Source organism: Sycon ciliatum, chromosome 1 (genome assembly GCF_964019385.1).
Source record: "Sycon ciliatum chromosome 1, ocSycCili1.1, whole genome shotgun sequence".
Taxonomy (NCBI): Eukaryota; Metazoa; Porifera; class Calcarea; order Leucosolenida; family Sycettidae; genus Sycon; species Sycon ciliatum.
The window spans coordinates 2749227-2821315 of record NC_088643.1 but is presented as its reverse complement, the minus strand read 5'-3'; the positions used below and the strand labels follow the sequence as shown (position 1 = coordinate 2821315).

The 72089-nt window shown below is 48.0% G+C and overlaps 2 protein-coding genes and 1 long non-coding RNA gene across 3 annotated transcripts; 2 read left to right on the top strand and 1 right to left on the bottom strand.

Annotated features, from left to right (window-relative positions):
* The first annotated feature begins 29364 nt into the window (after positions 1–29364).
* On the top strand, positions 29365–33516 carry LOC135807134 (uncharacterized). Its single transcript, XM_065321171.1, has one exon. It carries the CDS (start codon positions 29365–29367, stop codon positions 33514–33516), a length of 4152 nt encoding a protein of 1383 aa, XP_065177243.1.
* Positions 33517–38780: 5264 nt separating this feature from the next.
* LOC135807129 (uncharacterized) lies at positions 38781–40906 on the top strand. Its single transcript, XM_065321169.1, has 2 exons — positions 38781–39728; positions 40517–40906. The coding sequence occupies exons 1-2, from the start codon at positions 38781–38783 to the stop codon at positions 40904–40906; spliced, it is 1338 nt and encodes a 445-aa protein (XP_065177241.1).
* Positions 40907–50575: 9669 nt separating this feature from the next.
* On the bottom strand, positions 50576–52396 carry LOC135809929 (uncharacterized). Its single transcript, XR_010552255.1, has 2 exons — positions 52065–52396; positions 50576–51501 (listed from the first exon to the last, which is right to left on the bottom strand). It is a non-coding gene; the product is annotated as an uncharacterized LOC135809929 (long non-coding RNA).
* Positions 52397–72089: the final 19693 nt, after the last annotated feature.

The following is a 72089-nucleotide window of genomic DNA, read 5'->3' as shown; positions in this document are numbered from 1 at the left end:
ACGAGTCGCAAATTTAACGATTGTCCAAAATTCATAGGTTAACGAGAAGATATGTTAACGATCTTGCAGTATTCTGCCATATCCACACACAGCATATATGAAGCAGTACGGCCTCAACGGATCTTATTATAACGAAGAAATGTCATCCGTTAAAACGTTAGATTTACTTCCTCGTTATATATACATGTCTTACAGTAGGGTATTGCGCAGGGAGTGGTGCTTTCTTGCAGGTTTGCCGAGTGGAAGGTTCGATCGTATTCTCGTGTGCTCTGGATGGCAGTCGTGAATCAGTCAAGTGCCAAATCAAGTCGGCGGAAAAGTGCAAGCTCCAGGGTGGGGAGCAAATCCTTTTCTATAAAATTATCGCCGAAGTCGCTACCAATATTTCGTATTGCTGTGCCCCGCGGGCATGCGACTACACGTAGCTGCTTTGGAGGTGACAGCCCTGCCAATAGGGCTTGAAAGTGATGACGTCAAAACGGCCAGGGAGTAGTAAGTTGACATCAGATTTCTATTTTTGGATCCACTAAGGTGTGACTTTGCTATTGCCTAAGTATGTGGGTGCATAGCAACCCACTCATGTCGCATGCAGGTGTGACTTTTATTTCGCCACCAGTTGTAACCCCGCCCCCAGTAGCCAAATCAGTCAGTTTCACTGGCTACATCACCATGCTGTGGGTAAGACCGCTTGAAATGTGCTTGGATCCATACAAAAACTGGATCCAAGTGGATCCAATTTTTGAATTTTTGAAATTGTTGCTATGCTGTGACGTAGCACTTTCAAGCCCTATGACCAAGGGTCCTCAACGTCTGTCCTCGCCATCCAGGAGCGACACTGTGTGTGTGTGTGTGTGTGTGTGTGTGTGTGTGTGTGTGTGTGTGTGTGGTGTGCCAGCTAGTTCGGTTGGTGGGTACACTTATGCTTGATTGTGTTGGGTCTGTTGCCAACGGGCTCGGCTACTTGAACGTGTAATGTTGTACCGGCCACCTTTGTTGGTTCCAGGGTTCATATACTTTCTATTTGAAGTATACATACCTGTTAACCATGGACTGCTTCTGGCTAGATTAACTCTTGTGTAATCAATGGTGCTAGTGAAGCTTATATCAGATCCACTCTGATTTAGCCACCCACACTAGTAGCACGTATTACCTTCACTGGGGGCAGGGGTAACTGCAGTTGGATCCCAGGACGGATACCCTGATGCCGTCAATCCTTTTTCTGCACCTTGTCCTCACCCACTTACTGAGGTGTGGTGAGCCCGTAAGTGGGGTCATTTTCAAGTCCACCCAGAGTTTTGGGGATTTCAGGGGGTGTCGGCCGTTGGACGGTTCAATAGCCAATTGAGTCATCTTTCCAAGATTCCTTTTGAGTCTCTCTCCCCTCTCCCGGGGAGACCCACGTGACCAGTTTTGGCAGTGTGCAACAAGTACAAGTACAAGTGCGTGTGTGTGTGTGTGTGTGTGTGTGTGTGTGTGTGTGTGTGTGTGTGTGTGTGTGTGTGTGTGTGTGCGTGTGTGTGTGTGTGTGTGTGCTATGTATACGTCATACTTCATAATATGATGACTCCTCTTTTCTCTATCATACTGAGCATGCGTCATAACAACATGGCCTTTTTGTCCGTCACGACTCTATGAACTGTTTGTGTGTTAGTGAGGTCCGACACAACAATGGCGACGAGAATGGGATGAATTTGTTTTGGTCGTTTTACTTTACTGTGTATTTAGCTACTTACCTGTAGCTGTGCTATTTCTGCATCATGGCAAAGGCCACGATAGAGCCGTTCGACGGCGGAGACTTTGAGGAATACCAGGAAAGACTAAATTTGTTTTCATTGCCAATGAAATTGGGCAAGTGGCGTCCAGTGCGTCAAACGCGGATAAGGCGAAAGCTGACAAGCGCATGACGGCTTACCTTATTTCTCTACTGTCGAAGACTGTTTACTCGACGTTGAAGACCCTGTGCTTGCCAAGAAACCCGACGGATTTCAAGTACTCCGAGATCGTTGACAAGCTGAAAGTACATTACAAGGTGAAAACCTCACGGACGACGGCGACACACAAGTTCCGTCAATGTGTTCAAGGGCCCTCGGAGAGTGTTACTGATTATTCTCATAAACTCCAGCGCTGTGCTGTAGAGTGCAAGTTCGGCGATCATTTGGACAGAGCTCTTTGTGATCAGTTTGTGGCTGGGCTGCGCGATCTAGACACGCGCAAATTTATTTTGTCAAAGCCGGACGACGACGTAAAGTCATTTCAGAACGTATTTCAACTGGCGTTGACGGAGGAGACGGCAGGTCTGTTTGCTCGTACTCTACAGGCCAGTGGGAGCGCCAGGGACCAAGTCCAAGATGACGGAGTGCACGAGTTGCGGACGAGGCACTCGTCGGACAAGCACAAATTTCAGTCAAAGTCAAAGTCCAAAACACCCACTACTAAGTCTAAGGCATGTTATCGTTGTGGTGTCGCCAGCCATTTGGCCACTGCGTGTAAGCACAAAGACACTCGCTGCCGACACTGTGTCTGTCCAAGAAACGCCAGCAAGATTGTCATCAACTCCAGGAGACGATCAGTTCTGATGATGGTGAGAGCGTTCCTATGTACCATGTATATACTGAATGTGTGAATGCTACTAGTACTATTAAATCGAATGCACCTCTGTACGTACCTGTGGAAATTAATGGTGTGACTGTAGAAATGGAGGTCGACACAGGCAGTGGTGTAACGATACTCACAGAGAAAGATTTTCAACAGTGCAATGGCGATTTGAATACATTGCAGAAATCTGCAGTCATTCTCAGAGGATTTTCTGGTGCCGAAATTAAATGCATTGGGGAATTTCCAGTACCTGTCACGATTAACGGGAAAACTGAATCTGTTACTGTACGCGTTGTTGCAACTGAGGGTCCCTCCTTACTGGGTCGTGATTTACTTAACGTGTTCACTCTTCCCTGGAAACAAATGTTGGCCGAGAAGGTCCATCGTACCCTGGGTACTGACCAATTTCAGAAAGAGTTCCCTGCACTATTCGATCACTCGACATTGGGAAAAATGAATGGCGTTCAGATACACTTGCATGTGGATGATGGGAAGCCAAGGTTTTGCAAACCTCGTTCGGTACCTTTTCATATTCGGGAACAGTATGATGCTTCTCTTGACAAGCTCGAACAGGACGGTGTTATTCAGAAAGTTACGCACTCAGACTGGGCAGCTCCTACAGTACCTGTGAGAAAACCTGATGGCTCCATCCGGGTATGTGGTGATTACTCCGTTACCATCAACAAATGCTCCAAAATGGATCACCACCCACTGCCAACACTAGACGAAATGCTTACCAAGCTATGTGGGGGTGAAAGGTTCACTAAACTGGATCTCTCCCAAGCATACCATCAGCTAGAGCTATCACCAGAATCCCGAGTCTATACTACTATCAACACACACCGTGGTTTGTACGAATTTACTAGATTACCGTTCGGAGTAAATTCAGCAGTTTCAATTTTCCAACGAACCATGGAAAATTTACTAGCGGGTCTTCCGGGTTGCGTCGTGTATATCGATGACACCCTTGTCACTGGGAAGACGGATGAGGAACACGCACAGAATTTGCGGCGAGTCTTACAACGACTTGAGGACGCTGGCATGAAATTGAAACACAGCAAAATTGAATTCATGTCGGATGTTGTGGTCTACTTGGGTCACAAAATATCAGCGCGTGGTGTACAACCTACAGATGAACGGATCGATGCATTGAAAAGCGCGAAACCACCCAAAGACGTAGCGGAATTGCAATCTTTCATTGGGTCTGCTAACTATCTACGGCGATTTATTCCACATTTTGCTGAGCAAATGGCACCACTCTATACTCTGTTAAAACGGGATACTAAATGGAACTGGGGTCCCACAGAACAACAGGCATTTGAACAGATACGCAATGCTATGAGTACCGATGCAATGCTCAGTCATTTCTCCATGACCAAGAATGTGGTTTTACAAGTCGATGCCTCAGGTTTCGGACTGGGCGCTGTGTTGCTACAAGAGGATGAGGATGGTTTCTTGCGTCCTGTAGCCTATGCTTCCCGGGTTCTTACCGCTCCGGAAAAGAATTACTCACAAATCGAACGTGAGGCTCTTGCTTTGGTTTTTGGTGCGAATAAGTTTCGACAATACCTATTGGGCAAATCGTTCACACTCAGAACGGATCATAAGCCGTTGCTCTCACTATTTGATCCACACAATGCAGTGCCTACGCTTACATCAACCCGTTTAAAGAAATGGCGTTTGGTGTTATCCGCTTACGATTACCGGCTTGAATTTGTCAAGGGAAAAGAGAACATTTTCGCTGATTACTTGTCACGTAAACCAACCATGAATGTACCATCAGTTGAGGAGAGTGTTACGGAGGAAATCCTACACTTTGAAACGGAGAATATTCTCACTGCAGATACAGTAGCTACGGAAACTAGAAAGGATCCTACTCTTACTCAGGTTATGCAATACGTAAAATTTGGGTGGCCTGTTAATGTTGATACCAAATTGCAACCTTACTACTCACGGCGATTTGACCTTACTGTACAAAATGGTGTACTGATATGGGATTCTCGTGTGGTTATTCCGATTTCCTTACAACACCTTCTATTGCAGGATTTACACTCAGAGCACACCGGAATTGTGCGTATGAAGAGAATGGCTAGGCAATATGTATGGTGGCCTGGTCTGGATAGTCACATTGAGAATACCGTGAAATTATGCAGGCTTTGCCAGGAGAATGCCAAGAAGCCAGCAAAGGACCACGGTTCTTGGTCCTGGCCAGCTGGGCCATGGAAACGTCTACACTTGGATTTTGCGGGTCCATTTCTGGGTACTATGTTCCTTGTATTGGTGGACTCGTATTCCAAATATATTGATGTCGTACCAATGAAATCTGCAACTACTCAGGGTGTAATTACAATGTTACGTTCTAATTTTGCTATTTTTGGCTTGCCGGAGCATGTGGTCACAGATAATGGCAGCCAATTCACGAGCGCAGAATTCAAGTCATTCTTATCCAGTAATGACATCGTGCATACGCTCACGGCACCTGGGCATCCTGCCACTAACGGTTTGGCCGAACGCTATGTGGGACATTTCAAATCTAAAGTCAAGCTCCTGACATCAGAGACTGATTTGTCCTCTGCCATGTACCGGGTCTGGATGCAGCTAATGGGATTTCGGTCTTTGACCACTTGGTGGTGGGTCTGATCTACTCACCTCCCACCGTTTAGGCGCTGCATCTGCGCCTTTGATCCTAGAGGGTGGTGGCGTTCCCACGGCGGATGCGGAAAACTCGGCTTCCAGCCGAGTCTCACGCGAACCGTGAAATTTAATTTAATTTAATGTACCGGTTCTTACTCACTCATCGCACTACACCTACGGTGAGTGGCAAGTCACCTGCAACTCTACTAATGAATCGTCAGCCACGAACAAGGTACGATCTACTGCAGCCGCTTTGGATCAGCAAGTGCGTTCATTTCAACAGAATTGCTCGAATACTCCCGAGTATAGTGTTGGTGATGCTGTCTATGCACTGAATTTCAGCAATTATGGGTCGAAGTGGGTACCAGGCGTCGTTCTCAGTATTGTCAGCCCCATGAATTACCGTATTCAGGTTGACGAAGTGGTGTGGAAACGCCATCGGAATCAATTACGGCCTCGTTCCATCCCGGGTGCAATGATTCCCAGTCTGCAACCTCCAGCTGAAGTGGTGGATTCATCGTCTGTGCCGACTCCGCCTATGTCGGTACCACCAGCTGTGACATCTACGCCGCCGGATGAAACACCGGCTCAGTCAACAGCACCTTCTACTCAGGCACCTATAACGCCCGATCTGTCGGCTGCGCCGGCTCCTCATAGTTTGCCGAAACAGCCTGAGCGTACACAGCCCCGTCGAAATGTTGGTAAACCGTTGCGTTATCGTGATGGCTAAGTGTACAGTACATGTGCTGACCAGTCGTGACTGATACCGAACACTTTTTGTAATGTGGATTATGGCCTGGTTTGTGAATACTGATTCTGGACTTTTGAGATCATTCTATTCGCATGTGCATGTATTTCCTTGTACCGGTCTCTGCATAGTCTATTCGCTGTGCATGACAATTACATTAATCTAGACAGTGCTCTGGGCACATGTGCATGTTTGTCCGCATAATTTATTTTCTACAATGCATTATGTTATGAGCACTGTCCCAGTGTCAGCAAATATTGATTGCATGCCTTTGTACATATTTCTGCTTGCTTTGTTGCTCCATATACCTCCGATTTGTGGGGGAGGATTGCTATGTATACGTCATACTTCATAATATGATGACTCCTCTTTTCTCTATCATACTGAGCATGCGTCATAACAACATGGCCTTTTTGTCCGTCACGACTCTATGAACTGTTTGTGTGTTAGTGAGGTCCGACACAACAGTGTGTGTATGTATGTGTGTTCTATGTGCCCGCACGTAGGCGTCGAGCTGCAGTACAAAGTTGGGAGAAAACTGGTTGGCGAACGAACTGCAGTCATATCTGCTGTAGCCGAGTCGCAGTTTGCTGACGATGCTGTGCTATACGCCACGTCAAAGGCATCCCTTGACTGGAGCACGGAGACGTTTGTACCCTGTGCTGCAGGCCGGGGATTGAGCGTCAGCTTAACGAAGACCAAAGCCTTGTCAATCAACACTCCCACTGGTGAGCCAGTTCATCTTGGGAATAACACCATTGAGGCCGTTGACCAGTTCATGTATCTTGGGTCCGCGATTCAACAGGATGGTCTTTGTGCGCATGATGTGCAGCCGCGGACTTCTAAGGCGTCTCGGGTGTTTGGTTGCTTGTGGTCTTCAGGAACCTCCCCTTGTCCCTCCCATGCCTACGTCGTGTCTACATGGCTCTTGTTCTTACGACCCTGTTGTATGGAGCTGAGACCTGGACGACCAAGGCTGCTGATCTGCGCCGTCTTAACACATTCCACCATCAGTGCGTGCGGGCTGTTGTCGGCATCTCGAGACACCAGCAATGGGATGATCGAGTCACTTCTACCACATTGGCGAAGACCATCGGAATCGACTCAGACATCGGCGACATCATCCACGAGCGTCGGCTACGATGGTTCGGCCATATTGGCCGCATGGACGATGACCGTCTGCCCAATTGTACACTGTTTGGAGGCTCTCCGCAACTCGGCCTCAGCACGACCCACGCAAGCGTTGGCGGGATGTAGTTGTGGACGATTTCAACCGCACTCAGCCACCTATCCCAGAGAAGGAATGGCTGGACACTGACCAGAACTGCTCGGAGTGGAGGGAGGTTATCCACTGCCGTCCTCAGCCCGGTGATGTCTCCGCCGAGCCAGCGTATCACTGTGCATGCGGGAAGACCTGCCGCCGCCCCGGCGACCTTAAGCGCCACGAACCGTTCTGCCGGTTGCGGCCAAAATAGTCCTTTCGCTATAATTGCCTTTGGCAATGGGCAAGTTCAAAGTTCAAGGTTCAAGGTCCAAGGTGTGTGTGTGTGTGTGCGCGTGCTCGTGTGCGTGTGTGCGCGTGTGTGTGCGTGCCTGCACTAATACTAGGGCTGAAACGATCGTGAATTTTCACGTATCGATTACTCTTTAGCTTAACGATCGAGTAATCGATTATAATCGTTAGCAAATAGTCATAATTCTGTGCAAACATTACTCTGTTTCCACAAACTATGCCTTCATAATACCAACAAATCTGCAAGGGTAGCTCCGAAACATGGCAGTTTTGAAGTCAATTTAACCTCAGAACATGAACCATACCCCTGGCAACTGTATACTCCCAGCGGAAACTGATTCAAACTCCACAAAACGAGGGTTTACAGTACTTTCTGGACACAAATTTAAAAAACGCAAAATGATCGTGATCGGTAATCTAAACGATTGCTCGATCGTTAGAGTTATCAAACGAGTACTCGATTATTCGGTATAATCGTTTCAGCCCTAACTAATACCCGTACAATACATGTATCTTGAGTGGCTAAAGGCCAAAGTGCAAAGGGTAGAAGAGACAGACGGACATGAAGGGTGGTAGCAGAGTCTAACCTCAGGAGATAGATCTGGACTATGCATTTGTTTTTCGCCCGCAGTGAATAGAAGGTGCTGAAAATACCTGTAAGGACAGTAAACAAAAGCACAAGTACAGTGAAATCTGTGACTAACTACCACCCCCACCCCTTGGGGCCAGAGAAAGCGGTCTTTAGTGGCAGGTGGTCCTTAGTTAGAGGTTTGCACCGCACAACCATAATGACTGTGAGACCGTCCGTGCCTGGCGAAGTGGTCTTTAGTTCCAGGCTGGTCGCTAGTCATGGTGGTCTTTAGTTACAGGTTTTACTGTAGTACCAGGCTGGTCGCTAGTCACAGTGGTCTTTAGTTCCAGGCTGGTCGCTAGTCACAGTGGTCTTTAGTTCCAGGCTGGTCGCTAGTCACAGTGGTCTTTAGTTCCAGGTTTTACTGTATCATGATTTACTGGACTACTTCAAGTAGTTTAAACTGGAACACCGCAGGCAGACAGCTAGGAATGGACAAAAGGAAGGGCCTGGTTTAAATCTGGCTTTGGAAATTTATTTTTCATTGCTATCAGGTTCGGCCTCGTTTTCTCTGTGCTGCGCTGATGAGTCCACAAAGGACGAAACAGTTCTGCCCACAGATCGAGTAAAAGGAATGGCAAAAATGTTACCGGTATGAATTTTCGGCCAAACATGACCAGGCCAACGGATCAAGATTTGTACGTGTTTGGATGGGTATCAGTCATTGTTACATGCGTGAAGTACCATGTACTAGTAGAGGCGACGGTTCGATACCGGAACGGCTTGACAGCCAAATTTGTATAGACCCAAACCGATCATCAGCGTTGATTTTTCACTCGAAATATGTTTGTGGAAGGAAACTGGCATGTTGAAGTTTGCTCTGGGGCCAGAGTCAATCGAACTGAGCCACTCCTTTGTGTTGACCCATTGCCTCCAAGTTGCCCAATTTTTCGCTTCAAAAAAGTTCAAATCAGAGGTGGCTCCAAACCGGACACGTTTTAGAGTGCACGTCAAATTCACTCTGGGTCTGAAATTAGGTAATTGCTATCGCTCCACGACGGCCAGTACAGAGTAACAATAAGCCTTGTGTGTACTTTGTTAGAGAACATGCAAAACTCATGTACCTCTCGTCCACAACACAGTTCCAGGACAGACGTCTTCTTTCTCACAACCAACAACCGTAGCACTGGGTTACTACTGACTGATTTTCTATCATGAAGCAGAACATTAGTAGGATAATACAATAAGATGATAGGTGAAAACCATAATGCATAGGGCGAGCAGAGATCGGAGATCGTGCAAAATGGTGCAAACAGAACATAGCAAAGCAGGCAAGTCACTTGTCCGAGGTCATCACACAGATGGCAGACAAGGTGCTTCCACCCAACTAAATCTATTGCAATGTTGACATTGCAATGCAACTTCCTTGTGTACAGGCACACTTGGCAGTTTAGATCACGTTCCAACGCCCTAATAATAGAAATCACTAAGGGGGGCACAATGCAATCATCGCACAAGCAGCATGTACCATTGCGGTAGTCTGTAACAAGGCCTGACCTCATGCCTCCACATCAACAAACCACACAAAGCTGTTCCTGCTCTAGCAACTAAGCACACACGAAGCAATCCATATGTCACCAACAGCACGATTATACTTCAACTTCCATTAGTTTTGATTGGTATGCGGTGCTTTATTGGCGAGAGGCGAGCCGCTGTTTACCTGCGACAAGAAGTTGATTTTTCGAAAGTCGTAAAACTCAAGTCGCAGTGCGAAGCAACACGTCAAAAACTCACCTGCTTGGTATGGCGCTTCTGGTCATCGCAGAGCCATGAAATTTTGGCTCGGAGAATAACACATCGTAGTCTCACTGTGACATATGATTTCTAATCAAAATACCAAGAGAGAAAGTGAATATTGAGTCCGTTCCGGTTTGCAACCCGTGTCCTATTTGAAACCGTCGCCTCTACCATGTATACGCCCGTCGCAAGAGAAGCATGCAAATCTGTAAATGCACTGGATGTGCACCCACAGATTTTTTCTCTTCTAGCAACGATAGCGGGCAAGATCTGCATGAAATCTTTGTTGGGACAACCTGGGGGGGGGGGGGGGGGGGAGGGAGATTTTTCAATCGTGACTTTCTACACCAACGCGGTCACAGTAGGTGTGTGTGAGGAAACCCGATCGATTGGTTCTGAGGGACTCAACGCAACGGACCAGCAACCCGGGCACGCACCCAGCCCCAGATCCGACCAAATAATCACAGCCCGAATGACCAATATATTTGACCATGACAAAGCTAAGGACAAGCATCACTTACGATTGGTTTTACTGGCTGGAACCACCTTGAGACCACGATCTACAAATATGATGGAATAGAAGAAGCATGGGTGCAAAACAGCATGTGTGATATGTAATTTTTTAATCCTTTCAAAGTGGAGTAAAACTTCTGCTAGCACCGAGCGGTCTATTCGCAGCGCTGTGCAATCACATGTCTGATCGGTCATATCTGGATTCACATCAATCCAAAATGGGTGCACGTTTGTTTCAATAAATCCAGATCCCGGTCTGACAAACCTTCCCCGGGGAGTAGAAGCTCTGGTTCTAGATTTCAGTGAGCCGTCGCAGACACTGTTTTATGCAGCACTTTAGGGGCCATCCAACAAGCCTTTGCAACATCCCTCCCCCGCTTCCTGGGGCCATGAGGCAGGCGCTTAGCTGGCAGGGCACCGCACATCAGTTGCAGCGGAATGTGATTCCCCATCCGAGCAACGTGTCGGAGCCACCAGAGCCGGCGCCTCTGAACCGTATTGACGACATGCTCACACACACACACACACACACACACACACACACACACACACACACACAAACACACACACACAACATATTCTCTAGTTTACAGCTTACAGCCATCTAATTCAGTTATCGACGCATTGGGTGGCAATCTCATTCCACAATACAGAGCGCTGTGCTTGAATGAACAACTCATTAGAGAGGCATCTGCAGTAGGAAAGTAACAGAAATTGGCAGCACACGTGTGCATAAGCTTCCGAAGCGCCACCAACCCCTGGCATACATGCAAAAGAACATAGCTCCAATGCTGGTAGAGCACAAAATCACGGCTGCGATATGATATACGATGTGTGCATGACCTTTCCACGCACTCTTCCTGGTCATGTCGCACACATGTCCAGTGCTACAGTCGTCTGCGTACTTGCTAAGAAACGGGGACACAGCACATGCACGTTAACAAATCTCTAGCTTGGTTCATATCTCCTTGGTGCACAGCATGGCCACATGGCCCAGAACGTCTCAGCCGCTCTCAGCCACTCCTAGCCACTCTTAGCCACACTTAGCCACTCTTAGCCACTCTCAGCCACTCTCAGCCAAACTGTCAGGCAATGCCACTAACTACAGTAGCAATGTAGACACGGAAACTGCATGTGTGAAGTTGCAGACAGCCGCGGTGAATGCAATAAGAGAAGAAGATGGCTCAGCTCAAGTGACACATTTCTTCTTCTCACAAGCAAGCAGAGAATGAGGACACGGAAGCCTGGCTCACCTACACTCCATTCAGATAGTATAATCAGAGCCCGATGTGGGCCGAGTTTGGGCTGAAAACCTACTAAAAATTCGAAAGATCTGGGTTTGGGACGTGCATCTCCATACATTTGACTTGATATACCTGTCCTAATATTGAAAAAACTGGCTGAATTTCTAACTCACTGTTCTTGCTACTTTCCAAGCCTCAATTATGGCAAGGAAGACTTACACTTGTCACACATATTGCATGCAGGATGTACAGTTGTTTTCACCACCAAACCTAACACTACACATGTCAGCTGTTTTCATCACCAAACCTAACACTACACATGTCAGTTGTTTTCATCACCAAACCTAACACTACACATGTCAGTTGTTTTCATCACCAAACCTAACACTACACATGTCAGTTGTTTTCATCACCAAACCTAACACTACACATGTCAGTTGTTTTCACCACCAAGCCTAACACTACACATGTCAGACAGGAACACGTTAGGATGCCAGTTGTTTGTACGACGGAACTGTAAGCACAACTTACAAGTGTAGCAAGTGATGTCATAGCCTGTCCAGCGACCGTTGGGTAGGCATGTACGTGAAGTGTCACCACCGACTTGACGACTATTGGCCGCGCACTTGATGACGGTGGTATTGCCAACATTGGTGCCGCTTTGATGCAAAACAGCATTAACAGGCACCCTGAGCGGTGGACATTCCGAGTTACATAATGAACTGTGTCCAGGGGAAAAAAGAACAAGAAAAAGAACAAGATGAAGAATCTAGTGACCAACACACATGCAGTCAATACATGGAGAACCTACACAGCACAAAAGAATCACATCAGTGCCGCATCCAACCCCGTAGTCGCGACAGTATTTCAATCCTCATGCTTCAGACCTAAACCTGGTGTCACGCCACCGGCGGAAGCAGTTTTTGATTGGTCCGGCCATACCCTGGTATCCTATAGCCTCTCATACAGTTTGTGTATGATAATAGTGGGTACATATTCACCCATACCCTGGTATCCTATAGCCTTTCATACAGTTTGTGTATGTTAATAGTGGGTACATATTCACCCATACCCTGGTATCCTATAGCCTCTCATACAGTTTGTGTATGTTAATAGTGGGTACATATTCACCCATACCCTGGTATCCTATAGCCTCTCATACAGTTTGTGTATGTTAATAGTGGGTACATATTCACCCATACCCTGGTATCCTATAGCCTCTCATACAGTTTGTGTATGTTAATAGTGGGTACATAATTATACACCCATACCCTGGTATCCTAGCCTCTCATACAGTTTGTGTATGATAATAGTGCGTACATATACACCCATACCCTGGTATCCTAGCCTCTCATACAGCTTGTGTATGATAATAGTGCGTACATATACACTCATACCCTTCATGGGCGTAGGAACCGGTCCGGCAGGCCCGGCGGTCGCCGGACCAATAATTTTCGATTTTTTTTACATTTCAACCTTGTTGATGGCTTGTCGACTCTTGTACCATGTTTTACATCGACAATGCGGTGTATCATCAGCATGCATATTCTTATTCCTCATATTATTCTGTAGCTTTAAAATATGGCCTTTTAGGCCCAATTTTCAAAAAAAATCCCGGGGGAAAACCCCGGACCCCTCTCACAATTTCGCCGCACCAATATCAAACTGCTTCCTACGCCCCTGCCCTGGTATCCTATAGCCTTTCATACAGTTTGTGTATGATAACAGTGGGTACATATACACCCATACCCTCCTCACAGTAAACACACATTGGCGACCTAAAAGTTGATCCGGCCATCGCCTGACCAACCGGACCGGTTCCGCCGGGCCTGATGTAGGAGAGAAGGTTTTGCTTTTAGGAATGTGATGCTGTCTACTCTCTCTCCCCCCCCCCTCTCTCTCTCTCTCTCTCTCTCTCTCTCTCTCTCTCTCTGTCTGTCTCTCTGTCTCTGTCTCTCTGTCTCTCTCTCTCTCTGTCTCCCTATCTGTCTCCCTCTCTGTCTCTCTCTGTCTCTCTCTCTCTGTCTGTGTCTCTGTCTGTCTGTGTCTCTGTCTGTCTGTGTCTCTGTCTGTCTGTGTCTCTGTCTGTCTGTGTCTCTGTCTGTCTCTCTGTCTGTCTCTCTTTCTGTGTGTCTCTCTCTGTCTCTCTTTCTGTGTGTCTCTCTCTGTCTCTCTTTCTGTGTGTCTCTCTCTCTGTCTCTCTCTGTCTCTCTCTGTCTCTCTCTGTCTCTCTCTGTCTCTCTCTGTCTCTCTCTCTCTCTCTCTCTCTCTCTCTCTCTCTCTCTCTCTCTCTCTCTCTCTCTCTCTCTCTCTCTCTCTCTCTCTCTCTTGATATCACCCAATGTACTGGCCTTGAAGACTAATGGTGCGAAAGGCCTCATCGAAAAAGCCAGTGGCTTTTTTGTGCTAACATGTTCCCGTTGCGTGCACAGATCATGTGTGTGCAAACCTATGGCAAACCTATGCAAACAGCTTCAAGGACCTTCAACTGCTGTATACGACGGGCACGACAAAGTACAGAGAAGCGAGACATATCCAAACAATCAGAACGAGACATCAAATGCAGGAACACAGCTGACTTCTTGCGAACACTGCCTTCATCTGCTTCCTCACATTCCTTCCCGCCTGACCTCTTCCCCGCCGTCGCCCGTCTCCTAGTTCTCCCCACCATCCGTCCCATTGTCACCCGTATCATCAAGAGTACATAACCCCCCAGAGTGTGCAACGCCTGATCCAGCTCTGCATAGGGTCTTGGTCGAGCGGAATCGGATCTTTGCGTCATAATACCGTACACATCTGAGGGGAACCCGGGGAGTCGCGGGTACTCTTGGATCAAAAACAATGGTGCCCTGCCTCGAGACCGGCCTTGCGCTGGTGTGAAGTGTACGCATGACATCAGAAGATCCGATTCCGCTCGACCAAGACCCTACACAGAGCTGGAGGCGTTGCACACTCTGGGGGGTTATGTACTCTTGGTATCATCCTGCACCTCTACAATTCTGTTCACATCCGTGACCATCTTGTCCTGCCTTTGTCGTTCACAGCAGTCCCTCATCATCAGAGAGGTTCCGCATAACGAAATGACGTTAGTAAAAAAACGTTGTCGATCTACGGAAAGTCTTACGTACACTGCATGCCCATCTGTGTTCCGCCATATGGAGTTTTTGAATCACGTAGCTGCCCATGGCAACTCGGAACGCGGCAGTGTACGACCGGGTCGACCTGGGGAGTGAGTCATACATATGCACCCCAATCCACGGATGGAGCACCTCCGCTATCAGAGCCCTATCTACGTACTCTACATGGACAACGTGGACTGGAGCTGCACACTCAGGGGTTATGTACTCTGGACGGTATACAGAGTCCAGTATGCTGCTAGCATGCTTGCTTGACATCCTCATATCCATATGTGCTGGCAAAGTGTCTTAGTACTTCATCAAAAGGCAGTGACTTTCTCTAAAGGCAATCACGGCCAAAAGAGGTGACTCTGTGTTCCAAACAAGGAAGTGCCACGGTGCTGCCCATTTTCAAAACTGGAAATAGATGCCAAAAGGGAGGGGAGGAAAAAGCAGTAAGCCTGGGCTGCATGTTTGCAAATGCAGATTGGAGAAGCTTCCGTAAACTCCAGTCAGATTTCTAAGAGTACTAGACACCCAGAAGCATTCATGAGCACCGTACATGCACCGTGAGAACCGATCTGGTGGGAGATATTCCGTAGTTTTTTTCCTTTGCCAAACCTGTGACTACTTCCTAGGGAATTACTCCTATGAGATCGGTTGTCACTGTACACACACAGTGATCATATACATGTACATGTATGTGCAAAGGAAATGAACTAGAACTGATAGTTTTTCCTGCTATGTAATGACTTATTATGTGTTGCAGGTGGATTTTACCTTGTCTGGCCTTGAGCTTGACTTGAACATGCCAGCAGCAGTTGCAATACCATGATACACGCACCGAATATAGTGTCAGGTATCGCCAGTCGCCACCTGCGCCTCCCCGCCATAATAGGCATAGTCCACGTGGTGGAGGGTTGTGTGGCTTTGCGGCGAAGGAGTGTGGCAAAGGTTGGCAGGCCTACAGTCACTACAAACTGGAGAACATCCACGACACTTTACTACAATACTAGCAGATAGACTGGACTGTTTAGAGTAGAGACGATACCAGCAGTAATAGCTCAAGTGGAAGGGCGAAGGAGAGAGCCAAAAAAACAACTTGGAAAAGGCTGGAGCTGGGTGGTTGAAACAGATTTCGAGTGGAAGTTTTATCGTTAAACTATTATCATTTCACGCGTTTGGAAGTACTACAAGTAACTTTTATAAGAGTGTGCTAAGAAAACCTGGGGTATTATTGACAAATAAGGAAGGTCTAACCCTTCTCCGCCTCCAGAACAACACGGAGGAAGCGTAAACAAAAATAAGGGATGGATGGGGGTGGTACGATTGGGCACTGTTACTAGAGTGCAGGGAGTTCCTCCTTGACTTGAGTGCTAAAAGCTGCCGATGGGTCGATGTTTGCATATCAAGTGACGAAGTGTGTAGATCTACCATGGTTGGATGGTGCGCGCGCGTCTTCACTCACGTATCGTGTACGGTATACCGGTACCACGGTACAACTGGCGCATGGCCCTTCAAGTGTACATGTGATGGGTGATGTTTTCGATGCAAGTGAGTGAACCAGGGATGTCGGCAGAGCTGAAAAAGCCTCTCTTGACTCTTGTATTCATGATCAGATCACCAGATTATCACACACGCACATGGGAGCAAGCTTCCTTATGTGGCTTCTCTTCTCGATCGGAACGATCCCATGTCTAAAATGGTACGCAGAGGATCTACATATGGCCGCTCCCCATGCATGCAATGCCCTCTCAAGTCTAGTTGCACGTAACTCGTTACTATTATAGTATTTGGCATTATCATCAAGATCAAGAGACAAGACTTGAGACAAGAGCTGGAAACGGAGTTGATAGTCAACACGCCGCGCGGTGTTTGTCTGCGAAATGGATCCTCGAAATCTTCGAGTCATCTGCTGCAGGTCAGGAAGGCGACCGTGGAAAACACACATTCTTATACTGTAGATCTACATCATGGTATTGACTAGCGCTGTCCGGTCTGCAACGAAGATTTATCATGTCCAAGACTTTTCCGGGATATGGATCCCAGGGTGATGCACCAAAAAAACCAAGCCCGGAGGCATTGAGCAGCTGGATGAACGGGAACACGGTGAACGGCTGGGTCGTCCTTTGGATGCACTCGTTTCCATGCAATTATTTCCTGTACGACAGTTTGTTCTTGCCATGCCTGCACCAGGGAGTAGTACAATACAGCTGTACCGGTTTTGTACTACTCCCTGGCCTGCACTGTAGTGGCTCACGAACCGGACGTCGTAGTGCACAGCCCTGCTTAGGCTGCTAGCTACAAAGACTGCACAATACAATAAATAACGTTGGTAGTCTAGTCTACGCATCGCGTACCAGTATGGTTATGTGTAAGCCCGTACATTTACATGATGTAGTATGTACAAGTACAGTGTACCACATTCTTTGCAAGTCTTGACTCGAGTATGTTCTCAGCAGGGGTTTGTACAATCCCTAGTTCTCAGCAAATGTAACGGGTCAGTTGGCAAATGAACAACCTGAAACCTCGCATAACGTTGCTTCACGTCTCCTCCTCCTCCTCCCTCCCTCCCTCACCACGACCAAACACACAAAGGCGCAACATAGCAGAGTGCCAGGGCTTCTACGGCCACGGCTCATCCTCATTGCCAGACATTGAAATAGGCCAAAGCGAATACGGTAGTAGTAAAGACTAGTAATTAGCTACCAAACGGATACTACAGTCTACAGAATCAGACTCCGTTCAAGGAAGAATGCAGCAACGACTTGGGAATCAAACGTCAGAGAAAGTAATCAAGAAATATGGCAATGGTGCAAGGCCGGAAAACAGCAACAGGCTCTTGAAGAGTCATTGCTTGATGAGATTGTGTCACGGCAAAGATCTATATCTATCACTAAAACACGATGAATACTAAACATTTCGGAGTGTAGAAAATAAAACTACAATTTGAGGGACACCCCTAGACTAAAAAGGTATCGACTAGGTGGTAAAAAATTACATGGATAAATATGGAAATGAAATATGGAAACAATTTTTTATGAGCATGTTCATAGGCATCTCAACTCAGTTCATACAGGGTTTAACGAATGGCATCTGGCATCGCCGTGGAAACAAACATGGCGGAAAAGGGGGGGGGAGGTGGCATAGGGCATATTAACCACCACAGAAACCAGACGACAATGATACTCTCTCATCTCATACCGGATAGCGAGTATAGATCAATAAAAAGATAGCTATAGTCATACTGTTGATATTGTTAGTGTGTTTTATATTCACAGCAGGACACATATTCATCCACAGAACTTGTAACGAGTTTGAAAAATGACGTTCTCGTCCTAGGAAACAGTAATAGTTGTTTGGAAAGCGTCAAAAAAGAAAAGGCGTACCCTGATTGCAGTGCTGTCGACACTGGCTGCCTATTTCTTGCGCTTGAGGTCCTCAAAGCGCCGCGTCAGGTCGTCAAAGTCCAGATCGTCCGGGCCTGCGCTGGAGCCGGCGCCTACGTCCGGTAAGGAGTCCTGAGGCACGCTGGGAAGGTCAGGAAAGGTCGGTGCTGAGGGGCCAGGGCCTGCGCCCCCGATTACAGGGCCTCCCGGATGCGACACTGCACAGCCAGTAACAATAAAACACGCAACAACAGAGAAAGGGAACAGGAAAAGGATCAGACTTGCACCTACAGTCCATTCAGAAAAAGATGGGCCCTGGCTCTGGCGAGCTCCCGTATTTGGCGATTTTTCGTGATTTCATTGTACACAGTGCAGTGCTGCGAAATTTGAACTTTGAAAAAGAGTCCAAAAAGGGTACCTGAACTGGGGTTCGAACCCCACAATGCACTGTTGCAGGCTGGCAGTCCATCCTCAAGCGTGCAAAAAACATATCTCTGCCACTAATCGAGACTTACACTGATTTTTGCGCTTTTGGGCCCAAATAAGTCTTGATGACGGCAAAAAATAATTGTCAACTGAATACGGAAGTGAACGAATTTGGTCGAAAGTGTCGAACCACCTTCATGACGAGCAACCGTTTGTGGCCACTGTTTGTGAACTTGGAGCTTGTTATGGTGTGTGTCGGCAGGAATTTTTTTATGGCGATCAGGAAACGTTTTTCACATCGAAATCAGTGGTTACCCTTTGAAATTGAGATGTTCAAACAGCGAATTTTCTACGTCGAAATGAAGTTGGAGCACCATCGAGTTTGATTATTCCGATTTCCTTGGTGGGCTAAGGTAAGGGTAATTAACAGCTAGACATAAAAATCTCACCTGTTCACGCCCTGTATAATCCAACTTCGACCTTCAAAGTGGGCGTACTCAAGCAACATAAATCATACATGCCATATACATAAACCTTTGAAGGGAGCATGAAAACACGCAAACGCATAGCTGTGTATACATGTACATTGTGCATGCACATGTACTGTATGTGTGTACATTGTAGACCCTAGTTTGTGTTCCTCTGTGTGTCTCGGTGTGTCGTCAATGCTGTATTCGACAACCGTAAGCATAAGGAGAAAGTCGCCGCTGTACGCGCTCTTGTGTGTAGTATGTGTGCCGCGTTCAGTTGCTGTCTAGTATGAGATAATTATCGGTACATGTAGCTGGGCTGGTGGTGCGTATTGCCTTGATGTGGATCACCTAACTCGTGGTCTAAAGCCTGTCGAAACGCATGCCGTTTCAGATGTATGGTCTCGTGGTGTGTGTGTGTGTGTGTGTGTTGTGTGTGTGACTGTGTGTGTGTGTGTGTGTGTGTGTGTGCATGTGTGCGTGTGTGTGTCAAAATGCATGCCGTTTCAGGTTTATGGTCTTGTGGTGTGTGTCTGTGGTAGGGAACGGTGGATTCTGCTCGAAAAGGTGGCAGATTCTGCTCGAAAAGCAGTGAAATTGGCAGAACCATACAAACCTTATGGCGGGCAATTATTCGAATTCTGCTCCATTTCTTTATCCACATACCAAACATGCATGAAACTTACCAGAAAAAGTACCGAATTCTGCCAATTTTCTGCCGGCAGAATCCGCCGGACCCTAGTCTGTGGGGGTGTGTTTGTGTGTGCGCGTGTGTGTGTGTGTGTGTGTGTGTGTGTGTGTATGTGTGTGTGCGAGTCTGTCGCGCTCACAGTATCTCGTTTTCTGCTTATGAAGCTACATGTACATGTATGTGTTATTTGTAGGAGATTACAATGTAGAGGTGATTGTCTGCTTTGCGATCCTCTCTGCTTGGCCTGCATTATCAATTTATCAGTACTGGTTTTTGCTCTTCACACGTACACGTACCCCCCCCCCCCCCGCACACAAACAAACACACACACACACACACACACACGCGCACGCATGCTTATGTATACGGTTTCAGTTTGAAAAATGCAAAGTGTCCTGTACATGTCTGCGTCTGATGCATTCACACGAATTTCAACGGTCTATGCATATACCATGCACGCGTCACTTCTCCTTTGAGGAAAGAAAACCAAAGCATATCAATACAATCACATACATCTATACAAACTTTTAAAAGTGTGTGAATGTACAACGTACGTTTGTCTTGTTTATGCTGTGTGTCACTTTGCTCTGGGCATGGAAATTCTGTCATATTTGCGAATTGTTGTTATATACGCAGTGGTTATTAGAGAAGTTGACTGTATGTGAATGTACAAAGTACGTTTGTCTTGTTTATGCTGTTTGTCACTTGCTCGGCCACCCGTGTTGCGTTCTCTCTGTTTCGGCTATTGCTACTGCACTGTTCTAGCCAGAAATGATTGTTGATAGGGAAACCGAGTGCGAACCTGGCTAGGCTTTGTTGGTGAGGTACTCTCATGTGTGCGTATCCGTGCTCGTTTGTATTCCTCCGACGGTGTGGCACACGCATGTGATGTATGCGAAGTGTATCCGGCATGTACGAACAATGTGTGTGCATCCGCGGCACGCATGTTTGACATGTTTGTGCTCCACGTGTGCATGTAGGATCTAAACGTGTGTAACGCAAACGTGTGGGGCACGCCCATTACGTCTGCGGCACCGTGACATGGCCCGTATGTGATGTCCGACACGGGTGTGCAGGAGTGGCGCGTGGGCGTGTTCGCAGTGTGCACGTCTATACTCCAGCGTATTGTCCACTTTCCTGGTCCCAGGAGGGTTTTGAATCTGTGGAAAACACGTGAACTGAATACAGTGGAGTTAGTTTGAACTCTTGTGTGCTTTCTGTGTACAGGTATATCTACGGAATTGAGTATGGTCAAGAAATGCGTCTGAAAAACCTGGAGCACCATCGATTTTGCCATAACCATTACTCGAATGTCCGAGAGCAGGGTCGAGGGCAACCACATTGTCGAAAATTACACCTGTTCACGCCCTCCTTTCAGGTTACTGGCTCGTTTTCGCCGACTGCTCTGAATCGTACGAAAAATTCAAATGTTCTCCGCCGAATGGCACCATCACAAAGTCGTTCGGATCATTTTCGATATGCACCTCGCGAACATACCACCTTCCTGCACCCATACACCACAAACAATGCATGCTCCATTCGACGAGGTGGGTGTCATGAGTGTTCTTTCACGTCAGTCGCCGAAAGCCATTTCAGGGTGAGAATCGTTCTCAAGAAAAAGATCGCAAAAATCAGTGTAAGTCTCGATGGAACGCTTGAGGATGGACTGCCCGGTCGATTTCTCTGAAAGTTTGCACATCGTGAAACACCAGTATGAGAGGTGTTCAGGCCAATTTTCAAGGGATTACCCTGGTTGGATCGTTCCAAAATCGGACTTGCATTTCTCGCTCGCGGCCATTTCTTGCGCGATGGAAGCGCCCTGCCCTGGTGAGTAACCAGCGTCGCGCTTGATAGAGAGTTGCTGCAATCAGCTCCCTGATGTCTTCGCTGCCATTGTCAGAAGCGATGGGCCCTGAATTTGTTTGAGAGTCTCTGGATGCTACTTTTCCTCAGCCTAGTTTTCAGCCATTCCGTGCATCTTCTTCGCACGATTTATTTTGCAAAAAAATGAAAGGGTTCATGAGTTTTTTTGTCGGCCGCGCGTAGATGGGCCAGGCTGACCTGCGCAGATGGGCTGCGCAGTGCGTTCGCTGATTTCCCTACTAGAAGGGATTCGTGATACCCAAGTTGTTTCCAGAATACATGTAGCAAGTCAGATTGGAGTCATTCAAAATGGCGTCCTACCAGTTCTACTCTAGCTTCTATGCCTGATTGTAGATCTACATGACAATAATAATACTTCTGACCTGCGAGGCGCGTGTACAGTATACACAACGTCCACGTATGTACGTTTGCAATCATGTATCGCCCGACAATATGGCTTCTGCATATAAGAACTCATTGTTGATCGATCGTGTAATGGAGTGACTTCTGGTCGCACCTGCATCACTATCAGTGTACGTGTATGCCCTTTATATCGATTTGTATGCAACTTGATTGCACATTGAGCAGCTGAACTAGTACAGTGCAAGTAGTTCACATGCATGCATTCACATAATCATTGTACCGGGTCGAGTATAGCCTATGACGCCATGCGTCTGAAATATGGCCATTGCTGTCTGGAGGGCTAGGGTCGACCCCCGGTCCGCATATATCTGTGGTACAGCAAAAACTAACTTTCTTTGTCCAATCGCCACGCGCGTAGATCTACGCACGCTGACACTGAGACTTACTGAGTGAGAGTTAGATTGACCTGAGGGAGTGCAAAAGTCCAAAAGTTCATGACACGCTGTCAAACCGACGCTGGTCGATACTTTCGCCCCGTTTCCGGCGACATGGGTCGCCGTTCGCTCGGGACCTGTTGGCACTGGGAAGCTGCTGAAGTAGGCAAGTCGTTGTGCAAACAATGTACATGGAACTACATGACAGTAGTACTGTTATTGTTGCTTGCTCGTTCAAACTTCCACTATTTATAGCCGAAATGATAGCCGGGCTGTAGAGATCGAGAAAGCGTTTCAAGGCCATACCAGGCTTCAAGTTCAACCGAGTCCAGGCCAACTCTAGCCATGCCGGCGCCGCTCGGAGCTCGGAACCGATGATTCCCTGCAGCTGAAACGTCATGCAACCGTTTCGCCTCTGAACCCTGATCTGCTTGCAAGTAACTAAACTAACTAAACTTGGTTGCAGGCTGCAATGTGGTGTGCAGAAAGCTGCCGGCCACAACACAAGTAAAGTCAGGTTGAGTTCAACACACGGTAGACAACGTCTGCAAGCTGGGGCAGGGACCGAATGTGGTCTGGTCGCTGGCCGACCCTGGTAGCTAGGACAAGGCGGCGATGAAAGAGCTCAGTGATCTGCGACGTTGGACATCTGCTTGGGAAGCGTCTCATGCAAAGGTCAGCCCTGAGTTCCATGCATGAAAAGTACTGAGCCCTAACTACACATAATAAGTAGGAGTGAAACGATTACACTTTTTGACTACCGAATACTAGTAACCGAAACCTTTATCGGCCGGTTATTGGCTATTTTTCGATTATTTCTTTCACTGATGAAAAAGCAGTAAAAAAAGTAAATTATCGTGTCCGTTCCCGAAGGGAACTCACGACGGCCGCTAACATCCGATAACCCTAGCACTAGTAGCAGCAAGAGTTCATAGACCCAGCGCTCGGCGAAATTCCTACATTACGTCATGCGCAGCTTGTCATCCGAGGTAAATTTGGGTTCTTTGCGATTTATGGAAACTATACCCTGAACCGCTCCTAACTCAAGGCTGTAGCCTCGACTTTTCGAAGCTTTTTTTGAAGACATTTCGGACGTACAAGTCGTACTTTCTCAAAAACAAACTCTTTCTCCAAGAATCCATGGACATCGCGACAGGAAGAAGTGAGGACGCTGTTAAAAAATTTAATATTGCATTGCCGTCGAGGACAATCATTCTGATAGCTGTGCAACTCAGCCGAAAAATACTCCTTCGACGTATTCTCTCAAGTTCCTCAACCATTTGGAGGAAAGCACCGGAAATATGCCGATGGCCTGGGGAAGAAATTGTTCTTGAAGAGACTGACTGCACTGGTGAAAGAAGAAGGCCATGAAGAGTCACCATTGCATCGAAAACATATAATAGTTTTGTCTTTAGGATCGTGTGCTTTGTTTCACTTTTGCTTCTTGACTCAGACTTAGACTAGAATCGCAGTTTAGGCAGTTTACCCTGGGGAAGCATCCTGGTTTTACTGTAAATTTTAGAAGAATTCATCGGCGTGACTCATCGCACTGCACCAAAAATGACGCAATGAAGGAATTCCGCCGAGTGGGCTTCCATACAGGGACTGATCAGGAGTTGCACACTCATGGGGGTTATGAACTCTTGCTAGCAGTAGGGGAAGCTGAAAAAATGAGAAAATTTGGAATTTGTGGGGATGTGATCCTGTGTAGAGGAATTTTTTCTCGCATATCGCTTGTCGATCAACACTACATGTATACAGTCATACGTGTGTAATCATGTATACATATTATAGTTTGAAACTCGGGTATAGGGCTTGAAAGTGATGACGTCAAAACGACCAGGGAGTAGTAAGTTGACATCAGATTTCTATTTTTGGATCCACTAAGGTGTGACTTTGCCATTGCCTAAGTATGTGGGTGCATAGCAACCCACTCATGTCGCATGCAGGTGTGACTTTTATTTCGCCACCAGTTGTAACCCCGCCCCCAGTAGCCAAATCAGTCAGTTTCACTGGCTACATCACCATGCTGTGGGTAAGACCGCTTGAAATGTGCTTAGATCCATACAAAAACTGGATCCAAGTGGATCCAGTTTTTGAATTTTTGAAATTGTTGCTATGCTGTGACGTAGCACTTTCAAGCCCTATTGAGCCAATAATAAAAGTAGAAAGGAAAAGGATGTCTCAGTACTCTGTCAGTTTTGTGCCAAGTTGTTGCACTTTCTGACTGTATATAGTATCTAGTTACACTGGTGGAGAGTTACTCTTAACTCATTTCCATATGTCCTTTTCCTTTCTACATATTATAGTACATGTATTATCATGAATGCATAATCGAGTAATCGAAACTTTTCGAATAAACGATTCGTTAGCTTGTAACGATTACTATTTCGAGTATAATGGTGTAATTGTTTCACCCCTGATAATAATTGTACATGTATGTTACTAGTGATGCTGCTGTTGTCCATGGCTGGATCTGAAGTCGTGTTTTCTACAAATATACAGCAGCACCATGCATGCTATCGAGAGTACGTAATAACATAGTGTTGAAGATGAGTCATGGTAATAGTGAACTACACTCCATTTCAAAAATATATAGACGCATGGTATTTTTGAAATATTTCAAATTTAGCTGGAGCTTTTCGAGAACTTTTTTCGGAATATTGCTCAGGTCCTTCCTGCAATTAATCTCATATAGATTTTTAAGCGATCGGATAGCAAACACCCAATTTCCAATTTGTTATGCACGAAGTGATCACTACCCGCTGCAGCGGACAGCCACAAGGAATAGCCCGCACCGAAGCCAAAGAGCCCAGCAACTAGCCAGGGAGAAAACGACACGGGGGCTAAAAGATTATTGTTTTTGTGTATTTTTGAAAGGATATTAAAGCCACATGCCACGTACTGCTCTTTTCTCTCCGAAACTCAACACTTGCAAGCCAGATATGAAAGAAAGAAAAAAATCATCAGTCACACCACCGGTTGCCTAAACCCTTGTCGGTCGATGTTGTCGACCGTGGGTAATTGAGCAGACGGAGGTGGATAAGGATTACAATTTATCGGTTGGCCGACGGATGTCGACAGGTATGTCACAGAAGTGGATACACCATGTGTTCGAGCCAACTCGAAGTGAGCTCGAAGAGAGCATGAGCGGAAGAGACCGACGGAAAAAACGATGAAGAACGATGACGCAGAAGCAGCGCCTATCGCGAACTAAAGAGTGATCGAATGCTGAGCACGAAAAGCAGCAGCAGCAGTAGCCAGTCTGTCCCTCCAGGAAATCGCGATTCCACGGATGCAACAAATTAATTTCGCGTTTTCAGCCCAAACCCGCGATTTTCTGCAAAATCCGCGATTTCCCGCTTTTTTGTTGTTTTCTCAGCATGCACTCTTTTTACATCTTTACGCACTTTTCAGGCAGGGCTTTCCATGATCAATGATGTACATGTGCACTGTAGCTACAAGTAGTTTTTTTGCACAGTAGACTCGTAGATCTACTACTCTCCAGTACTACTACTAGATCTACTGCTCTCCAGTACTACTACTAGATCTACTGCGCAAATAGCGATTCTACGGATGGAACAAGTTTCGTGATTCGGCCCAATTCCGCAATTTTCTGCAAAATAACTCCGCGATTCCCTGGCAAGTTCAGAATCTTTCCGCACTTTTCGCTGCATTTTTGTTGTTTTCTGCCGCAACTTCTTGCACAAGTTTTCCAGAAACTTTCCGCAAATTCCCGCGGGGATAGGCCAGTGCAGGTTGTCGTAATAAAACGACTCATCCGTGTTCCATTCCCGTCACATGGTACATGCATGGTGCGACGGCACAATGATTATGTCGACGCTGCGAAGTCTGGGGTTTTGTGTTCGTCCTGGCGAAAACCGTGTTTTGATCCGTTGAGGGAGACTAGAGATACAGTGCGAAGACGACTCCACAAGAAATCGGTCGCGAACAAAGGGGACTGAGCGGCACATCAGGACTTCAAGCGAGCCAGATCTGCATGCTCAAATGCATACCGCAGAAAACGCAATGAGTACTTCCGCACCCAGTGCAGTGAGAATAACTCTAATCCGCGTCAAATGTGGTCGGTTATCAATCAGGCCACAGGACGAAGCCGTCAACACCAGGAGCCTGCATGCACGATGGATGCAGTAACTATCGCGTTCCACAAGGTTATCACGGCCACCAGCCGGCCGCAAAGTCTCCAGATACCAAGCGGACCACCCCCCCCCCCCCACACACACAGCAATGTCTCCGATGATCTCCTTCCCGCTGGTTACTATCAGGGAAGTTGAGCGGTTACTACGATCAATCAACACGACCAAGGCCACAGGAAGTGACGACATACCCGGTTTTGTACTGAAACATAGCGCTGATATCCTTGCCCCTTCACTGGTTCAATGCGTCCCTGTCCAGCGGGGAAGTGCCGAGAGGTTTCAAGCTAGCCCACGTCACACCCCTGTTCAAGGCCGGAGACCCATCCGTGCCCACAAACTACCGCCCTGTGTCGCTGCTACCCGTGATCTCTAAGCTACTCGAAAAGTTGGTGCAGAAAGCCCTGGTTGACTTCGTCGACCCAGCTCTCCCTAACACCCAGTTTGCATTCCTCCCTGGACACTCGACCGAAGATGTGCTGGCACTGCTCTCGGACACCGTCCTCCAAGCCCGAGACAACAGTTCTGTTGCAGCAACATGCCTGTTAGATATAAGTAAAGCCTTTGACAAGGTGAAGCATGCCACCCTCATCCAGGACTTGTTCAGCATCGGTATCTCCGGCACAGCCCTGAATGGTTTCGGGACTATCTATCTGGGCGCCATCAACGCGTTCGTATGAGCTCCCGACTGGGTAGAACTGTACCGTGCACTTGTGGTGTGCCGCAGGGCTCTGTACTAGGACCCATGTTGTTCTCCATATACACCAGAGATGTCCCCTCTGAATCTGCGCCGGCATCATCACTGCAGTTTGCGGATGATACCGCCCTGACATGTGCAAGACGGACAGCGCAAGAGGTGTCTGATGCGCTCAGCTTGGCGGTTACCTCCCTCTCTAGTTAGCTGGACGCTCGTGGTTTTGTTTTCAATGCAAAGAAGAGCAATGTATTGGTTTTTACCAGCAGCAGTGGGCAGCAGCCGGACGTGGTGGTACGCTGTCAAAATGATGTCCTTCCGCACACCACCAGCGCGAAATACCTCAGCGTCTTGATCGATGAATGAATGACCTGGCAACCGCAAGTTGACCGGTGCATCTCATGCACTGCTAGGAAGATCGGTAATCTGTGGCGGGCGCGACGCTGCCTCACTCTAGCTAGTCGAAGCAAGTACTTCCTATCCGTCTGTTGTAAATGCGTTGAAAAGGTCTCCGTTGCACGTCCTGAAATCTCGTCACGACTTCGACTCCTTGCCTGTTTTCCTGCTAGCTGTTGCTGCATGCCATTGATTTAGTCTAATTGATTCTGTATTAGGTAACTTCTCTTACCTGTTGGTCTTTGGCCACGAGTGTCGTCTGAGTAATTATGAACATTGCGTGCGTTTGCTAGTAGAGTTCACGATTTGCTAGAGTTACTTACGTGCTTTGTTACTATTCTCCCTGAGTGAAGTTCCGCTGCTGAGTAATCCTACGATGTGTCACTATCTGACAGGGTTTACTCTCACCCATATCGGGTGCAAGCACCCACTGACAGGTGAAACCCTTCGGCTTCCCATACGTCTCTTTCCTCTTTCCTTTCGGATTAATTATTGTAGTTTGAATTTCTATTTGTTTATTTATTTTGTGTGTGCGTGCACGAGTCGCTGCCATGTTTCTGCAGTCGTGTATACCGTCATACGGTCATCTCACGCGTGCACGATATCTGGCTTGCCTTATTTGTTGCGTGTTTGGTACGCTGAGTTCGCTTGGGTCGCCGTGTGTGCACCGGTACTGGCACGTTTTGCTGATGACAGTGTTTTGAGTGGTTTTGTTCCTTGGTTGTTTTCTTTGGTGTTTTTCGTTGTTCTCTCAGAGTCGCAATAGCTCTCTTACCCGTATACCCGTTATGCATTCTATTCTATCATTACTGTAATGTTCATCTATCTAAACTCGTAATGCCCGTGGTGGTTGAGACTGAGAGTGCTTGTGTGCGGTACGCCTGGAAGTCTTGAGTGAGGTATCGTTGAGATACAACGCATACATAAAATTTGGCGACCACGCCAGGATAGTACTGCACTGGAGCGAGGAGCAGGGCCGATGTATTCGGCTGGGAGTGTGGAGGCAACGTTCATTGCGAACGGTAAGGCCTATGGTTATACTGGAGAGAGTCTGCGGAGTTACATGGAGAGCAGGCGGGTCGAGCATGCCGAGCAGATCCAGAAGAGTGAAGAGCGCAAGGCTCGAATGGAAGAGAGAGACAGTACCAGGCAGCAAACAGAGTTGCTGGACAAGATAACGAAGTTAGAGGCGAAAGTCGAGTTAGCGGCTCAACAAGATGACGCAGCGAGCAGTGTGTCTGCGGAGAGCGCTCAGGGGCTGAGAGCCAAACCGATAAAAATTCCGAAATATGATGCAAAGCAGACGGTGGAAAGCTACTTGGAGCTATTTGAAGACGTGGCCAACCAAAATCGGTACGAAGTTGAGGAGCTACTGATACGCCTACGAGTGGCCCTGGCGGGGAGTAAGCTGGAAAGTGCCTGCTATGGTTGTGAAACCTTTGCCGATGCCAAGCGTGAGCTGTTGACGGCATTTAAACGGCGGACAAAGCCTGGCAAGCCCTCATCGCTAACACCCAGAAGGCAGATGAGAGCTTTTACCAATTTGTCGTGCGAGTAAGTCGGGACACTGAGAAGTGGCGAAAGCTCGCAATGCCAAAGTCTGAGGACAGTCATCGCGGTGGACGCGATGAGAGTGGGCTATTTGCGGCCATGGTACGGCAAGTGATATTGGAGGCGATAGGTCCAGATATGAAAGCATTCATGATCGAAAAAAGGTGCCGAGAAGGACCTGAAGGCATTCACTGAGGACGGCATGGCCTACCAAACCGCCCATGGCCGTAAGTCACTGAAGGTGAAGTCACCTGAGACGCATTACATCACACCTCAACATAGTGCCCAGTGCTTGGGAGTTTCCGTCGAAGGTGCTGAGAAGGAGCTTGCTACGCTTGCGCCGGTGGAACGCAGATGGTTTGTAGCCAGGGAGAGGCTGTGTTACAATTGTCTGAGAGTGGGCCATCAGGTCAAGGAATGTCAGTCTAAGACAAGGTGCAAATGCGGCTCCAAACACCACCCGCTGCTGCACTGGCCATCCGAAACTAAGCTGCCTAGGGGCACGGACAGCGAGGGTATCAGAACGTATAGCTGTACAACGTCCGCCGGTGTACACCTCATGACTGGAGTGGCAGAGGTGTGTGGATCAAAACGAGCTCGTGTCAGGGTATTCATTGACCCAGGATCGCAGGCTTCGTTTATTTCTGCCTCCCTAGCGTCAGCAATTCGACCATCCTGCCTGAGCACAGACGAAGTCAAGGTCACTGCGTTTGGAACGGAGCCAGTAGTACGGCAACTGGAGCGTCTAGAGGTAGTCTTGACGGGAACCTCGCGGGCAATCACGATCCGAGCATGGAAGAACGACGACATGAGGATGAAGTTCCCCCCAGTTGCAAAGTCCACAATCCAGCAATGGCAAGCCAGTGGAATTGAGCTCAGTGACCAGCCTAGTGAAGGTATACCCAATGAGGTACACTTGTTAATCGGTGCGGATCATTGCAATGAAATTCTCAAGGAGAAGAAGGTGGTCAATGGAGAAACCGCATGGAGCACAGAGATCGGCTGGGTCTTGTGCGGACCTACGAAGAGTTCCGTCCCAGCAGCTACGGTGAGTGTTGGCTGCATTGAGCTTGACCGGCTTTGGCGGATGGAAGAAGTTCCAGAGCGGTCAGCTACAGCGCTACCAGACTTTCTGCTGGAGAGAGAGGGTCCCAGCTACCAAGTTGGCCTTCTGTGGAAGGCAGAGAAGCGCCCACCGGACAACCTTAACCAAGCTATGGCAGCCGCGCAAGCATTAGTACAACAGCTACAGCGTAAGGGCAAGCGTCAAGAGTACGACCGCGTGCTCCTTGAAGAGTATGCGCAGCTGGACGCCATCGAGAAGGAGGAGCATCCAGAGGAGCCAGGCTATTACATGCCACACCATGCAGTATTTCGCAGCGACGCTACCACAACCAAGACGAGAGTCGTCTTCAACGCATCAGCGTCGAGATCAGGAGAGCAGTCGCTAAATGACCTGGTGGATCCAGGACCATCCCTTCTGCCAGATTTGGTGGGGCTCTTGCTCCGTTTCCGTGAGTACCCAGTTGCTTTTCAGGCTGATATACAGAAAGCATTCTTTATGATAGGAATGCGGCCGGAGGACAGGCCTTACCTCCGGTTTGTCTGGCCGGAGATAGGGCAGGAGCAGATGTGCATTTGGCGCTTGAAGAAGCTGCCTTTTGGGGTGAATTGCTCACCTTTTATTCTGAGTGCTGTTCTGCGCTATCATTTAGATCATGCTTTAGGCTCTGCTTCTGCTGAGGAATGTGCCATTATTAAGCTTCTCTTGCGCAGCTTTTATGTTGATGATTGCGTATCTAGTGTGCCTTGCTCTGCTGATGCTGAAAAGCTGCAGGAATACAGCATGCATATGTTTCAGGGAGCAGGCATGGAGTTGCGGAAATGGCGGGGAAACACGCTTCCATCAGACCCAGAGGCAGGTAGCAAGGCGCTAGGCATCGTGTGGGCGACCGAAGAAGATGTCATCTCAGTTGCTGATCTGGGTAATGTCGATGCCCCAAGTAAGTTTGGCTGGTCCCGTCGTGCGTTGCTGCGCTGCGTCGCTGCAGTGTATGATCCTCTTGGTTGGGCATCACCCGCTATTTTGCCTGGCAAGTTCCTGTTGCAAGAGTGTTGGAAGTTGGGTGGAGGATGGGATGCCCCCCTACCAAGCAGTTTGTCCGTGCGTTGTGCCGAATGGTGGGGAGGGCTGGCAGATATCTCTGCAGTTCGCATTCCCAGGTGGCTCGGTTGCCCAGTTGGGAAGCCTGTCTTCTTGCATATGTTTGCAGATGCATCTGAGAAGGGCTATGGCTGTTGTTTGTACGTGGTGACTGGTGTTGTTTCCTCTTTGTTGTTCGCGAAAGCAAAGGTCGCACCTGTGGCTCGGCCTACTCTCGCTCGTCTGGAGTTGCAAGCGGTGTGCCTTGCCGCGAAGGTGCTGTCATTCGTTGTCAGTGAGCTGAGGATTCCGATCGAGCGGATTGTTGGCTGGACCGACAGTCTGACTACTTGGCATTGGATCTCGAAGCCGTCGTATCAGTGGAAGACGTATGTCGCTAATCGGGTAGCAGCTGTGCAAGAGGTGTCGCGGAAGTTGCACGTAGAATGGCGTCACTGTCCCGGTGTGAGCAACCCAGCAGATCTTGTGTCCCGCGGTGTTCCGGTGAGTGGCCTTCAGACAGTGATATGGTTGCATGGCCCGCCTTGGTTAAGCGAGGAATCTGAGTGGCCACAGTCGATTTCGTCTCACAGCACGCAAGAGTCCGTCATTGAAGCACGCGTAGCGGCCGTGAATACAGTCAGGCAGTCAGTTGTTTGGCCATGGGAGAATCTTTCGAAGTGGCAACGGGCTCGTGGAGTTGTCGTGGGGATGCTCCAGTGGAAGGAGCCGGCAACCTGCGCTGAGCTGTTCCCTAAAGCAGAAGTGTTCTTGTACCGGTCCATCCAACAAGAGTGTTTCGCTGAGGAAATCGCTATGCTGAAAGAAGGCAATTCCTTGCCTCCTAGTTCTCGCTTGTACAAGTTGTCACCCTTCCTCGATGACGCTGGGTTGCTGCGGGTCGGCGGCAGGCTGCAGGAAATTGAGCTAGGATATGACGCTAAGCACCCTATCATCCTAGCGAAACATCATCTGACCGAGCTCTTGCTGGAGATGGTGCATAAGCAACGATTGCACCAAGGTGTCGATAGCGTCCTTGCCTTTCTTCAACGCAAGTTTTGGATTCTGTCTGGGCGTCGCCTGCTGAGAAGTGTTACCGAGAGATGCTTTGCTTGCCGTTGGTTCAAGGCCAAAGCAGCAGCCGAGGTGGTGGCGCCCTTACCAGCAGACCGTGTTGAACATCAACAGCCGTTCGGCCTTACAGGCATAGACTACGCCGGTCCTCTTTACGTCCAAACGGGAGAGCGGTCCGCAAAGCGATGGGTCGTGCTCTTTGTATGTGGTACCACTAGAGCAGTTCATCTGGACATGGTGGATAGTCTGTCAACAGAAGCGTTCCTTCTTGTCTATCGCAGATTCGTCGCGCGGCGTGGGAAGCCTTGCAGAATTCGTTTGGACAATGCTACGACGTTCAAGGCTGCCGCGGAGAAGATAGAGGTAGTGTGGAGCTTCAACCCACCCGCAGCACCCTGGTTTGGCGGGTTTTATGAGCGCCTGGTCGCTTGCGTGAAGACACCTCTGAAGAAGGTGTTGGGCAAAGCGCTTCTGAAACCTGAGGAGCTGGCCACAGTCCTGGCGGATATCGAGGCTGTGGTGAATTCGCGCCCGCTTACGTCCGTATCAACGGACATCGGTGATGACATGGCCTTGACCCCAGCCATGATGATGGGAGATGTCTTTGCACCAGGGGCCCCCGAGGTAGAAGACGGCCTTACAGCTGCACAATTATCGGCCCGGTTCAGTTACATCATCAATGTCAAGGAGCACCTGAGGAAGCGGTGGCGGGAACAGTACTTGGTCGGCCTCAGCAGCTACCAGTCCGCCCAGGCCCATCCGATCAAGGCTGGCGAGGTTGTCCTGGTTGTTGACGACAAGAAGAAGCGGCACCTTTGGCGCCTCGGTAGAGTGATAGAGCTGTTCGCTGGTCGAGATGGCAAGAGCCGAGTAGCACGGGTGAAGATTGGTAACAGCACCATGCTCCGGGCAATTCCCCGTCTGGTTCCGTTGGAAGTGGCTAGTGAGCCCGAGCAAGTGGCTAGTGAACCGGAGGTGCCAATCGAGCAGCTGGCAAATACTCCAGCGGATGAACAGAGTGATCCCGTCTCAATCCCAGCAAGTCCAGATGTGGGGCAACTGGCAGAGCCACGAGAGTCACCTTGTTTGAGGAGGTCTAGGCGGGCCGTCAGGATCCCAGCTCGTCTTGACTTGTAGTGTGCGAAGACCTTTGGTGGGGAGGATGTTGTAAATGCGTTGAAAAGGTCTCCGTTGCACGTCCTGAAATCTCGTCACGACTTCGACTCCTTGCCTGTTTTCCTGCTAGCTGTTGCTGCATGCCATTGATTTAGTCTAATTGATTCTGTATTAGGTAACTTCTCTTACCTGTTGGTCTTTGGCCACGAGTGTCGTCTGAGTAATTATGAACATTGCGTGCGTTTGCTAGTAGAGTTCACGATTTGCTAGAGTTACTTACGTGCTTTGTTACTATTCTCCCTGAGTGAAGTTCCGCTGCTGAGTAATCCTACGATGTGTCACTATCTGACAGGGTTTACTCTCACCCATATCGGGTGCAAGCACCCACTGACAGGTGAAACCCTTCGGCTTCCCATACGTCTCTTTCCTCTTTCCTTTCGGATTAATTATTGTAGTTTGAATTTCTATTTGTTTATTTATTTTGTGTGTGCGTGCACGAGCCGCTGCCATGTTTCTGCAGTCGTGTATACCGTCATACGCTCATCTCACGCGTGCACGATATCTGGCTTGCCTTATTTGTTGCGTGTTTGGTACGCTGAGTTCGCTTGGGTCGCCGTGTGTGCACCGGTACTGGCACGTTTTGCTGATGACAGTGTTTTGAGTGGTTTTGTTCCTTGGTTGTTTTCTTTGGTGTTTTTCGTTGTTCTCTCAGAGTCGCAATAGCTCTCTTACCCGTATACCCGTTATGCATTCTATTCTATCATTACTGTAATGTTTATCTATCTAAACTCGTAATGCCCGTGGTGGTTGAGACTGAGAGTGCTTGTGTGCGGTACGCCTGGAAGTCTTGAGTGAGGTATCGTTGAGATACAACGCATACATAAAACCGTCATCATGCCGAATTTGATATATGGATCGTCAGCATATGGCTCCGGCTTGACCCACAACCAGCTAAACCGCTTGCAGGTGGCCCAAAACCGCGCAGCAAGGGCGGTGATTTACCAGGGCCAGTGACCTCTTGGAGAGGCTCTCTGTTTATCGCGTGGACAAGGTATATCGCCAGAAACTGCTCGTGCTGGTATGGCGGTGCGTTCATAACCGTGCCAGTCCTGCTCTGCAGGCACTGTTTGTTTGAAACATTGCCTCGGATGAAGACTATATCGCCAGGGAAGCTCTTGTGGGCGAGAAATAAAGCAGTTTTTGGTGAAACCGTATTATAATGGTAGCAAGTCTTCAGTGTACAATCATCTGTTGGCTAGTCCTGATTGTTGCAATTCGTATTCCGACTCTTCTTTCACTGTATTGTGCCGTGGTCGTCATGGTTATGGACTACAGTTAACAGAAGGATAGTATAATTGGGTTGAAATTGTTCAAGTAAAGTGTCATGTTTGGTGCAGCCAAGCTTGGCCATTAATTTTCTAGGTGTAATGTACTGCTGTTATTTGTTCACTTTGTCCCTTTCTCTTCTTTGTTCATTTTTCAGTTGCAAGTTTTGTGTAAGTACACGCATTCGTTATTGCTCTGGCTTTCATTGATAAACTTGAAATTCACACTTGTAAATTTCACTGCTGTTGTTCTTAGTGTTATTTCTCTAACTTAGATTTTCTATAATAGTTCAATTTTGTTTTCATTGTCCTTTAGTACAACGAAGATTCCTGATGAGTGTTGTACGAAAACTTGTTTGAATCCTCATTTTCTCTACACCATTTCTTCACATTTTCATCGTTTTATTGCACATTGTCTCCACAGTTTTACATTACATGAATAAAGTGTACACAAATGTCGATCCAGCTTGTATTACTGATTGCAGTGCATAATTTATTTTAAACATTTGTTTACTTGTGATGGACTCTTGATAATAGCAATAAAGAGAACAAATTCTGCAGTCATCGCCACACTACAACGAAGTCATGAAAGTTTACCAGAATTAATTTTCTTGTCACATTCATCAGTGGAAAGTCGTGACTGAAGAGTATCCATGCTGAACAATGATTAAATATACATTCAATGATGTGTTACGAGAACAAAATACAGTGCCAAAATAGAATGAGGGAAGGTGAGACAATAGAAGTGAAGTGAGAGCTAAGTGCAACGGCGGGTGAGAAACTAATTATAACGCTAAACTGTGTAGTGAGACAAACAATCATGCTGTCACGCACCTACGAAAACAATTTTAACGCAACCACATGTTTCTTCTGCTTACAAAGATCAGGCTTATGCAAACGAATACAAACAGCCTCAAGTACTTTCAACTGACTAGCATACCGTGCACGACAAAGAACAGAAAAACTAAAATCATCATACACCTGCAGACACTTAGGGTGAGACAACAAGTGAATAAAAACGGCAGACTTCTTTCGATCACAATCACCATCTGATTCCTCGTCTCCAGCAACCGCAACCTCGTCCTCCAACATGTGGTTGCGTTAAAATTGTTTTCGTAGGTGCGTGACAGCATGATTGTTTGTCTCACTACACAGCTTAGCGTTGTAATTAGTTTCTCACCCGCCGTTGCACTTAGCTCTCACTTCACTTCTATTGTCTCACCTTCCCTCATTCTATTTTGGCACTGTATTTTGTTCTCGTAACACATCATTGAATGTATATTTAATCATTGTTCAGCATGGTTACTCCGACTTCAGTCACGACTTTCCACTGATGAATGTGACAAGAAAATTAATTCTGGTAAACTTTCATGACTTCGTTGTAGTGTGGCGACGACTGCAGAATTTGTTCTCTTTATTGCTATTATAAAATTGTTGTCTCCACGTCGATTATCTTGATAATATCCTTAGCTAAAAAAACAAAAGAAATTGTAGCAATAAAAACTGCTTTATGGCAGTTTTCTAACAAAGTTATTGTGTTCCAGTCCATGGACCCCGTCTAAAAAGTAAGAAATTAACGAAATGTGATAGCCGAAAAATAAAATTTCACACAAAACCTCACAATAGGGCTTGAAAGTGCTACATCACAGCATAGCAACAATTTCAAAAATTCAAAACTGGATCCACTTGGATCCAGTTTTTGTATGGATCCAAGCACATTTCAAGCGGTCTTACCCACAGCATGGTGATGTAGCCAGTGAAACTGATTATATTTCAGAATGCTCTGTCTCCATATCAACGTGTTTGGCCTAATTCTCTAACTTGACAGCTAGTTTGTAGTGTATTTTACATGTTTTATGTGAATTTTGTGTTTTATTTTGTGCGCATGCCCTTTGGCATCTTGGAAAGCGCACATTTTTTTGTTGTCAAAACTGTCCGTTCCACACTTGCTCTTCGGCCTTTTTTCTAGCTCGCCTTGAGTGACGGCTGCGTTTTTGTACGTCTTGTACCTTTTCAGTTTTGAAACATTTCTTAGTCTTTGTACTTCTTCTAGTTATGGATACTGGTATGGAGACGTCGTCTACACCGTCCAGCGAGATGGTTGGAATCCTGGAAAATATCCAAGCCAGCATGCAAAGCATTGCTGATCGTGTAACGAGAATCGAGGATAGTCAAAGACAAAATCCTTCGACTGTCTCATTCCTCGGCACGTCCACACCATACAAGGAGCAAAGCTCCAAGTCATGGCCGGATGATAGCAGTGTGATGGAGGAAATGGAGAAAGAGACGGAAGAGTTGGACTCCAAAGGGGTCAAACTTTTTCCTGTGTCTGATTCAACTATGGGTTTGTTGAAGTCGAGTTTTTGTTCCGCCTTGCCGAATCCGAGCAGGCGACAAATTCGTGACAAGTTTGGTGCCCCAAACTGTCCACACTCGGCTTGTCCTGGACTTGACAAAGTCATGAAGTCCAGGATGTCCAATGAGACAAAGTCTCGAGACAAACAATTGGCGCGCCTGCAAAGCTTGGGCCTGGACGCCGTTGGTCCCCTAACTCGAGTGTTGGAGGGAGCAGAGAGTGGGGATATCTCTGCTTGCGAGATATTGGAGGCTGTACAGTCAGCAGTCAAACTCCTCGGGAATTTTTCGGCCCAATGTAATCGGGAACGCCGTCAAATTGCCCTCTCTAGTCTGAACCCCCGCATTGCGGATATGGCTGAGGACGACTCCATTTTTACCGAAGCCCGTCAACATTTGTTTGGCGACGGCTTTTATAAGAAGGCGAAGGAGCGTGATGACGAGATGCGGGTGCTGAACAGCGTTGCAGCCAGCAAGACCCATACCCAGTCAGCTCCTGCCAAGAAACCGAGCGGTTTCAAGAGCCACCAGCCGGTTTTTCACCGGGACTCCCGCAATTCCCGTGGAGGATTCAGGGGACGAGGACGGTACCAGCCTTACGCAGGCAATTCGAGCTTCAGCCACGGCAGCAGCAAGAAGTCCTCGGACTCTGCCAAGTGACATCCAGCTCCAACAAGTCCAAGTCCAGCACACGAGCATCAGCGAGACCAGAAGTGCCTCCTCATGAATCATTTGAAAGAAATAAAATTTCTTCCAAATATGTCTCAATCTCCGCTTATGGTGTGCCTGAAGGACTTGGGTTTTGTGGACATGGCTCAAAGCATAGCCTTACAGAGTCCTCCCCCTGCAGGGAAGATACAACTTTTCATTCAAAATTGGAAAGTTCTCACATCCGACCGTTGGGTACAGGATTGTGTGCAAGGGTATGCAATAGATTGGATTGCTCAACCCCATCAAGTGAAACCGCCCCACGAAATAGTCTTTTCCGGGGAAGAGATGAACTGTCTTTCACTAGAAGTGCAAAAGATGGTAGAGAAACATGCTGTTACGGAAGTACAGATGAAGAAACAAGAGAAAGAATTCATTTCTCAGTTGTTTGCAGTCCCGAAGAAGGACGGGGGTGTGAGACCAATAATAAATCTGAAGAGTCTCAACACCTTTGTGAGGAAAGTTTCCTTCAAGATGGAAGGAATTCACACTCTCAAAGACCTGCTAAAGCAGGGCGACTGGATGACGAAAGTCGATCTAAAGGACGCTTACTTTGCGATCCCGATAACGCCGGAACACACATCCTACCTGAAATTTCAGTGGATGGGAAAGACGTACCGGTTCAACTGCCTACCTTTCGGTCTGTCGTCGGCTCCATGGGTCTTTACCAAGACCACGAAGCCAATAATGGTTTTTCTCAGGACACTCGGACTGAGAGTAATCATCTACATAGACGATATTCTGATTCTGGCAGAAAGCGAAGAGAAAGCTCGTCAACACACAATGTGCCTGATCTTTCTACTCGAAAACTTGGGTTTCACAGTAAACCAAACCAAATCCCAAGTGATTCCAACCCAGGAGACAGAATTCCTCGGGTTGACAGTGAACTCCGCAACGATGGAGCTGAAGTTACCCTCAGACAAGATCAAGAAGATCAAGTCCGAGGCGAAAAGTCTACTGCAAGCAGATGCCTTGACGGCGTTGGCAGTTTCCAGATTTCTGGGCAAACTGAACCATGCGGCCCAAGCAATCGCTGCGGCACCATTGTTTTACAGACACCTGCAGAGGTGTCTACAAGTGTCTCTCGAGGAGGGGAATCAAGAGTACTCCCATCCTTGCCATCTGTCACCAGATGCCAGAGAGGAACTGACATGGTGGACGGATCACCTGTCTCACAAGAACGGGAAACAACTCCTGTTGGCGAAGCCGGACATGGTGATAGAGACAGATGCATCCACAATAGGCTGGGGAGCATCTTTCAACAATGTTCGAACAGGCGGACCATGGTCCCCACAGGAACGACACATGCACATCAACTGCCTGGAATTACTGGCGGCATCCCTTGCGATCAAGAGCTATGCCAAGGATGCTACAGATGTTGTGATCCATCTAAAGATGGACAACACGACTGCCCTGACTTACATCAACAAACTGGGAGGAACCGTATCACCGGAACTCAACCGGTTGACGAAAGAGCTCTGGGTGTGGTGCTTTCAGAGGAATATCACTCTCAAAGCCTCTCATCTCGCGGGTTCGTTGAATGTGATTGCCGACGAGGAATCCCGAGTGATGAAAGACAGATCGGACTGGATGCTATGCCCGAAAATCTTTCAAAGGATAAACTCGAGATTCGGCCCACTGGATGTGGACCTCTTTGCCTCTCGACTGTCCCATCAACTCCCACAGTATGTGAGTTGGAGACCCGACCCAGTAGCAATAGCCACAGATGCCTTCACAATGAACTGGAAAGTTTCGAACGGCTATGCCAACCCACCTTGGAACTTGATAGGCAAAGTCCTGCAACAAGTCCAACAACAGAATGCAGAGATTGTGCTTGTGGCACCGGTATGGCCGGGCCAAGTGTGGTATCCAATGCTATTGGACATGCTGATCCAAGAGCCTTGCCTCATAACGAGCTCCAGAAGCCCGATCCAACCAACTCACCCAGTCAACGAACCGGAGATAAACCCACCCCTAGCCGTGTGGAATATCTCAGGTCAAGATACTCAGCAGAGAACCTTTCGGGAGAGGCTTCAAAACTTCTCCTCGCATCTTGGAGACAGAAGTCTGCAAAAACTTATGATTCCCTCTTTAAGAAATGGGCATGCTGGTGTGTCGAAAGGGACATTGATCCCATTTCGGGAGATATAGCCGGCGTGGTTAACTTCTTGGCTTCTCTTTATCAGAATAAGTACCAGTATAGGTCCTTGTGTAATTATCGATCTGCAATATCATCTATCCACGACAAAGTTGATGGATACGAAGTGGGATCACACCCAATGGTAAGCAGACTACTGAAGGGCGTCTTCCATGAAAGACCACCCCAACCTAGGTACTCCTCAACGTGGGACGTATCAAAGGTCACAACATACCTGGTCTCACTAGGTCAGAACGAGCAAATGTCCCTCCAGGATATAACGTTCAAAATCACGATGCTGTTGGCCCTCACTAGGCCATCGAGATCGGTGGATCTTGTGAACCTTGATATAAGGTTCAGGCAGTTTAGCCCGGAGGGCGTAACATTTCACCCGACAAAACTGGCAAAGCAGTCCAGGCAGAACAAGAAGATTACAGAGTTCTTCTTCCCAGCATTTAAGGACAATGCACTATTGTGTCCTGTGCAAACATTGAAGGACTACGAAAGTAGGACCTTGGCGAATCGAGCTGATGATGAAAAGCAAGCTCAACTCCTGATTGCTACAATACAACCCTACAAAGCGGTGTCATCATCGACCGTAGCCAGATGGATTAAAACAGTTCTGGCGAAGGCCGGAATCGATACGGATATCTTCAAAGCGCACTCGGTGCGAAGTGCTGCAACTTCAGCTGCAGCAGACGCTGGGGTCACAACGACCGATATCCTCTCTGCAGCAGATTGGAGCAGTGAGAGTATCTTCCAAAAGTTCTACTACAAGCCTCAGAAGAACAACATCTTCGGGAAGGCTGTCCTGTCTACCAAGCTGTCGACCACTGACAAGCTACAAAATCACGTTGATATGGAGACAGAGCATTCTGAAATATAATTACAGAATGGCTCAGACCACGCAGTGGTCGCCAGCTATTCTGGATTATATGAAGAATGTGATGTCGAACATATCAACGTCCCTTCCCTCCCACCCGTCTACGTTGATATTGGGACAATGCACTTGTTAGAGGCTCGCTATCAAAGGCCGAAGAGCAAGTGTGGAACGGACAGTTTTGACAACAAAAAAATGTGCGCTTTCCAAGATGCCAAAGGGCATGCGCACAAAATAAAACACAAAATTCACATAAAACATGTAAAATACACTACAAACTAGCTGTCAAGTTAGAGAATTAGGCCAAACACGTTGATATGTTCGACATCACATTCTTCATATAATCCAGAATAGCTGGCGACCACTGCGTGGTCTGAGCCATTCTGTAACTGATTTGGCTAGTGGGGGCCGCGGATTACAACTGGTGGCGAAATAAAAGTCACACCTGCATGCGACATGAGTGGGTTGCTACATGTATGCACCCACATACTTAGGCAATAGCAAAGTCACACCTTAGTGGATCCAAAAATAGAAATCTGATGTCAACTTACTACTCCCTGGCCGTTTTGACGTCATCACTTTCAAGCCCTATAATCACAACACTTGAGGATCTTAGTTTAAAAAATACTGCTTTCCACACTTGTTTAGTCTGACACTTCACGGGTGACATGTACTCGCGGCGCCAACATGCATGAATAGGAAAGAGGACCACGAGGGGAAAAGGTCTTCTCGCTTTTCATCCTGTGTGTGATTATTTTTTTAATTTTAATTTTTAATAAGACATTCCCACGGGCCTAAGGCCTTCTTACGGGGTATCCTATATGTTTTTGTATGGATGAGCGGAAGTCTGATAGCGTGGAGCAAATACGAACAGAAGCATTATTGTGAGGTTTTGTGTGAAATTTTAATTTTCGGCTATCACATGCACATTTCGTTAATTTCTTTTTAGACGGGGTCCATGGAACACAATAACTTTTTTTAGAAAACTGCCATAAAGCAGTTTTTATTGCTATAAAGTATAATCAAGAGTAGATAAACAAGAGTGTGCAACTCCGGATCTCTCCTGTACAATCTCCAGATACCCTCGCCGGAATTTTTTGTTGACGTCACCTTTTTTCAGAAGAACGCGCTTTCGCCTCAGAGCAGTGTGAGAGCACGTGCTGGGCACCGACCTTGTAGTGTAAAGCCGGCCAAGAGCACGAGGGAAAACTTTCCGAAAGACTCGCAGCTCGTGCGTCGTCGAAAAGATTACGTCAACAAAAAATTCCGCCGTGGGCCTACCCATCCGCGAGTTGCACACTCTTGAGTCTTGTTTATCTACTCTTGGTATAATCAAGAGTACATAATTATAGGTTAGTGCATGGAAGGGAGGGCCTTATTTATAGGTTAGTGCATGGCAGGGAGGGTCTTATGGCTTGTTAGTGCCCGAAAGGTTAGCCTGAGGGCCGTAGGCCCGAGGGCTAACCTGAAGGGCACAAACAAGCCATAAGACCCTCCCTGCCATGCACTAACTATTTTAGAACGAGGTTACATGCATTATCTCACTTCCATTATGCTTGTGTACCAATATATGGGGTAGTTTTGTGGTTTGTGGGCAGAGAGACTTGGTGTGGTATGAAAGAATATTTTCTTCTGGTAAGTTATGGTAACTCAGCACCACTTAGGACTACTAAAAGTAGAATGGAAGCTAATGAAATGCTGGGCTCTTATTGCGAGCTTCATTCTTATTCATATACATGTACATGTATGTAGCTTGTGGAGCTATTTAGGGGCTTTGAGAGCCCCTTGTCGATAGCTCTAATGACTTTGATCCTCGCTTTTTATAGGTTTCCGCAAGCTGTTGACAAAGAAAATTCGTACAGATGAAAGAATACGGGAGGCAAAAGCCGTACACACTTCTGAATTGCGTAGCTTTTCAGTAGTACACCGTACACGTTATGCAGAGTTCATCATCTGCACCGTACTATTATGCATACAGGGAGTTGTACGCACCAGTTTAGAGTATATTCAGCGGGCTTTAAACTAATCCAAGGCCCTCGACGCGTCATCAAGAGTAGTAAAATAACGATTGAGCGGGCTTTAAACTCTGATAAGGCCCTTGGCGGGAATGTCGCTGATTGGTCGTTTCCTGGACAACGAGACAGACCTCGTTCTAAGGCTTGTTAGTGCCCGACAGGTTAGCCTGAGGGCCGTAGGCCCGAGGGCTACCCTGAAGGGCACAAACAAGCCATAAGACCCTCCCTACCATGCACTAACTATTTTAGAACGAGGTTACATGCATTATCTCACTTCCATTATGCTTGTACCATTATGTTGGGTAGTTTTGTGGTTTGTGTGCAGAGAGACTTGGTGTGGTATGAAAGAAAATTTTCTTCTTGTAACTCAGCACCACTGAGAACTACTAAAAGTAGAAGGGAAGCAAATGAAATGCTGGGCTCTTATTGCGAGCTTCATTCTTATTCATAGTAGGCCTTGGCGGATAATGCTCGAAAAGGTGGCAGATTCTGCTCGAAAAGCAGTGAAATTGGCAGAACCATACAAACCTTATGGCGAGCAATTCCTCGAATTCTGCTCCATTTCTTTATCCACATACCAAACATGCATGAAACTTACCCGAAAAAGTACCGAATTCTGCCAATTTTTCTGCCGGCATTATCCGCCAAGGCCTAATTCATAGCTTGTGGAGCTATTTAGGGGCTTTGAGAGCCCCTTGTCGATACCTCTAATGACTTTGATCTTCGGTTTTTATAGGTTTCCACCAGATGTTGACAAAGGAAAATCGTATAGATGAAAGAATACGGGAGGCAAAAACCGTACACACTTCTCAAATGCGTAGCTTTTAGTAGTACACCGTACATTTTGTGCAGAATTCAGCCACACTTTTATTATCCGATGATTTTGTTTTGTTTGCTATGATTCCGTGATTTTCTGTTGGTTGCTTTTCTGCTGTGCGAATTCATTATCTGCACCGTACTATAATGCATACAGGGAGTTGTACGCACCAGTTTAGAGTATATTCAGCGGGCTTTAAACTAATCCAAGGCCCTCGACGCGTCATCAAGAGTAGTAAAATTACGATTGAGCGGGCTTTAAAGGGGCACTCCGGGAATATTTTCGGTGGTGTGTTCTCTTCATGGGTGCCTTGTATGGCCCCCAAGGAATGGGGAATCGCGAAAACTAGACCCAAAAAGTCGATATATGAAGCCAGGGAGGGCCAAGTTTGTCTCCTCTTTTGATGGTTTTGATGACGTCACGTGTGATTAGTATTCAAATTCTCTGCATTTGAAGATCTTAGTTGTTTGAATTTTCTGGTGATGAAGAACGATGTTTGGTCGACATTCCCAAGCTTCACAACTGCGGACCTACTCTAAGGAACCTGAAGGACCCTCTGAGGTGCCCCTGGTAGAAGCGCAGCCTGATGAGGGCCAGGAGATTGGAGCGGACGACTTCACTGGTCCGCGTACGAGGATCCCGAAATTCTCTATATGTCGTGAGGCATATGGTCAGAACAGTTTTTTTAGACAAGCTGACACGAAGTCGGGGTGATGTGTAACGCACGTCAAAGGGCTGTCAATGCTAACAGCTGCAGCGCTCTCTCGACAGCGAAGGTAATCGACTGCCCTCTGCATCACCCCACATTTCTGGCAGGAACACCAATCGTTATTTCCTTGTCGACCAGTGAAGTCGTCCGCTCCAATTTCCTGGCCGTCATCAGGCTGCGCTTCTACCAGTGGCACCTCAGGAGGTCCTTCAGGTTCCTTAGAGTATGGTCGCAGTTGTGAAGCTTGGGAATGTTGACCAAACATCGTTCTTCATCACCAGAAAATTCAAACAACTAAGATCTTCAAATGCAGAGAATTTGAATACTAATCACACGTGACGTCATCAAAACCATCAAAAGAGGAGACAAACTTGGCCCTCCCTAGCTTCATATATCGACTTTTTGGGCCTAGTTTTCGCGATTCCCCATTCCTTGGGGGCCATATAAGGCCCCCATGAAGAGAACACACCACCGAAAATATTCCCGGAGTGCCCCTTTAAATGTAATGGGTAGCCGAGTGGTAGGCGCGGTGAAATCAACAATAATTACTTTTATTCTACTTCTTTCAGGTACACACCTGAGATATAATTATTAGTGAAAGAAGAAGCGGCAAATAACTTTCTTTCTCTCCGGTGCACACCTGGAGGTTGAATAGCTCGTTATTATCAAAATCTCATCTTCCTCAAAACAGAAATGCGCAGCTGCTTTTATGCAGCAGACGCCGTACGCTTACATACGGAGATACACTAAATATACTTAGAACGAGGTCTGTCTCGTTGTCCAGGAAACGACCAATCAGCGACATTCCCGCCAAGGGCCTTATCAGAGTTTAAAGCCCGCTCAATCGTTATTTTACTACTCTTGATGACGCGTCGAGGGCCTTGGATTAGTTTAAAGCCCGCTGAATATGCTCTAAACTGGTGCGTACAACTCCCTGTATGCATTATAGACTAATAAAGTACGGTGCAGATAATGAGCTCTCCATAAAATGTACGGTGTACTACTAAAAGCTACGCATATCAGAAGTGTGTACGGTTTTTGCCTCCCGTATTCTTTCATCTGTACGAATTTCCTTTGTCAACAGCTTGCGGAAACCTATAAAAACCGAAGATCGAAGTCATTAAAGGTATCTACAAGGGGCTCTCAAATCCCCTAAATAGCTCCACAAGCTATGAATAAGAATGAAGCTCGTAATAAGAGCCCAGCATTTCATTTGCTTCTATTCTACTTTTAGTAGTCCTAAGTGGTGCTGAGTTACCATAACTTACCAGAAAAAAATATTCTTTCATACCACACAAAGTCTCTCTGCACACAAACCACAAAACTACCCAATACAATGGTACACAAGCATGATGGAAGTGAGATAATGCATGTAACCTCGTTCTAAAATAGTTAGTGCATGGCAGGGAGGGTCTTATGGCTTGTTTGTGCCCTTCAGGGTAGCCCTCGGGCCTACGGCCCTCAGGCTAACCTGTCGGGCACTAACAAGCCATAAGGCCCTCCCTGCCATGCACTAACCTATAAATCAGGCAAAGCTCCGTATTAGTTCCGTACTACTTCCGTATTGGTCGGGCAGGGATACTACACCCTCCCTTCCTACAGATAATCACGCCCTCGTGATTTTCAAAAAATTAGTGAAGAGTTATGAACACAGCGTCAACCGGAAGATGGCAAATTATATCGGAAATGATAACGTTTAGAGTAGACAGAAGAAATGAACTGATAACAAATCATAAAGTAGAAGCACACCAGGTTCACACGATCTCACGGGGTCAAAATGGGAAAGAACTGTCCTCCAAATAGGACCTGAAAATCCACAGCACTCTTGCTGCACAATGCTGGCACAACCCGCCAGGAACATCGCAGTTCAAAAACCGAACTGAATACACTATAACTATAAGGGGCGTTGTCACACACATTGTCCCACGTTAGCTGGGTAAACCGTGGCTCACCATGATCAGACGCCTACCAAACTAAACTGGATTCACACACTCGCATAAAGGAAGACTGAAAAGAACAGGGAGACTGAAGGAAGAGAGGAAAGAAAATGCCATACCTAGAATCAGCGTTAGTAACCACGGCGGCGGCTGGAGCTACGGCGGAGGGCAAGCTAGGTTTTATCTTCATCTTGGTTGAGCCGGTCACTCAGAGCGGCTAGCTCGGCGTCAGACAAATGACCTCCCTCCTCGTCTTGAATCGTGGTCTTCACATTGTCGATAGCATCGCTTTGCGCGACGTTAAGAGTGATGGTCTAGCCAGGAAGAGTGTTGACGAAAATCTGCATCCCACCACGGAGGCGAAGTACCAAGTGAAGAGTGGGCTCCTGCTTCCGACTGCGTGCCGCCGAAAAATCAAACGCTGCTGGTCTTGGGGAACACCCTCCTCGTCTTGGGCAGAAGCCTGCCTGTTGTCGTCCTCATCAGCTTCGCCATCACCACCGGTAGTATACATGTAGGTAGCGGGTCGCTTGAAATCGCCATCGGAGTCTCCAGTGTGTGCCGTGCGGAGAGAAGGGTGATCCACGCTAGCACCCTGGCTGTGCGGCAAGCTAATAAGCAGGGCCAAGCCCAGGAAGGCAAGAAACATGATTCTCATCTTGATTCGTCGCAGGGAGCTGCAGCGGGTAGTAGTAGTAGTAGTAGTAGAATTTATTATTTTGATAGGGAAGGCCCTACAGACGTTGCCGTCTTGTTACAGGGAACCCTAAGTGCTCTTTACAGAGCGAAACAAAAACGGATAGATGCTCAACCTGACGACACGAGACAGGCAGAGAATTCCACCTATCAGCGCCAAGGAAAGAAATAGAGAACATGCCATATCTAGTGGTAGCAGCGGGCAAAGAAAGTGAAGAGAATGATTGCCCTCTGGTGTGCCTCTCGGTGCAAGTAGCAGCCGACTGGAGGGTGAACATTGAGGAAAGAAGAGGACTTGTAAGCTGATGAATACAGCGGAAAACAAAAATAAAAAGCCTCAAGTTGAGACGAGATTCGAGGGAGTATAACTTAGCGTGCCGCAAAACAAAGACAGTAGGGGTACGGCGAGGGAGACCAAAAACCTTTTTCATGCTGATATGACTCAAAGTAACAAGGCGAGAGTATAAAGATGGTGTAAGACAGTGAGCATACGAGTTGCTGGCGTATTCAATAGTGGATTGGATGAGGGATAAATAAAATATTCGCTTAGTTGTGTGGTCTACTGTACGGCGGCAGCGGCGGAATGCTCCTATCTTCTTATAAACAGATGTACATACATGGTTGACTTGATCCTCAAAGGTGAGGTGTTGGTCAATAATAAGGCCAAGATAACGCGCTGTGGCAGAAGGTCGAATATCGACACCACCGCATGCAATGGTAAGATCCGGCGGAAGAGGCAGAGCCTTCTTCCGAAGCACCATGAACTTCGTTTTCTGGGCATTTAAGATGAGACCAATGCTTCCAAGGTACGTATTTAGTCTGTTCAACTCACTTGTCAACTTGCGCTGAAGTTCTTCAGTAGACTGACAGTGTATATAAAAGGCGATATCGTCAGCATACTGTTGGGACTCTGCGTGGCGAAGTACTCCAGGGACATGTCGCACGTACAAAGAGAATAACAGAGGCCCTAGCACCGACCCTTGCGGAACGCCTCGTGTACAATGTGTCTCGTCTCCTCTGTTATTTCCAATTTTCACCTGTTGTCGTCGACCCTGGAGATAGCTGGAGAACCACTGTAGTGCTACTCCGCTTATGCCAATAGCTTGAAGCTCGTTAAAGGGGAAGTTAAGGCAAAAATTAAAATTTCACCAGTTGTAGTCTTCGGGGTGCTGAGTCGAATGGTCGTGGTCCGAGGAAGCTGAGACGCTCCCTTCCTACTTGAATCCCAATCGAACTCGCGCACTTCCACCGAAACTGGGTGACTGCGCCCTACGAGATGGGGATTTGTATGCAAAATGTCACTAAAAGCGCCATTTCGTTCTTATAAAAGCACGGATGACCGCGATTGGCCCATATGTTGTAGTCTTTTGGACGCCGAGTCGACTGGTTTTGGTCCGAAAAGGCTGCGATACAGCGTTCCGCCTTTATTCCCAATCGAACATGGTTGAACAAGCGGTCACGTGCTCCTGCGTACGCCAGTCACCTGGTCACCGTGCCTGCAGGGTACAACTTACTAGGCTGCGTTTACACGACAACGCACGGCCAGTTTTCCGTTTTCAGTCCCGCATTTCTTTTTTCGTTTTCGTACGTTTACACGATCAAAGCCGATCCGAGGTGGTCTCCGTTTGTACCGTTTTCAAGCGTCTAGTGCCGTCTACACGAGAGCAAAGGATCCGCCAAAGTTCGTCATGTGCCAAGTGTTGCCGTGGAAGCACCAATCACACTCAAGTAATGGTTGAAAACAGGCACACGACAACACACGTCACATGACGAAAATTGTAAAAACAATTTTTTGGATTGTCGGATCCGTGTAAACGGCCGAAAACGAAACAAACGTGACGGAAAACGAGGCCAGCACACCGTTTCGACTGTTTACCATGGTTTACACACCCAAATTTATCCGGCAGAACATTTCCGTTTTCAAATTCTTCCACCTTGGCCAGCGTTTTGGTTTTCTTCCGTTTTCGTGTACAACTTTTACGTTTTGCTCCGCGTACCGTGTAAATGAACCATGGATCCGAAAGGATTTCGTTGCGTTTTCGCCCCCAGCGTTGTCGTGTAAACGCAGCCTAACTAGCCTGTTTGACCTTTTTTGGGTGCAGTCCTGTCACCAGTGGTCACTCGAGTTGAACTCGAGTTGAACCTTGGTGTGAAAGTTGTCACCTGCTGGCGTGGTGACCAGGTGATTTGGGCACCCAGGAGCACGTGACCACTTGTTCAACCATGTTCGATTGGGAATAAAGGAGGAACGCTGCATCGCAGCCTTTTCGGACCAAAACCAGTCGACTCAGCGTCCAAAAGACTACAACATATGGGCCAATCGCGGTCATCCGTGCTTTTATAAGAACGAAATGGCGCTTTTAGTGACATTTTGCATACAAATCCCCATCTCGTAGGGCGCAGTCACCCAGTTTCGGTGGAAGTGCGCGAGTTCGATTGGGATTCAAGTAGGAAGGGAGCGTCTCAGCTTCCTCGGACCACGACCATTCGACTCAGCACCCCGAAGACTACAACTGGTGAAATTTTAATTTTTGCCTTAACTTCCCCTTTAAGTAGTAGTTCATGGCGTACCCGATCGAAGGCCTTGCTCATGTCCACGAGTACAACCCCGCAATACTCGCCCTTGTCCACACTCATCATCCAGCGGTTTACTGCGAGAGTTAAAGGGGAAGTTAAGGCAAAAATTAAAATTTCACCAGTTGTAGTCTTCGGGGTGCTGAGTCGAATGGTCGTGGTCCGAGGAAGCTGAGACGCTCCCTTCCTACTTGAATCCCAATCGAACTCGCGCACTTCCACCGAAACTGGGTGACTGCGCCCTACTAGATGGGGATTTGTATGCAAAATGTCACTAAAAGCGCCATTTCGTTCTTATAAAAGCACGGATGACCGCGATTGGCCCATATGTTGTAGTCTTTTGGACGCTGAGTCGACTGGTTTTGGTCCGAAAAGGCTGCGATGCAGCGTTCCTCCTTTACAGTCCGTGCGCCAGATTCAAAAAAGTCGTCTAAAAGTTGACTTTTCATTTTCCGCACTGGGCAGTTTGCGGGTACTTTTTGAGTCGCATTCTCAATGGTGGACAATTTTGGAAAATGGTTTTGTGTCTATGGCTCGTTTGTTTTGGCATTTCGCTACCTGTGTGGTGAGCCTAAAAATTGCGCTTAGCCGTGGCAACGCAATGGTGTATTCCGTTTTTCAGCCAGATGACTTGTTTCGCTGTGGTCCGGCATCTTCCTAGATTCTCAGCCGTCGTCGAATTTGAGTATTTTCGAAACATTTTTTAGGGTGCAGGCGTGGGGCAAGGCTTTCACTCCCAGCCAATGGCACCATTTGGCATAACTCAGCCCTATGAACACGTCACCAGGCCCTCGTTAGTGTCCAGCCCATATTTCCAAAAAATGGACTGGACTTGATACTTGAGTGTACAGACAGTACATGTACTATGCATTATGCACGTAATGACCGTATGCAATAACTTTCGCAAGCTACACGACAAGGACTCGCTGCAGAATAACATAATGATATTCACACCATATGCCATTGTGGTGCACCGTGATACCAATGAGAGTATATTTATCGGTGATCAATTGCCTACTGGGTCGCTCCGTTGCCGAGAACGTCAACTTTGCGGACTGTGGAATGACCCGCGACACCGCCAACCACCCCTGACACAAAGCCAAATGCTGAAAGAGCTGACTGATACGGTACCTAGCAAGTTAACTGGATAATGCGTATCTTCAACAAAACCAGGACATAAAACAGTGCTATGATAAACTACCTCCAGTCACCGGAAACAAATACAGAGTGCATTACGCATGTGGATAGAGATTGCACTAGTACATGTATAATTGTATACCAATCTTAGAGTAAGAAAACAAGTTATCGGGTCTATACCATCAGAGTTGGCAGCTATATGTATTGGATTCTCCTGGTGTGCAGAATGATGCTGGCGGCGTGGTTCATATCCACTGTTGGCTTGCTGTCGGCAGTACCTTCACTATCTCACGTCTACGGCATTTTATAGTCTGCATGACTTGGATCACAACGCCATAGTTATCCTCACGAGAATGGTAATAAATCCAGATCACTAAGGCCTTCTTCATTGCAGTTGGCGCAATACGTTCACGGGATCGCGTCTCCGACCTCCAAATTGTAATTATAGCTGGCTAGTCTGTTGTTTATTGGCAGACAAGAATTGCGATACTTCTTCAAAAGAGGCAGTTTAGCGATGTCTGTCCATGACATATTCCGCATTGCTGTGTGTGGAAGGAAAGGTGCAACAACATTAGATTGCTGCTGGCCATAGACATCAAACTGCAACATCTGGGCTTCAGCTGTCACAGGTCCATTGACAGAGAGACTGCCGCATATTGCACATACTGCAAACTGTTGACTTCATGCCATCGCCTCATGGATCAGAAGTCACCACACTGAAAGAAGAACAGCAGAGGAAAACAGAACTGATGCAGTTAATTGGCAGCAACAAATTTACTCCTTCATTTCATTCGACGAATTTGAGTCGTGCAATGCAAGAAAAAAGTCAGAGAGCAGGATCTAGGAGAGGGCATGCACCAGTGCTGTTGTGCATAATAATTAGATGCTCAGAATTTCACCACAATAATGCACATAATACTGACATATTTACACTATACAACCTAGTAGTCAACAAATTCAGAAAAAAATCTAGTACTTCAGCTGGTGAAATATCCCACCTCTATCCCCTAAGCTCAAATGTCCCTGTAAAATTGATAAAGGATTGGTAGATGCTCACTCGGAGTGGTGTTTGAAAAGTAACACAACAGGTCATGATGATTTAGAGCATGCTCAATTGTCTCTTCTCATAAAATCACAATATTGCCTGTGCGTGGTTTATTTCGGGTGCAATTGTGGGGCACATAGGTATCACTCTAATTTCTCGTGCATTCGAAAGATAAAGCTTTGGTCTATCACCCCACAAAGCGGCTTCAGTGTCCGCGATGGTTAAATGCCTTACCTGGTGTGAAATTGGTGACCATATTCCTCGTTTCAGCAATTACAAAAGTGAGACATTCGTCCTTGGTGGCTGCTCACGAACTGCAAGCTCCAAAATAATTTTCCAGGGTACGGCCATAGGTGTCTACATCACTCCGAGCCATCTCTCCAGTGTAGGAAAGGTCTCCTGACGAGACTAGAAGGGCTCTAAGCAGCAAATTTCATTGAAATATTCACCATTCGGAGATAGGCGAAATCAACAGAAAACAAGCCCGCAGGTGCGGCGCCTTGGAGGCTACGATTCCCGCGAGAAAATGAAAATCGGTCTCTCAAGGGCCTTGGCGCACGGACTGTTTATTCCCAATCGAACATGGTTGAACAAGCGGTCACGTGCTCCTGCGTACACCAGTCACCTGGTCACCGTGCCTGCAGGGTACAACTTACTAGCCTGTTTGACCTTTTTTGGGTGCAGTCCTGTCACTCGAGTTGAACTCGAGTTGAACCTTGGTGTGAAAGTTGTCACCTGCTGGCGTGGTGACCAGGTGATTTGGGCACCCAGGACCACGTGACCGCTTCTTCAACCATGTTCGATTGGGAATAAAGGAGGAACGCTGCATCGCAGCCTTTTCGGACCAAAACCAGTCGACTCAGCGTCCAAAAGACTGCAACATATGGGCCAATCGCGGTCATCCGTGCTTTTATAAGAACGAAATGGCGCTTTTAGTGACATTTTGCATACAAATCCCCATCTAGTAGGGCGCAGTCACCCAGTTTCGGTGGAAGTGCGCGAGTTCGATTGGGATTCAAGTAGGAAGGGAGCGTCTCAGCTTCCTCGGACCACGACCATTCAACTCAGCACCCCGAAGACTACAACTGGTGAAATTTTAATTTTTGCCTTAACTTCCCCTTTAACGCATCCTCACAGGAGTGCCCTCTCCGGTAGGCGAATTGCTCGTCTGGGAGAATACGAGGCTCAGCGTGATCTTGAAGGAACCGAATCATTTGCCGATTTGAGCCATGGGGGTCTGGGGTCGAATCACGTCGTTCTATTTTAAACTACACCGCTGCCACCAATGTAATGGGTAGCCGAGTGGTAGGCGCGGTGAAATCAACAATAATTACTTTTATTCTACTTCTTTCAGGTACACACCTGAGATATTATTATTATTATTATTATTATTTATTAAATTTTTAATAGGGCATTCCCACAGGCCTAAGGCCTTCTTACGGGGTACCCTATATGTTTTTGTATAGATGAGCGGAAGTCTGATAGCGTGGAGCAAATACGAACAGAAGCAGGGAGCGAATTCCAGCGATCTGCACCTAAGAAGCTTAATGCGTACAAGCCATAGCGGTTATTAGCCGGGGGAAGAGCAAGAGACAGAGTAACCTGCGAGCGGGTGATTGACGCTGTGTGTGTGGCATTGACTCTAGTCACAAAACAGTCTGTTAAGAGCGGGCTGCACACCTTATGTAATGATCTGTAAATAAGTACGAACAATTTGAATCTCAAACGTAAGGAGATAGAAGCTAGGTGGTATCTGGCTAGAATAGTAGAAATGTCACAGAACCTTGGATAACCAAAAACAGTTCTAACTGCACGGTTGCTGAGGCAAGTCAAGCGATCTTGTTGCCCAGCCTGCAGACTGTGATAAAAAGCATTGGAACCGTACTCCAGTTGAGCCTGTATGAACGCGCAGTAGAAGGTTCTCTTTGCATCAATTGTTAGACGGTCACGGATTCTACGAAACACAGCTAGCTTGTCGCCTACCTTTCGCTCAAGGGCACTGATGTGGTCAGCGAATGTCAGGTGCTGGTCAAAGGTCATACCAAGGTACTTGACGGTGGTCGCTGGTGGAATTGAGACATTGTCAATGGTTAGTCGGAGGGAGGAGCATACTTTTTTCGATCTGGAGTGGAACACAATGAACTGGGTCTTGCTGGCATTCAGGATTAGTCCTCGTTCACTGAGGAAGTCCCTGATACGACACACATCTCGGGCCAGTTCTGCGGTAGTTTGTTGTAGGTTGCGGCCTGCTAGGTACAGGGCGACATCGTCAGCGTACTGGCGCACCATGCTGGAAGATGCTGCCGAGGGCAATTTGCGTACAGATAGGTTAAAGAGCACAGGTCCGAGGGTGGATCCCTGAGGAACTCCCCTGTGAGCTTCGTACAGTTCACCTCTGGACGTACGTGTTACCACTCGCTGCCGCCTGCCTCGTAGGTAGCTCGCAAACCATTGCAGGGCGCTATCTCCGACGCCGATCTCAAAAAGCTCCTGCAGGAGCATGTTGTGATTGACCGTGTCAAATGCTTTCGACATATCAAGAAACGCTGCCACCACAAATTTACCGGCATCCAGACTTTGCTGCCAGTCATTCGCCACCAAGGCTAGCAAGTCATCGCAGGAGTGTTGTCTTCTGTAGGCGAACTGTTCAGGCGGCAGTGCTTGGTTTGCTTGTGGAGCGTCACGCACGAATTCCATTAGCTGGTCAAGGGCGCAGCGTTCTAACAGCTTTGACATTTGCGGAAGGAGCGATATTGGCCTGTAATTAGTAGGATCGCTGTGATCACCTCGCTTATGTATTGGCCGAACGTTGGCCTGTTTGTACGGAGTTGGGAAAGTTCCAGATTGTAGTGAGTCTGAAAATAGCGGAGCGAGAACAGGGGCAATCCCGTCAGCTGCAGACTTGTAGATTGCTGCGGGTACGTTGTCGGGGCCGCACGCTTTACGGCAGTCCAACCGCTTTAGGTAGAATTCTACGAGGCTTGTCGGGATGCGGTCGAAAGTGCAAAAGTTGTGTTCAGGCATCGGACCTAGTGGCAGTGTAGTGTGCGTTGTAGCGGTTGGTGTAGTTGGCGAACCCGGTGATACTATTTCGGAGAATGTAGCTGTGATGGCTTTGACCTCTGCACCTGGTTCACGGTGGATCTTGATTCGACCAAGCAGAGTGTTTAGAACATTCCATTGGCCTCTGGGGTTCTTCCTATTGTAAATAAATTCGTTCTGAAAGAATGTGGCTTGCTTGCGACGCGTGAGAAGTTTGCATTGCCGCCGCAGTGTCCGGAAGTTCTGGACTAGTTGCGGGTCAGCTGGGTTCTTTCTCATTTTCCTGTGCGAACGCTTCCTCCTGAACAACAATTTCCGGAGCTCGTCATCTACCCAAGGGGCAGGTTTGTATTTGCCACGTAGTTTGACGGTTGTCATTGGACAGTGCTTGTCCAGGACCTCAGATACGTTGTGTTGGAATAGTTGAATTCGTTGGCATGTAGTAGTTGTGGTGTCAGTGGATGTGTCGAGCAATGCGGATGCCAGTTGGTCTCTAAAGGTACTCATATCAATCGATCTAATGGGCGGCTTTCTTGTCTGGACCCACTGCTCCTTTGGGAGGGAACGTAGGGTTACTGTCATGTCAACTAGGACAAGCTGGTGGTCCGATGCATCGCATGGCTCGACTGTGCAGCTGTTCACGGTGAAGTGTCTACCTTGTGTGGCCTGAGATAGGTGGGTGTTGTCGAATGTCTTGGGTACTAGTACTAGGTCTAAGATGGATTCAGTAGGAAGTCTAGTCGGCGATATCACTATGTTATGGAGACTGGTTGTGTGGCAGAATGTCTGCAGGTGCTTGTGGTGAGGATGCTGAGTGTCTCGTATGTTCACATTGAAGTCACCAAGAACAATGGTGTGGGACGATTTTGGTGTCTGTGCTGCGATGTCATCAACAGTGTTGGTGAGTTGTTGCCAAAACCACACTGGTGTTGAGGGTGGTCGATATGTACAGATGATATTCAGTGGATTTCCATCCAACCGCAGGTGAATTGCTGCAGTTTCAATGTCAAATATTGTTCTTAGTTGACGGTACTTAAACTTATTTCTGATGTACAAGCAAACGCCGCCTCCTTTTTTGCTTGTCCTGTCAAATCTGTGGACGTCGTAGCCTGGTAGAAAGATGGCACTGTTTGTCGAGGTGGCTGTCAGCCATGTCTCCGTAACAGCAAGGATATCAATGTTGTGTTTGTGCAGAAGATAGTGAATGTCCCTAAGCTTATTCAATAGGCTGCAGATATTAATATGTGCTATAGTAAGATTAAAGAGTAATAATGTATTGCATGCATTTGAATGAGTGATACTTATCTGTGGCGTAGAGGTAGAGATGCTCTGGGGAGTGCTGCATGCGTTGGTGACAATAGTATTCTGTTGTGCGGGGACTCGTCATTGTGCAGGCTTGTCCTGAAGTAACCTCGCCAATTCAGCGTCATCCAGTGGTTTCCCTTGTACCAATATTTTGTCGTAGGGAAGGGAACAAGCAGTGCCAAGCCCTCGCAATTGTTTAAATGTGGGGAGTACCTGTCTCCTTCGTGCCTGTTGAGAGGGAGTTAGGTCGTGGCTAACGTAAACCGGTTGACCATTGTGGCGGAGCGTCATTTTATTTCTTAGGAGAGAGGCTTTTCCAGATTTGTTTGTTTTAATGAGGACCGGTCTGGGGCGTACGTTTGTGTCCTCTCTTGGCCTTCCAATACGTAGCACCTCTTGGATCAGTGTGTTTGACGGGACAAGGGTTCGTGCGAGTGAGGGGAGGTCCTCTCCCTGACATTCCGCCACGCCGTGCAATAGTACGTTGTTTTCCCTTCCCTTCTGGTTCAGGAGTTCCTCGACCAGATCTTGAGTAGTGCCATTCACGGTCTCTCGGTTCAGGCCGGGTTCGGTTTCGTTGTGAGGCTGGTTCCGCATGTGTACCTCCAATCGGGACATCCTGTCAAGAATGGCTGGTTTACCACCGTCTTGGCGCCACTCGCTGACCTCTCTGCGTAGGCCAGTGTTCTCCCGTTCCAGGCTGTCCACTCTCTTCATGAGTATGTCTATGTCACGGGCTTGCTTTCGCAACAAATTTGTCATGTTTTGCAAATTCTCATGGACTGGCGCCAGTCCGTCTGCCACAACATTACTGAGGTCGGAACGCAGGTCCGACCTCAGGCCATTTATTAGGCTCACCATGTCCATATTGAGTTCTCCGGATGCGGGTAGAGACGGGGCCGAAGGCGATGGTAGGTTTCCAGTTGTCTGGCGCTTGGGGGCCGGAATTTCGGTGGGGCTGTCGGACCGATCCTGCACCTTGGATTTTTCTCCGACTTTCCTCACTGGTGTAGGTGGCACAATGTCGGGATCCTCTAAAAGCTCTGGAGTGTTACCTTCCCCACGACCAGCGTGAGGAGGGGAGGTAACACGACTAAGTAAATTCCGAACTACTCGCGACATCTTGGATCATGAGATATAATTATTAGTGAAAGAAGAAGCGGCAAATAACTTTCTTTCTCTCCGGTGCACACCTGGAGGTTGAATAGCTCGTTATTATCAAAATCTCATCTTCCTCAAAACAGAAATGCGCAGCCGCTTTTATGCAGCAGACGCCGTACGCTTACATACGGAGATACACTAAATATACATCAGGCAAAGCTCCGTATTAGTTCCGTACTACTTCCGTATTGGTCGGGCAGGGATACTACATAAACTCTGATAAGGCCCTTGGCGGGAATGTCGCTGATTGGTCGTTTCCTGGACAACGACACAGACCTCGTTCTAAACCGTGTTTATGCATCTTAAAATATATATCTTATGCCTTTCGCATTGACCGTTTTCATGCGCGCATACAGAATAGGCATGCATACAAATAAAAAAAAATCGTCGGCGCGCCGCCAAAAATCGGTGCGCGCGGCCGCGCGCGCGTACCAGAGCTCCAGCTCCCTGCGCGCGGCGCGGCCCACAGCTGATGGTAGCAAGCAGGGAGTCGTAAAAGCCCGGGAGAGGACACGGCACACATTCCCAGAAAACATCTTTGCCTCGCGCTGCCGGGGAACGCTGCCAGGGAACGGTGTTGCGAGGCAAGGAAATTATTATTTTCGAAAATTGTGATGTCTTCTTGAAATACTAATTGGGACATTCTCCGATTTCTCTTAGAGCACGGAGACGATTGCTCCGTCGAGTCTTCTGATCTCTATTTTCATCCTCAATTCTTCCAGCGGCCTCACTCATTCTCTCTCAGTTTATCGAAGTTAATTTATTCTGAGGCTTTTGGAAATGCAAGATAAATCCCTAATTGTACTTCAATTTTATTTGAGTTGGGGTGAACGAATTGAGATTTGTGGAAAATGACGCCACTTTCCGTGTTAGCCGCTGGTCGTATCATACAGCCCATATTCCATTGCAGGTGATGGGCGAACGTTCGTGTTGAGATCCGCTGAGTTTCCTCGTACTCGTGGAGTTGAATTTGTGGCAGAAATTGCACTGAATTGCAGTCAAATGGTTGTGAATGAAACGAGATTTGTGGAAAATGACGCCACTTCCCGTGTTAGCCGCTGGTCGTATCATACAGCCCATATTCCATTGCAGGTGATGGGCGAACGTTCGTGTTGAGATCCGCTGAGCTTCCTCGTACTCGTGGATTTATGAATTTGTGTCAGAAATTGCACTGAAATTGCAGTCGAGTGGACTTCTGTGCGTGTGTTGTGAGTGAATCGCAAAGGCTCCCTTCCTTCAGCATCGTCAAAACGCAACATAGAGCATTATTACGCACTCGTTCCATGATTCATGATATTGCCTGGATTCTTTTAAAAACAATCAATATGTGTTCCCTATCTATCTACATGTACATTGTACATGGTTGCAGGTCGTTATTTATTATGTAGATCTTGTTAAAATTTTCTACACTTTTCTACTCGTATACTGAGTACGCGGTGACATTAGCCGTTTAGGAAACGGAAGGCTCAGCCTCCAGGTTGGCCAGAAAGGTTCTCAGTGAATCTAACCGAAGTCTTGGCGAGTGTACAAAAGGTAAACCTATCATTTGTACTTCATAACGGAATTGTGCACAAAAATGCACACGCACGCGTGCGCGCACACACACACACAAACACTGTACAAACACACAGAAAAGTACATGTACAAGCACATGTGCACATACACACGCCTCCCCCCACACACACACTCAACTCCCCACCCCCTGTACCATGTGTACTGAGTCTGACAGACAGACACACAATCATGTTTATGCTTCCTTCGCCACCAGTTTCGGATAATGGTGTCAACAACGAGTTGTAAAATATTGGTATTTTAGGACTCCCTGCCCCGAAGACGAGCACAGCGCCGTGGATCGTGCAGATCCGGCCGCGCCGGCCTACCGTGCTTCACTTTCTGGCCGAGGCAAACATCGTCCGCGTGCGCGCATCCCGTGTCCTCTCCCGGGCTTTTAGTTTTACGACTCCCTGGTAGCAAGAGTACAGTAGGGGTTATGTACTCTTGATGGTAGCTACGTGTACAAAAAGTTTTTGGGTAAAAATCATTCACTGTGTGGCAAAGAAAATCTTTCCCTCAAATTTTTTTCCTTGAACGAGCTTGTACTTTTTGTGCGAGCTGCTGGGCGCCAGGTCGAAGGAAGTGTGCATTTCGCTTTGTTCTGCAAGCAGATAATTATATTCCACACTCTCTAGCTTCGAGTTGAAGTTGTGCGTTGGAGCCTAGACTCCAGCCTCTTGTCTTGTCGTTGCAGTGTTCTGGTTGGAGACCTGACTCTCCCAGGCGTCTTGCCACCATGGAGGACCAGGAGAAGCGAAAGAAGGAGCTGGAGAACTTCAAAAAACTCCTGCGCAGTGTAGTCTTGTCCAGTCCACGAGGAGTCCCAATTTACGACTTGTGCCGCGAGTTCCGCGCCATCACCTATGAGGAGATGCCGTTCCGAAAGCATGGCCTTCGCAGCGCCGAAGAGCTTCTGCGATTATGTCCGGACACCGTTGTGATAATTCCTGACGGGGGAACTTATATTGTGAGGGCGGTGGCTGACCAAGCGACTGCTCACATGCAGGAGCTAATTAGTAAACAAAAGAAGGGCAAGAAAAAGGCGAGGAAGGGCCCACCCCCCGGGAGGTCATACCAACCACCTGGCTCTGCTCGCGGTAGACCCTTTGGTAGTGGGCCCCGCTTCGGATCTTATGTGCCTACCCTTGGACGATCCGGACCGCTCCGAAGCGGCCCGATGCAACCATTCATGTCAGCGCGTGTTCCGCAGAAGTCAGTATTCCCTCCTGCCGGTGGCAACATTTCTGTGACCACTGGTAGTAGCGGTAGATTTGCGTCCTCTGGCTTTGCTGCAGGCAAGAAGCCCGTCGGAGTCAGCAGCGCACCATCGCCATCATCGCAGCCAATGGCAAGTAACCAGCAGTCTTACGGCAACCCCGTGACAGACTCCTCTCCGGATACGCAGCACCTGGAGAAGCAGTTTGTGGAGATCATCTCTGATTCGAAGGCCGGTCTGTTCCTACCACGCCTGCTGGTGCTGTACGCACAGCGCTACCGCCGTGACCTGCCCAAGGAGGTGGCGCTGAGGCGAATGTCACAGATGCAGCGCATCACCGTCGAGGCAATCCAGAGCAACCACATTCTGTACGTCAAGTCTCCAGGTGCGGCGGCGACTAAGGCACCTGCAACGGCTGCTAGCCGGGACGGCACGTCCTCAGGCTCGGCAAACTCGACGCGGCCTGCGTCAGCAACCACAGCCGGACTGGCTACCACTTCTGCTGTGGCAGCACCGTCTGCTACTGGCTCAGCTGCCGCGGGGAAGAAGAAGTGGGCATCTCCACCTCCATCTCCGGAGACTGACGATTTGATAGAGAACCCGGTAGCTGATAAGAATTACAAGAATATGCTCATGACGTATGTCGTCAAGCGCTTTGGGTCTGGTCAGCAGTATACACCTGTATACGAGCACTTCAGCAATGAAGACGGTACTTTCACAGCATCTGTGCGCGTCGGTACAGCGACATTCTACGGTGAAGGGTCAGCGGCTAAGAAGGCCCACTTTGCTGCAGCTCGCGAGGCACTGCAGACGTTCCAGAGCAAGGCACCTCGTGCGGCGGAAGTGCCACGCTCTGTCCTGGCGTCGGAAATTGACCCCGTGTCTGAAATCACCAATAAGCTGGCGCGCTCTGTGTATGTGACAGAGAGTGATGACAAGGCATCTGGTACGAATGGAAGTGGTTCAGAAGACAGCACATCGTCGTCTGATGTCCCTGCCACCCAAGTTGTTAGGATGAAGCCGCTGATGCCGTTGCAGACGTCGCCCTATCCACCGTCCTGCAGCGTGTGGAAGGAGGTGCGCCAGAAGAAGGGTTATCTGGACGTGCACATCACGTGTGTCCAGGGCCCCTACTGTGTGTATGCCACGCTGTACGAGAACCGCGGCCTCTGCCAGGAGCTAGACATCATGCTGCAGCAGTACGTCGCCGGCTGCGAGACGGAGCTGACACCGCTGCGCAACAAGAAGGAGAACAGTGTGTGCCTGGTGCGCAATGAGGAAGGCCACCCGTTCCGTGCCGTCATCGAGTACCTCGACATGAAAATGAACCAGGTGATGGTACGCTACCTGGACCACGGTGACATTGACTCGGTTGCCTTCGACGAGGTCTACGAGCTGCCTCCAGATCTCTATTGGCCAGAGTATCAAGCCTTCAAGATGGTCTTGCAGAATCTGACCGCAGCCGGCGATGACATAGAGCAGCTGACGGAAGACTTGGAGGAGTTGATTCTGGAGAAGGACATGGTGGCGGATGTCCTGTACCAGATGGACTTGTCGGACGAACGCCTATGGGTGGACCTGTGGGACACTAGCAAGGCCGAAGACATTCACGTCAACGAGGTGCTGCGCAAGCGCTACAAGGCCACGCAGGACTTCAACTTGGACCTGCCGGACGTCGGCAACAGTCTGCTGGTCAGGATCACGCAAGTCGTGGCGGGCGCTCACAACATGAGCATCTTTGTGCAGCGGGCGCAGAACTCCTCGTTCATCAACAAGATGGTTCAGCGCATGACTCGCCACTTCGAGGAAAGTGACCGCATCAACCGCGCCCAGTTCCTGCTGAGCGAAGACGAATTGGCGGTGAACAAGAAGTGCTGTGTTCGCTACACCGATGATAAGTGGTACCGCTGTGTTGTGAAGAGCATCTTGCCCGGCAAGGATAATTGCGAGGTTTACTTCCTGGACTATGGCTACACGTCAGTGGTGCGGCGCATTCAGCTGCGGCAGATGTACAGTGACGAGGTCGACAGCGGAGACATTCTGCACCTGCCGCCGCAGTGCCGCGAGTGCCATCTGGCCGGCCTGCCCGCCTCGTTCGTGCTAACGCGCGAGATGGAGGAGTACCTGAATGCCGTCACCGAGCAAGCGCTTAGCCTCACTGTCGTCGAGAAGGGTGTTGACGACGCACCGGGCAAGGTCAAGATCACGTTTGCAGAATGCGGCACCGACGTGGACCTCTCCACGCGCTTCCAGGACATCTGCCACGGCCGGTTCTCATTGGAACAGATGTCAGAGTACGTTGCCGCCGTCAATGGCCAGTATGTCGATAGTGCCTCTGGCAGCGAACAAGTGGGCGGCAGTGGTGTGGCTGCTTCGTCGCTTGCAACTGCCGCTAATGACTGTAAGAGACCCGTGCAGCTACTTGTGCCTTCTCTACCGCTTCCCAAGGCTGAGCCTGCCGGTAGCTCTGTACAAGCCTACATTCCCGTATACATACTGCATGCTACTTCACCAGACAGCTTTGCTGCTTCACTGGCGACCGCTGACATGTTGGCGCAGTACAATGAGCTGGAGGAGATTTTGGACTCTGACCCGTCGCTACGGTCGCAGCCCGCTCCGGCTGTGACGTGGAGCGTCGGCGATGTATGTGCGGCACCGTCGGAGGGAACCTTTGTCCGCGGGCGCATTGTCTCGCTCAGTAGTCAGCACGCTACTGTATTCTTGCTGGACGACGGTGGCAACCTAGACGTGAACATGAGTGATCTCCGAGAGTTGCCGGAGAAAGCATGGGAGTGCCCGTTCCAGGTTTTCTTTGGCAAGTTGTTTGGTGTCGTTCCGACCCGCGGGCCGCAGTGGGATTCAACAGCCCTGGATTGCTTCTCCCAGCTGACCCAGGACAAAACCCTGCAGGCGCGCTTTTTCAGTGACACCTTTTCAGCACCAGCTCCTGGGAGCGACTCCCGAAAGGCTCCAACATGTTCATTGCAGCTGGTTGATGTCTCTGGTGAACGAGATGCCGCCGTCATGAAGGAACTCATCAACAGAGGGCATGCCCTTCAGAAGTAAGCCCCCGGACATCACGGATCTATCAAGTCTATGCCTTTGTACAGAGAGTTACTGCACTGCACTTGAGCTACACTTGTGTTGTTTTGCTCCTTGCCATGTCTCTGAGTATCGCCACCTGCTCCTATCATATCAGTCATAACAGATCTTTATCCCTGTTGCGTTTCAGTTAACGTGTGCATGCGTCCGAGTTATAACGTCAGGTTCCAGGCTCCACAATGCCAATCCGTTTGACCTTTCGTCTTGTTGCTTTTTTTGTCTATTTTTAGTGCGTACTTTTTCGTATCACCTGGTTCGTGCGCGTACATGCATGCGCTGATTTTTCCCTGCTAGCTGTTGTCCTATTTAGTCGTGTTGTTTCAAATTCCAATGGCTGCTGCTTGCGTGTGGTGCCCAGTGAGTCGTCAAATACCATTGACGACTCCCTGGTGGTGCCCGTATTCTGCTAGCCTCTTGCAGACAGATCCTTGGTGTGTTTTCTATTATTATGCTGCAAAGTACGAAATGCTGGAATCCACCTCTACTTGTCTTATCTGCGGCTATTAAATTATTGATGAAACGTTAAGTATATAATAAATGTAGAGCCGAAGGATTTATTGCAATTACATACCAGTATAAAAACCGAGGTCCTCCGAGGTTTTTATTATGTTGACCTTCACTTCCCTATTAGGGAGTATTTTATAAACAGTATTTATTGGCCTTTATAATAGTGGTATTTTATAAACAGTATTATTTGGCCCAAAAGCCAATAAATACTGTTTATAAAATACCACTGGCACTTGGCCAATAAATAAAATACTCCGTTTTACGTTTTTAGGGAAAAGTGCAGTGTTGCATGGAAAAGTACAGTGGTATTTAATTGAGTCAAGCAAATTTAGGGGCCGTCCGTAAATATCGATGTTTTTTTAGAGACGATATTGGTGCTTCTCTCCCTTGACCCCCCCCCCAGAAGACGCACATGTACATCTAGATCATAGAATCAATATTTTTGGATGCTCATTTTTTTCCTTTTTTTGTCAATAGGGAACGCGACGCAAAGAATCACGCGAACTTTCTTCGCGTTCCCGTAACGTAAAGAAATGCTGTTCTGCTCTACGTTTTACCTAGAGAAGTCACGTGGAATGTGTACTGGGAATTTCCCCTTCCATATTTGGCAGTTTTCTGCATGCAGTTGATCGATACCCAGCAAATCCGTACACATTTTCTCTGCGTGTGCCACAACGTAGAGAACCCCATCTCCGCGTAGAAATCTGGAGCCAAAACACGCGAAGCCGTAGACTCTAACCCAGGCACCTGCTCTCTACGTGATTTCTCTACGTTTCACGTATAGCAGAACCTCCCTAATATGAACCCAAGATGGCAAGTTTGCAGTATTTATATGGTCTAATTGAGAAGGAGAGCATTATGACTTTTTTGGTCGCCCTCGTTCGGCCGATTTCCACAATCAATAGCTCATTCTTTTGCTCTTGAAATTCGCCATGGGCGTACAGCTTCCAATTTTTGATTTTGTTCTTGTGTCGCGAGTTTTAGCTCCGCGAACGGAAGCTGGTTTTACATTTCTTGTATAGCCATTTAGACGTCCGCGTGCAGGGATCGGCGAAACTTCAGATATTTACATCGATATTTTTCTGATGCTCGAAAAGACGCACATGGCTCAAACCCCCTCCCCCCCCCCCCCAGACGCACCAATATCGTCTCTAAAAAAACATCGATATTTACGAACGGCCCCTTATTTGAATTAAAATTTTGATACTGTTGATGGTGTGGTCACTAATGAGTGTGGGTATTTATCAAAGGTCAATATATTGTCATATATTTGGCCGTTGTTTCTGTGTGTTGATATGTGTGGTGCGTGAAATGTGTGTCTGTTTGTGTGCTTGTCTCTCCACTGACTCTACTCTGCATGTAGAATAGAATAGTAGTAGTAGAATTTTTTTTTATGTCCCTATGTAGAGAACACCAGTAAAATGTGATTTTATGAAATCAGCATTTTTAAATAGTGTCATAAACGCCCTGTAGTAGCTGTACTGTTGATACCAGCCATGCATGATCAGGCAGGGAGAATAGCTAGCCTGCGCCATAGTCTTTCACTTACTTGTGCAAGCGATCTACACCAGGCCAGGGAGTATTCACTATTCACATACATGTAGTCTACGCATTTTGATCATACTACACCAGGGAGTCGTCAAATAACATAATAACTATGGTATTTGACGACTAGGGACCCGGCAAATAATTATATGCCGGCACTAAATCGAGCATTTTAGGTTGCTAAAATCACATGAGCATAATCGGTGATTTCGCGGGCATAATCGGCTGGTTACTGACGTTTGTCGAGTGGATAGTGCGGAGGAGGTGGAGGAGGCTGACACAGTGACAGTGAAAGGGATGAGGAAAGCAAGAAGGTGGTTTCTCTGCTGGGCAAGCTGAAACCAGCAAAGCTATCTGAACTTGCCAGATCTGCAGAGCCAGAAAACAGAAAAAGAATATATTTTTTCCTTTATGTTTGAGAATGCATCTTTTTGTGTTGTATGCGAAGAAAGACCTGGATTTCAAGCGAAAATTTGTGAGAATTTCTGTGAATTATCGGCATGGTTTCACTTTCAGGCATTATCGGCATGTTTGAGCGAGAAAGCATGATGGGTGATTTTTCGAGCATATTTGCCCGATCGCCGAGACGCCGACTCCCTGAGCTGCTGTACTGTGTGTGTACGTGTAGGCTGTACTACAATATGAGCATGGTCATGATGGTTATTTTTTTTTTTGCTTGTAGTTACCATGGCACGTGCGTAGCGTGCATACGCGTAGACCCTGGCTATTTATAACAGTTACTAGTGCTGAGGTGCTTTTGTTGCACGGACGGGTTTTGTATGGACGAACAGTGCAGGAACTGCTTTCAGTTCAAGTGAACGCCAAGCTAGTGACACAACACTGTCCTGTTCAGGCTAGGCTGATGACTGATGACGCTCTCCGGCTCCTTGCCATTCATTCTTAATCTTAGTTCCAGAGCGCAACCCGGATGTGTAGACAAGGGCATTGAATTATGTTACTTTCTTCATTATTTTTCTTTTGGGATTTTCAGTGTGATTTGAAACTATTTTGAACTTACTTCAGAAGGTGCTCAGTGTGCTCGTGGATAGTGCACAACTGCTCGCAGCTGTTCAGGGCAGGCGGTGTGTCCGGTGTGCATGTAGCCACCGGTGTGTTTGAGGAAAGGAAGTGTGTTGTTCAATTATTTGAGTAGCGACATTGGCAGTAGCAGTTGGCGGAGGGGACTTGGCAACATGGTTTTCTCGGTGCCGTACATGACGGTAACACACCGCGATGAGAACAGCATGAAAATGGTCCGGTCACCGCCGTTCCGCGCCTGGCTTGTTTTCTTTGGTGAGTAATATGCATGTCGTACATAATATCCATGAACAGGTAGTTGTACAAATTACTGTGATAGTACAATACTGTACCCAATTCCTAGCCAATGATGCCATCCGCAACATTTTCACATGTACCAGATGTACCTTGCCCAAACCTGTTGGTGGAGATTTGCACCACAATAAACATACCGGTGTCCTCGTCATTTCCGACATGTCACTACATGTATAACATCCGACCCTGGCATTATCCGACCCTGGCATTCTGGAATCACAGCACTGTACTACGGACAAGTGTTCCGCTGTTGCGAGAGAAGTGGCGCAGCACGAAATTCGTAAGATTTGAACGTTTATGCGCCGCTTTCCCACCAAGGTGTAAAGGCGTATTGCTGTGAAGTCTTGTGTAAAAGCCGCACTTGAATAGAAGCCGCACTTTTGGAAACATCGAATCGCGCCTAAGCCGCCCTTGTATTGTAGCCATGGCTTAAAAAATGCGACGCTACGCTCACTCCTACTCCCAAATCAATGGATCGTAAAGGCTACACCACTGTCGCATCTGCATGTTAGCTTGTGACATAGATCAGATATCAACAAAAGAAATGTGAAGAACGAGCAGGCTAGAATTTCACCAAGCACAGCATACCGATATATGCACGTCGGTTACTCAACTGTTCATAAACTGTACTACAAAGCCAGAATGTTCTAGCTGCGATAAACACAGCAACCTTTGCGCCAGGACAGACAACGTTGATGCTAACCAGAACGAGTGCTCAACCGAGCTCATAGCAGTTATCATAAAGTGTCACCATACCATTGTACAATATGGACAGTTTTAGGGGAAGTGCATCGATTTTTCGATTAGGGTCCAGAAGAAAGACAATTTGATATCGGTTCGAATGGCCTATCTCTCGCTTCCATACGATAATCCAAACTTGCCAAATCGCCAATTGTATGCTCATGTTGCCATAGCGACCAGCGCAGTGATGACGTACGAAAGGCTTAGCTCCTCCACAGAGAAGGTCGATCACTGCAGAAATTGGTCATTTTCAATTGTCTTATTGTATTCACGATGTGAAAGAAGTGCTGTGTTCAATGTGGTAGTCATGCATTGTACATCACGGCTGTAGTACTGATGTGCACAGTCATGGTAACAGTGCATTGCGTAATGCTCTTGGCCATATGCTGCTGTTGAGCTGGTTTTACAGATGAAGAATCTGAGAGACACAATGGCTAGTTGTCTATTCTTTCCGTGTGCTTAGTCTGGCTTCTTGCATGCCTACATTGGCGCAGTGAACAGGCACGGATTTGTCGCCATGTCCGCTCCCAAAGGCAGAGCGCCGAAGGAATTTGTACCTGACTTTTCCAGCAACATCGGAGCCGATTTCGAATTGTGGCTCGAGGACGTTGATGATTACCTGAAAATTTGTGGAGTTACGACGGCAGCTGATAAGAAGAGGCTGTTTCTGAACCTTGCAGGCCTCGCTGTCAGGCGTATTGTTAAAGGAATCGTAGTTCCTACTCCACCAGCTCAGGCTGATGGCAGTGCCGGATGTGAGTACAAAGCTCTGACGGATGCTGTGATTGCTCATTTTCGTCCTGCCACAAACACAACGTCGGAACGCCACCGGTTCCGTCAGCTTCGCCAGAATGAGGGTGAGTCTGTCACATCGTTTGTGGGACGCCTGCGCGAAGCAGCTGATCGCTGTGAATTTGCGTCTACTGCCGTGGACACCATTGATCAGGGACAAATCCGTGACCAGTTGATCGAGGGCCTGCGATCCCAGGAGCTACGTAAAGAACTTCTCAAAGAGTCAAAGTTGACACTAGCCAATGCTGTGAGCAAAGCTGTGGCACTCGAGTCCTCTATCACGGACAGCAAGCTTTATGGTGACGCTGCAGCTACTCCATTGTCGAATTCATTCTCTCACATTCACCGTGTTTCACACTCCCAGCCTGCCTCTGCGCACAAGAAGTTTGGGAAGTGCAAGTACTGTGGCCGCTCGCATCCAAGAGGCAAGCAGCATTGCCCTGCAGCGGATGCTACTTGTGGCAACTGCTCGAAAGTCGGCCACTTTACAACAGTATGCCTGTCGCGCAAGTCTGATAATGCGCGCATGACATCCGAACAGGTGGAGGAGGATGACGCCAACTATTTCTGTGATTACGCATTCTCAGTGGATACTTCTCAGCACCAGCAATTGTTTCGTAAGACGCTGATCGTCAACGGCCGTCCCTGTGAAGGACTACTGGATACCGGTGCTACCCGATCAGTGCTAACCGATGATGTTGTCCAGCCAACGCGAAAGAGTGATCGAATCTTGAAAGCGTACAATGGCGGCGTCATCTCAACACTCGGTATGGCTGATGTGACGGTCTCTGTTGGATCACGCAGCATCGTATGTAGTTGTTTTGTTGTCCCAGTCGCGTCTGGCCGCCAAATCCTGTATGGCCAGGACGTCATCTCCGAACTGGAGTTGCTGACCTCTGCTGAAGTCAATGTGGTGAACGTGACGCCCATCTCTATCACAGTGGACCCTGACACCACTCCAACAGCACTCCCACCCCGTCGGCATGCTTTCAGCATCCGGGATGAAATTGCCAAGGAGTTGGATCGTCTGGTGAAGCATGACATAATCGAGCCAGTGCGAGAAGCTACTACGTGGGTCTCACCGTTGGTGCCGGTCAGGAAATCAAGCGGTGCTTTGCGTCTCTGCGTGGACTACCGCGTCCTAAACAAGAGCGTAGTCCGGGAGCGTCACCTACTTCCCACCGTTGACGAAATCAATGCGCAGCTGGACGGTGCAACAGTGTTCTCCGTTCTGGATGCTGAATCTGGCTTTCACCAGCTCCCTTTGGCCGATGAATCTCGTCCGTTCACAACTTTCGCCACTCACAAGGGCCTCTTTAGATTCAAGAGACTCCCGTTTGGCATTGCTTGCGCACCGGAGATATTTCAACGTGTGGTGTCTGACATCCTTGCCGGCCTACCGGGAGTCGTTGTCTATATTGATGACATTCTCATCTATGCCCGCAACCGACAGGAACACGACGAGCGCATGGCTGCCGTACTCCGTCGTTTGAGCGAAGCCAACCTGCGCTTAAACTGGGAGAAGTGTCGCGTACGCCAGTCAGAAATCAAGTACTTGGGACACTGGCTGAGCAAGGATGGTGTGCGTCCTGACGGTGACAAGCTGCTGGCAATCCAACAGTTGCAGCTGCCGCAGACGTTGACAGATGTACGTCGTTTCCTTGGTATGGTGACGTACCTTGGTAAATTCATACCGCAGCTCTCACAGACAACTGAGCCGCTGAGGAAACTGGCTCAGCGACAACCATTCGTCGTTGATGATGAGCTGACGGCCGCGTTCACCGATGCGAAGACAGCCGTGGCCTCGTCGCTAGAGTGCTTAGCGTACTTTAAGCCATCCTTGGACGTCCCAACCAAGGTAACATGTGACGCATCTCCACTTGGTCTGGGTGCTATTCTGTGGCAGCAAGACAAGAGTGGCACTTGGTTACCTGTCACCTGCGCCAGCCGTTCATTGTCCGATGTTGAATCTCGTTATTCCCAGTTGGAGCGCGAGATGCTTGGTATCGTATTCTCTCTGACTCGATTCCGACAGTACGTCCTGGGGAGATCTGTTCAAGTTGTGACCGACCACAAGCCCCTGATCTCAATCGTCCAGAAGCCGTTTGACGAAGTACCACCACGGCTGCAGCGCTGGATGGTCGCTCTCATGCCATACCAGTACACCTTGTCACATGCACCTGGGAAGCAGATGGTGTGTGAAGACACATTGTCAAGAGCGCCTGTCCAAGACTCAACTGCCTCACCAGAAGAAGCCCGCTCTATGGCTGAGTTCATTGGCCTGGTCTTGGAAGAGTGCCCAGTCAATATCGACGATATCGCCAAGGCGACTAGTGATGACCCACTGTTGCGCAGCATACAGCAGCGCGTCTTGATGCAATCATGGTCCCAAGTCACACCCGCTGAAGAGCCATACTACCTTATCCGAGATCAGCTGACGACCATTGACGGCATCCTGCTATTCGGTAACCGCTGTGTAATACCAGAAGCTCTCCGACATGCCGTACTGCAGTTGGCCCATGAAGGTCATCCAGGTCGGGACATATTCAAGGATGCTTTGCGACGACGAGTATGGTGGACCGGCATGTCTAAAGATGCCGACAAGTTCGCCGAGCAGTGCTCAGAGTGTTGGCGCCGTCATACAAACCCCGCACAAGAGCTGCTGCCATCAGAAATTGAAGGAGTGTGGCAGAAACTGGCGGTTGATCTGGTGTGTATCGAGGGTCAACAAGTATTATCCATCGTCGACTACGGTTCACGCTATCCGGAGCTACTTCCCTTGTCAGCTACCACAACCGCAGCTGTCATTGACCGGCTGATGGAAGTGTTCGCGAGGTTCGGCCTGCCTAGCGTGTTGGTGTCCGACAATGGCCCCCAGTTTGCCTCAGCCGAAATGGCCCAGTTCCTGCAGCGGTTGGGTATCCAGCACAATCGATCAAGCCCACGCTACCCCAGATCTAATGGCATGGTGGAACGTCTTCATCGAGTCGTCAAAGAGAGAATTCAATCTCTACGACCGTCCCTGTCTTTGCAACGCCGTTTGCAACAAGTTCTCTTTGATATTCGCAACTCAGTGCACCGAATGCTGGGCATGTCACCCAATGAGGCTTTCTTCGGTCGCATGGTTCGCACCCGTCTACCTCACCATTCTACCCCACGCATTGTGAATGCTTCTCATCAGATTCGCGCCAAAGCTGACATGGCAGTCTCGCATGATAGTCGCCGCGGTGTCCGCCAGTTGCCTATGCTGCGTCCTGGCACAATGGTAGTCTTGCAGGATGGCTATTCCGACCCAACTACCCCTTGGCGTGTTGTGGAGCAATATGGCAGACAAGTCGGCGTCACTGATGGCAGGCGGATACTGCTCCGAAATCGACAGCATGTGCGAGAACATGCTTCACCTGCATCATCAACTGCCACCTCTTCTCGGTCTTTGGATCTCCAGCCAGTTCCGACGCCAGATCCCCAGCCAGCTACCGAGTCAGAAGTGAAATCCTCGGCACCTAATGCAGATGTGCCGCCTGCTACGCCTACTGCTCCGTGTGAAGCAGGAGTGGAATCTGAGATCAAAGAGGCTGATGCTCAGATTCATCCCGAGTCCAGTGACCAATCACGTCGTCAATCACGCCTACCACGGCCCGATGCCCAGTCTGGCTCGCTCTATCGCGAGGGCTATGTAACCCGCGCTGGCCGCACTGTCAAGCTCACTGAGAAAGCTGCTGGTGCATTGATGTAATATCTCCATTTTGACTGACCATGTTGCATAACTATGCCAATTTGCGATTTAGTTGCTGGTTTGGTTTGTTCTGTTTGTATCGTGTTACAGGTTTGATGTATCTTCAGTGAGTTGACCCGTCAGTGTCAGGGTGTATCGAATTTGTTACTTTGAATTGATTCTTTGCTCGTTTCCTCTGCAATTTTATTGTTCTTTTCTTGTCTGCAATTTTCTCCTTTTTTCTTTT

Bases quoted from the DNA above. Each gene is read 5' to 3' on its own strand.
- LOC135807134 (XM_065321171.1), top strand. From the start codon at position 29,365: ATGGCCTACCAAACCGCCCATGGCCGTAAGTCACTGAAGGTGAAGTCA.
- LOC135807129 (XM_065321169.1), top strand. From the start codon at position 38,781: ATGGAGCTGAAGTTACCCTCAGACAAGATCAAGAAGATCAAGTCCGAG. The intron at 39,729-40,516 runs GTATGGCCGGGC...CAAACATTGAAG, and splicing joins AGATTGTGCTTGTGGCACCG to GACTACGAAAGTAGGACCTT.